This window comes from Chanodichthys erythropterus, chromosome 8 (assembly GCF_024489055.1).
Source record: "Chanodichthys erythropterus isolate Z2021 chromosome 8, ASM2448905v1, whole genome shotgun sequence".
In the NCBI taxonomy this organism is placed as follows: domain Eukaryota; kingdom Metazoa; phylum Chordata; class Actinopteri; order Cypriniformes; family Xenocyprididae; genus Chanodichthys; species Chanodichthys erythropterus.
This window is the reverse complement of record NC_090228.1, coordinates 43,780,580-43,852,668: the sequence shown is the minus strand read 5'-3', so window position 1 is coordinate 43,852,668 and position 72,089 is coordinate 43,780,580. Positions and strand designations below refer to the sequence as shown.

The following is a 72,089-nucleotide window of genomic DNA, read 5'->3' as shown; positions in this document are numbered from 1 at the left end:
GTGACAAATTGTATCAGCGTGTACATTGAGGTCAAAATGCGTACATGTTGGCAGGTCTGTATCTGATGTTGCATTTAAACCTACTTCTTTCTGTCTGTTTGAAGACTACATGGCCTTAAAACCTTAAAGCATCAAGATTTCTGGACAGGCTTTATGAAGCCAAAATTAAAATTAGTCTTATCTTTATTATTAGGTATTATTTGACATTTTCCATTTTAGTTTGCTGTTGAATGTCTTTACTAATGGCATCCCTAACATTCTCTAATCTGTGTGATTATAGAAGGCGACTGCAATCCATTGACACTGGAAATGGTGCTGGAGTTTGCTTCTGGAGCCTCATCTGTTCCTCCACTAGGATTCCCACATCAGCCAAAAAATTGAATTTCTTCATACACATTTGGTCAAGAAACCAGAATATTTCCAGAGGCCAACACATGCCTTATTGTTCTCAGACTTCCAATTCACAGTACTTACGAACATTTTAGAACCTACATGACCGAAGGTATTTTGCAGTCACCAACTTTCGGCACCATGTAATACCTAATGTACCGTGTTCATGTAAGGGTGATGAAATACTTCATGTTTCTTGTTAGTTTCAGTTTTGTAAGTTAATGAAATAATTCTCTTATTCACCCTTATGACATCTAAAACACAAGTTTTACTGTAACTTTGTTTACTGTTGTTGTAGTGTTTTACCTTTAATGTTTGATTTAAATTTAGTTATAGATGCACATTTTGCCTCATTTACTCAGTTTATCAACATCAGTTATAATGCCTCTAAACTGAAAGAACACACAGCAAGTAAAACAGTTATCCATCTAAATGTTTCACTGAATCAATGAAACAATAAAACCTGACTCAGTATTTGATTGCATTTGTCTGAAATCTTTGTTCACATTAGAGCAGCATTTCTCAAAGTGTGGGGCGCGCCCCACTGGTGGGGAGTAGAGAATAGAAATTTGGTCATTTTTGTGCCCATCTCTATTAACCTTTTGAGGGTACATCCCCACATATAGGATTTTTTTTATGTAGTATTAACAGAAAACTTCAATTACAGTTACTTTTTCCCCCTCTTCCCCATAACACTTTCCGCCAAAATAAACATACATAAATTACAACAGTAATAATAATAAAAAATAAATACATTTAATATATTTTAATATAATTCCTTTAACAAAGGAACAATATTACTGTAAGAAAAGATAATTATAAATAATAAATAAATAAAAGCACATAATAATACTCATGATGCAATGACAGCGGAACTACTTTGGACATTGGGATTTTTGGCATAAATGTGTGAATTACGTACAAATGATTGTCAGTAAAAACATGGCACAGAATAGTGACTAAAATATGTGCTGCGTCCCAATTCGCCTACTTATACTACGCCCTAAAAAGCTTTGGGACATACTATCACGTCATTCAATCCCGTCTTTGTCGTATCCTGTCACCGTAAACTGGCCTGTCAATCATCTTACATCCTCCACATTTCATTTAGTTAATTTCCTACCGTATCAAAGTGAAATGCAGCACGTTGATCTGCAGTCGCGGGTCTTTCATGTGGAGTACTCCTTCAATGCATATCAATTCATAATGATGCATTTAAAAGTTAATGGCCAACCTTTATAAACGTCCACATTGGTATTTGCAGATGAAAAATAACACATATAACATTAAATAAAAATATTTTCTATAAAACCTCTCAGCGTCGATCGCACATATCCGCCATGTTTTGTAGGGGTTTTTTTTAACACTTTTTACTCGTGTTCTGAACTGAATCCGTGGGCAATACGGATGACGTGTTTTTGTAGGCTAAAACGAGAAGGGTCTGGCTGCAGACCATAAGCGAGTGGAGCTCCACTCAAGAGCGGAAATACGTCACCTCCACTAGTGGAGCGGCCGAGCGGATATACGTCACCTAATCTACACGCATAATAAGGAAGTAGTTGAAATAATCGTATCGAAGCGGTATATTAAGCTTTTAAGGTTTATGACACGAAGGTGTTGAATACTTTTTTCCCCCTAGCAATTTAAACTGGACTTTAAAACATAGCAGTAGGTTTAAAAACCCTTTTTAAAAGCCGCTGCTATTTTTTAAAAACATTTTTATTATTATTAAACAACATACAGGGGATACATGAAATAGATTTGAAACAAAATACAAAAAAGGATGTATAAACAAGCAAGAAAAAAATTAACAAATGTCTAAGACCAATAATAATAATAATAATTATATATATATATATATATATATATATATATATATATATATATATATATATATATATAGTCCATCTCCTTTGACCCTGTTTCCCACAAAAACAGAACATTAATTATTTCAAAAATAAAGTTTTCTGTAGGCAGAGAAAATTTATTGATACCAGACCATACACTAATAGTAGAAAGATATTTATTTTTTTCCATTTAAAAAAAAGCTTTTGGGTGACAACTAAACTTAAGGATTCTTCTCATCCAAAAATTGTTACATTTAACGTTACAGAGCTCCAGACCTCCAATTGACAATTTGGGTACTTCACATTTTGCTACTCTGTAACTACAATATGCCCTAACTAGATATAAGTTTGGGTGAGAGAGATTTAATAACCTAATGATAAATTTTAGATGAGGTATCCAGTTTAAACATTGTTGTAAATTCAGAATAGGAATAGAAGTTACCATCCCTTTTTAACAAATCTAAAATAAAAGTTACACCTTTGTCAAACCATTCTTTTAAAATTTTTTAAAAAAATTCCCACGCAGCACATTCTGATTATTCCATATGATACTTCTATGGGGGGAAAGTTGTGGCAGAAGGCAAGCTTACAGGCTTCCAAGGCTTGCTTATGAAAATTGGCAAGCTTGATTGGGAGTTTGCTGCCTCTGCTATTTGTTCATGTTTGTTTTTTGAGCAACAGTTCAACTACCAATGTAAAAGTCCATACATTTTAGAAAGTACACATTATGTTTGTGATATTTAACAGTGAACATTAAATAAAACATTAAATTACTTTATATTACAATTTTAAATTATGAATAATTTGAGTATTAATTAGAATTTTGTAAAATCACATAAATTAACCACAGTAAAATAAGAATAATTTCCACAATTTAACAGTTTTAATTGTTTAATTGATACTGCAATCCAGCAATGACACACCACAGTTTCAATAATGCACATACACATGCTACAACGTGGGGAAACAGGACAGAACTAGATGAGAAGGCTCCCCCTCACAGCCAGTATCCACCGTAGAATCACTTCAGCTTCGCCCATGAAAACGGCTGCACCCAATTCATTCAAATGAGCGTGGAGCGACGGGAAGAGAGTAAGAGAAAGAAAGAGACAGAGAGAGAATGCTAAATTTGAACTATGCCTGCAAAATATCCTTTGAAGCCCTTGATATCTTTGCTGGGAGTGTAGGTACCTTCAAAATGTAAAACATAAAAAACAGATTGCTTATGAAACAGCTACTTATTTATACATGCTTTTTTCACTACTTTTCAACAAAATATTACCAAAGTGCTACGTCTCCTTTTCCTGGGGACACGTAAGACAGGCGGCAGACTACCATCCCCCATCTCCCTGCCTTCTGGTGTAAAATTGGCAAATCTTCGACCATGTCTGTAATTGACATTGACCAAATATATTCATCATGCTTTCCCACTTTGTTAGTAGTATCTATTAATGTGCTACTTTTTATTTCACAAAACCATACCCCTCAATCCCAAGGTTCTCCAGCAAAACCTTGCACCACCACCTCCTCAGATATGGCATGTCAGACTGAAGATAAGAACAGTTGTAATGTAACTCACCACAATTAACAAACATTTTCATGTCAACACTAAGACTGCACTTACAGTGGTGAAATCAAACGCTGCCTCCATAGTTATGTACCAGGCATACTGTAAAGGCAGAAAGGCTATTATGTTGCCATGTCTTTGTATGAGTATTAATTCACCAAGACAAATAAAAATGAGGTGCTCAGTAACACTGTGTTAAAGGGTTAGTTCACCCAAAAATGAAACTTCTGTCATTTATTACTCACCCTCATGTCTCCCAAACCCGAAAGACCTTCGTTAATCTTCAGAACACAAATTAAGATATTTTTGATGAAATCTGAGGGTATCTGATCCACACATAGGCAGCAACGTCATTGCACCTTTTGAGGTCCATAAAAGGTAGGAAAGACATTGATTAAATAGTCAACGTGACAACATTGGTTCAACATAAAAGGGATAGTTCACCTAAAAATGAAAATTCTGTCATCATTTACTCTCCCTCAAGTTGTTCCAAACTTGTATAAATGTCTTTGTTCTGCTGTACACAAAGAAAGATATTTGGAAGAATATTTGTAACCAAGCAGATCTAGCCCACCATTGACTAACATAGTATTTTAGGCTAGATCTGCTTGGTTACAAATATTCTTCCAAATATCTTTCTTTGTGTACAGCAGAGACAAAGACATTTATACTAGGGATGGGCGATATATTGCATGCGATTGTCACGTGCATTGTCAGTTTCCCTGATTACCGCTAAATCGCCATCAGGTACTTTCAAAGAGAGCGGGGATTTAATAGACAGAGCCATAGTTCACTGACAAGCTACGCAATACCGCGTTCATTATCGAAGGCGATTCATCTGCAATATGAACGTGATATTGCGTGGCTTGTCAGTGAACTACGGCTCTGTCTATTAAATCCCGCTCTCTCTGAAAGCAGCTGATGGCGATTTAGCGGTAATCAGGGAACCGGCTTTACTGACGAAATGTGCGTGACAATCGCATGCGATATATAAGTTTGGAACAACTTGAGGAGAGTAAATGATGACAGAATTTTCATTTTTAGGTGAACTATTCCTTTTATGTTATGAAGTGACAAGACTATTTTATTGATGTCTTTACTACCTTTCTGGACCTCATAAGGGGTAATGGCATTGCTGCCTATGTGTGGATCATATACCCTCAGATTTTATCAAAACTATAATAAAGGGTTAGTTCACACAAAAATGAAAATTCTGTCATTTATTACTCACCCTCATGCCTTTCCACACCCATCTCCGTTCATCTTCGGAACACAAATTAAGACATTTTTGATGAAATCCAATGTCATTGCTGGCTGTGCAGGCCTCACAGAGCCATTTCCTCTCTCAAGATCCATCAATGTACTAAAAACATATTTAAATCAGTTCATGTGAGTACAGCGGTTCAATATTATTATAAAGCGACGAGAATATTTTTTGGTGTGCCAAAAAAACAAAAAAACAACTTATATAGTGATGGTCGATTTCAAAACACTGCTTCAGGAAGCTTCGGAGCGTTATGAATCAGCGTGTCGAATCAGCAGTTCGGATAAGCTGTTCAGAGCACCAAGGTCACGTGATTTCAGCAGTTTGACACGTGATCCGAATCATGAGCAGTGTTTTGAAATCAGCCATCACTTTTTTTTTTCCTATTATCCTATATCCTAGTTGCTTTATAATATTAATATTGAGCCACTGTACTCACATGAACTGATTTAGATGTGTTTTTAGTACATTAATGGATCTTGAGAGAGGAAATGTCATTGCTCCCTATGGAGGCCTCACGCAGCCATTGGATTTCAACTAAAATATCTTAATTTGTGTTCTGAAGATGAACAAAGGTCTTACGGGTGTGGAATGGCATGAGGGTGAGTAATAAATGACAAATTTCATTTTTGGGTGAACTAACCCTTTAATTTGTTTTCTGAAGGTGAACAAAGGTCTTACGGATGTGGAACAACATGCGAGAGAGTGATAACGGACAGAAATTTCATTTTTGGTCGAACTAACCCTTTAGTGGGCGTAATGGACATGGTGAGGACACAATGGATGTTGTGTGGACATCAATAAACATCCTGAAAATGAGCTTGGCAACTCACTTGCACATTACAACAGCGTCAGTCTGCCATTGTAGCGATGATGTGGTAAAATTACCTGAGAAAAACTCACAGCGACGCCATCTTTGTCCTCCTTTATTAATTCAAGTGGAGGTGACGTATTTCCTGTTCGAGAGTGGAGCTCCACTCGCTTATGGTCTGCAGCCAGATCGGGTGTGTCTCGTACGTTCTGAAAAGTGAAGCCACTGGCTCTTTGATCGCCCCCTGGAGGCTGGATGCAGTACAGGTCATAAACCCCGCCCTCTCAATGCAGTCGAATGAGACTTCAGTGAAAACTTAAAAATAAATTCTGCTTCAAATAAAACTTTATGAAAAATGGTTTTGGTCATTTAAGGTAGTTGTTATCACACTGATATATATTCAATTGTTCGTTTTTGTGATGATTTAGATTTTAGCTAGCAATTTGATGCTATAAAAACGGGGCGTGTCGTCATGATTCGAACTTGATTGACAGCTCAGCTTGTCTGAGGACTGTCGGAGCTTCGAGGGGAGATTGAAGATGTATTAACTAACTGTTAATTTTCGATTTCTTTGTTATTTAACACCAACAAAATGAGTTGTTCAGCAGTAAACTGTACTAACCGACCTACAGGATCTGACGGATCACTGAACCTTTTTCTGTAACATTAAATATGGGTGTTATAAGCTAATTAATAAATGTTATTAGTTAAGATAACACACCTAATGTTAACAATGTCGGGAAAAAGCAGGTGATCGTTATCTGGCAGTTACTTATTATTTTTATGGGTATAAAATAATAATTAGCAGGACAAAACTAATGATAGCTTACTCTAATTACAGCAATCGATCTCCTGTAACATTAGTTGAACTTGATTTAAAATGGCAGGACCGTTTCTGACGATTTAGAGTTGTTTCTAGTGGCATATTATATTGATTTTATCTACTGAATTTGCTGTTTTAAAAGTATTATTGCTCTAGAAATAGAATAGCCTATTATTTTATAGGTAGAATTTTAAATTGTATATAATTTTTATAGTCTATTTAAAATACATGAATGATGACGCAGTCGTCTGGGCGGAAGTTTGATATCGCGACTCCGCCTCCGGTTCCACTGACGGTTCCTTTCTGCGCATGCCCAGGCTCCAAACTTACGTATTGCGTAACATGTCAGCGCCAGTGCCCAAGGAAGCTCGACCGGAAGTTGAAGTCGGCCGGGTGCCGCCATCTTGTAGCAGAACTTCACTTGCGTTAACATCCCCATTGACTCCCATTCATTTTGGCGTCACTTTGACAGTGAATAACTTTACATCTGAGGCGTTTAAAGACTCCATTTGTCCATTATTTATTTCCAAAGATACACGACAATGTATAAAGGGCTCCATTACCTACTATGTTACATTATGGCCCCGTAGAAACAGTTTTTGTAAAAATAAGCTAACGATTGCGTCATAACCACTCGACTCTCTGTCGCACAGTAGAGAAATTACCGTACAGACAGGAGGAGAAGCTCGCAGGCAATCGGGGAGATTATCTTAATATGAGCGTACTGGTGTTACATTTTAAAATACTATACAAACTAATTAATCAGAATACTTACTCCTGCTCACTCACGCCAAAGAACTCCCCGCTCAAGCTCGCCGTCTCTGCAAAATTAACGATGGCAGTTCTCACGCACAGCTACTAGAAGATTTACATCTGTCAGACAGGTTGCGGACGTCATCAAGCTTAGTGTGAGTCTGCGCGTCAGAAAGGGAAGTGCTAAAAATCGCTAAAAATGGGCTTCACTTGACTCAATTGAGTTCCAATGGGGTCGCTGTGTCCATTTCTTTTACTGTCTATGGTCAGCGCCCATTCGGTCGGCCATTTTGGCTTCAGTTCATTACAATGGAAGGAAGCGACGTCGCGTCGTCCATCTTTTTTTACAGTCTATGAGCCAGATCCTATTGGCTAAAACGGAAGTTAGCGGCGCATGGGTTCCCTCGATCGAAATCCTATTCATTTTCCCCATAGACTTTTGGAAAATTGCAGAAAATAAACTTTGTGTTTAACAAATTTATGACACTTACACGTTTTGTCTATCATGATAATCTTTACAAGTTAAAACAACATTTATACATTTTGAAGCCTAAATAAAGTTGTCAGATATAAAAAGCTGACAGCAGGCTAAACGGACTACAGCACACCATGAGTCGCGGATCAACGTCGTCACCACCAAGCTTCCTCAATCTGCAAGCATGTTTTTAAATAACGTTGTTTTCTAAATAAACTTTATGATATGCGCTGTGTATGAATACTTATCCACTTTTTCATGAGAAATGCTGTCCAAATGTCCTGTTTGTCATGATGACGTCTAAAGTCCCTTTTAGCACTTTGTTAGCAACCGAAGTTTTGAAGACACAGTAAAGGTTTAAAAAATCACAAGCGGGTAAAAACTGGTGTGTTTTATGTCATAGATCAAAACGTAGAAAATATTTAGAGGCTTTGTTAACCACAGACCTTATTTCAGGCGATTTAGCAAAAACCCATTCAAAAAACCCATAGACTTTAGGGCGATGGAACCGCAAGTCCTAAAATGCTAACTCGCTTCCGGGTTTTGCCTACAAAACCACTTCCACACTTCGAAAATCTACCGGAATAGACCATCCGGGGACTTTTGGCATACTCTTTTCAACATAGGCTACTATGCTTTGGGACACACTTATTTTAATCTCACATACTATTTAGGATGGATAGTATGGACATTGGGGTGCAGGGATGATGTTCATTCTGATCTTATTCATCGCATCTCACAGTGCAGCGTAGTGATAAACTTAGTTCCATTGAGTTTGGGAAGGTCTGTACACTGTAATCATAAGAATATCTCTTCTCCTGTCTCTGAATATGTCTGTAATTTAAAATCATCCTGAGGACTCTCATTTTAAGAGGAGTTTAGTTAGCTATGTGATAACTGTGCATTGAAAATATATATAACCAGAAACAAACCGTAACATTTCAAACCGGATGTTCGTCACGGGGCCTCAAGACTATTGCGGCCTCGTATTGAACAGTCTTTTCATACAATGTCATAATATAATTGCCCTTTTTTATGTTCTCTATTTGAAAGTTTTTAATGCTTTTATTTGAAGTAATATTTTTAAAATGTGATGTTAATAAAATACATTTTAGCCTAGTTTATTACCATTTTATTGGGGCGATTGGGGATAGGTGGGGCTCAGAACCCTTCCCTACCTCTAAAGTGGGGAATGGCAGAAAAAAAAGTTTGAGAAACACTGCATTAGAGCATACACTACTAATCCTGCTGAAAACACTTTTTCAGGGCATGAACAGTGTGGTATTTACCTTAAGGTATTTAATAGAATTTGGAGGGGGAATATTCCTTAAGCATCCAGAATACATGAACATTCTTCTGAAGCAATGTAGAAGGTGATATTTAAACTACAAACAAATGCATGTATGGTTGCCTGCCAGCTTATATTCTACAAAAAGTTCAAAATATGACATTTATGAGGAGTATGGGCTTATTAGTCTAAGGCAAGAAAAATCACTATCAAAATTATGTGTCTCAGCCATCTTGTAATGCATTTGCAATTTCTCTGCAGCATGTCTGATACTTATCAGTAGCATCTGAGATGGTCTCAATTGCCTGTATAATGCTTTGCTGCTGCTGATGGCTCAGATTGATTCTGGGTTGCTCCACAACTACAGCTGGAAAATGATCTTCGTCATCATCAGTTACAGGGAAGTTGTCTATGCCGTGTTGTGCCAAAAGCTGTTCTAGAGTTTGTGTGCTGTACGGATTTTCACCAAAAACATTGCTGATGGCTCTGCAGTTTGTCTCCATATTGGCAAGCATTCCTGCAGTCCAGATTTGAACAGGTGTTTTATTGTTCTCCGTTCTTATTTTGTGGTTATTCCATCCATTCCTAAACAGATCCAGTCTCTTTTGTATCTCTGGCAGGAAGACAATTTGCAGGGACATCTTGTGGACATCATCATCTGGATCAAGGACCTCAGAATCCTCTAGAGTGTAGAATAAGTTATAGAAGTACTGGAGCACATGCAGGAAAACATCTCTCCAAAGATGCTCTATGTGCTGATTGTGAACAGATTCTCCCGTTATGTGACTCCTCCGTTCCACCCCTTGAACAAGATTCATGAAGAGGGAAATTTGTGAATTTTCTCCCCCATGGTCAGATCGCACTAGATGAAGGAAGGCCATAAAGACATGTTGCCTTCACAAACTGGGTCAGCACAGTGGAGGCACGGTAGGTAGGTTATAAGGCGAGATTTCCCATCAATGGCTCCATGTACAACAAAACCCCACCTTGTACAAAATAAAGCATACAAACAACACAAGGTTAATTAATAAAAAAAGTGCATCCATAATATCTTAAATAGCATTAGTAGCTAGTTGAAACCTTTAAAGGATTAGTTCACTTTTAAATAAACTTTTCCTGATAATTTACTCACCCCCATGTCATCCAAGATGTTCATGTCTTTCATCAGTCGAAAGGAAATTAAGGTTTTTGAGGAAATCATTCCAGGATTTTTCTCCTTATAGTGGACTTCAATGGACTCCAAACGGTTGAAGGTCAAAAGGTCCAGTTTCAGTGCAGCTTCAAAGGGCTTTAAACGATACCAGACGAGGAATAAGGGTCTTATCTAGAGAAACCATCGGCCATTTTTGGAAAAAATTTAAATGTATATGCTTTGTAAACAAATGATCACCTTTGTAAGGGCTTCAGAAAATAAATGCATTTCCGTATTCTTCAAAAGCTTGTGCTGTATGTCTTACGCCTTCAACCATTGACCTTCAACTATTTGGAGGCCATTGAAGTCCACTATAAGGAGAAAAATCCTGGAATGTTTTCATGTAAAACCTTCATTTCTTTTCGACTGAAGAAAGAAAGACATGAACATCTTGGATAACATGGGGGTGAGTAAATTATCAAGAAAAGTTGGACTTAAATTATACTTTAATAATCCTTAATAATCATTTAATAATATCAGCTAAAAGACTCCATGTATGTGTACAGGTTTAGTTGAGAATTTCATTTCCTTGAGAAAAATTAACATGTAGCTACTGTACCTGATATTTACCCAACTGAATCAATATTGAATTAGGATCGGAATCAAATCGCAAGCTTATGAATTGAAATCATGACATGTGTCAAGCAGTAAAAAATAAATAAAATAAAAAAAGTAGCCTACCCATAATGTAAACCTTGTAACATGTTGTAACTAAACTTAATGAAATTCTGTTTAGTTACCAAATGTTTTGGCAATCACAACAATACACTTATTGTGATTCCAGATTTAACCGCCCTCCCCCAATTCCCCTATTATTGCAGTACAGATGTTGTCTGATTTACAACATGACAATTTGTAGCTGCCACGCTGGACTAGCCTACTTCTTCTGAGGCAGTGGCAGAAACATTGCAGGCTGGTATGAGTGGCTTTATACTGTGTTGTCATCTCTGCCGGTTTCAAAGCACTTTTCTGCTCAACCTGAACTTAGCAACAACACAACCTTGTTTTTGCAGGAAGCTGACAGAGAGACTGACTAAGGACTCGTGCTGTGACTGCTGTCGTGGGCTGTGATAATGCTGAAAGAGAGATTGTCGTCAATTTAATCAGAAGTTTAGTTAGATTTGTATATTATTATTTGTATATCATTTGTAGACATAATAAAAAGCACAAGCCTCGGTAAGCTGACCCTTTCTCTTCCTTCTTCACTCTGAACTTCATCACATTCACATTTTATGTAGCATGAAATAATCTAAACCACGCAAAATCTAATTAGAGAGGTCAGACTGAAACTGATTTCCAGAAATGCAATTTGATTAGCCACATATATCAAACCACATATTAGCATAGCTCTAACGTGGTTTTTTAAAAAAAAGAAATTTCATAGCATTTTTTTGCGGTTCACACTTGCTAAACATTGAAGGATTCAAATTAGATATGCAGAAAAATTGGGCTTGGACTGACAGTCTGAATAAGGCTTATTTGAGGTTTAATGGCAGAAGTATTTCCTGATGCAACCCCAGCACTAGTGCCCTGTTTACACCTGGTGTTAAGATGTGTTTTGGTTGATTGGATCACAAGTATTAGATATGTGAGACATATACCCATTTACACCTGGTGTTTTGTCTGTCTCTTTTGTCCACTTCTGACCATTTTCTGTCCTGATTTCTTCGAGGGAAGGGTCTAAGGGCAGGTAAATGTATGTTTTTTTCAGATCTTTCAATATTTTCAATATTTCAATTTACATATGAATGATGGCATAAGGAGACAATGGAAAAACATACAGAGAGCATCAGCTTTCGTTTCTGCTCTGACATCCGCAAGATCACACCGAACGCTGTGAGTGTGTGTTAGAAATCAGGTGTGGTGAGAGAACATTGTGCTTTTTTCCTCTTCAAACCAAACTTGGGTCTTCAGCTGACAAAGTTTAAATCTCTTTTGGCTAGCATTAGCGCACATATTCCCATAATGTTTATGCATTAGGTCAGTAGGAGGAGAGTAGGCGCTTTTTTGTGGCTGTTCGAACACATTTGATCACATGAGAGTTTACTATGGAAGCAATTCAGCCGAATACATTTTTCACTAGCTCTGTAAGTGGTCGAAAGTGGACAAGCTCAAAACTTTTTAGACCCCATTTACACCTTTATTATCATCCACCTGTGACAAAATTGACAAAAACACATTGTAATACCTGCCGCAAACTCTCACTATTATGGGCAGTTTCGTATGTCCAGTACCCCTAACCTGTGTGTCTTTGTGTAGTGTGTGTGTGTGTGTGCGTGTGGGGGTGCTTGTTTTTGTGACACATCAGGACACAAATGTGTATAATGACATGGGTATGACATAGGTATTACAAGGAGTGGAATGTCCCCACAATTCAGGGTGTAGGGTTTGGTGAATAACATATTACCTTATCAACCTCATATTTCCATCTATGTGCCATAAACTGTTTGGATGAGGAACACGGTAGACTCTTCGCGCAATAGAACTACTCCACCTGCGTGCAGTCGCAGTTGGATCGATTTGGGTGAGGGCTTCTCGGACCCTGCACCGCTGGACAAACAGCCCTTCTCCACGTAGCAGTCCCCTCATGATCTAAGAATAATAAAAACACATTACATTTTTTTGACACTATGGATGCAGAATAATGATTTAAATTTCCCTTGCCGAACACACCTCACTTCCTGTGTTGGGATAGAGACTGTGAAGTCTTCTGACATGCTGAATGAGCTCTTCCTCAGTCACTTGTGTTTGCAGTTTTCGTATAGGAATTCCAAGCATTTTAGTTTTCCTATAAAGAAATGAAGATGAGCAGCCCAGAATCTTGGCCATCTGCTTAATGGTGTGTCCCTGTTTCATTAGAAACTCAATTTGCTGCTTTGAAACATTAATGGAAGGTCTTCCACGTACTCCTAAGACAAAAGGAAAACAACAATAAAACAACAATTAACAGACACTGCTACGGTCGCATGGGCATTCATAACAGTGTGTGTCCAATATCAAATGTACAAATCACAATTTAAATTGTTAAATATAATTAAATATAAAATATCTGTATTTCTTTATTAATTTTAGGGCTTGTTTTGAAATCAGGTTCAGTAATTATGTTTTAAATATGTAGGGCGGCACAATTCAGGGGATTTTCAAAGAATATTTTCATTGGAACTAATGATACATTAACTGGAAATAATGGAAATAAACTGGAAATTTGCAAAATTGCAGATTTGCCTATAGGCAACGTCAATGAAACGGGAAAAAAAATCTGGCAGCATAATCTTGTTTAAAACAACCATTTTTTTTTTACAAATTAAGCTGAATTTCTACCCTGCGCATTCGTCAGTCACATGAACACAGCACACCACTAAAAAACTGAAAACCATATTAACACAATAGAAATCACGTGACCTTGGCCAATTTGAATAAAAGGTCACTTTTAAAAACAGTGTTTCGAACACTAGTTAGTAATAGATCTAACATAGAATGCGCTGCGAAAACAACTCAGCGAACACAAAACGTTTGACAACATATTGTTTACTTGGAATAGACAATAAAATATCCCATAATGTGTAAACGCATATAAACACAATGGAGTAGATACGGAGCCCCAGACATGACAGAAAAACAAATGGTAGGCTAAATCGTGCGCACGATTTAATTTTTTCTTATATGTCATGTGCAGGGCTCCGTACAGAAAGGCATACTACAAATAATGATACTTAAGAGTGACATTCTTAATGGCATCCAAGAGGCCATTCAGGGGTATTTTTGGATTGTCTGAACCAGAGACATATGCACGTGTTCAAGAAAGGAGTCGGCGTCGTAGCGACCAGAATATGGTTTAAATCATGCAAATGTTCTCAATTAACACATCTCATATTTTAATAACTTAGAGAAAACAACACTTTTACTCACCTAAATATACACTTTCGGCAGAGTAGGCCCGGTCTTGCTCTACATTTTGCACCAGCAAAATCCTTTTAAGGTCGATGAGCGATTCTTTAAGTTCATCCGCGGTCTCTGTTCTTAACAGACTGGCAATTCTTGATACATTTCTGAGACATGCCTCAATGGAACGAAGATGTCGTTGACCACAAACGCCATAGTGGTACGTCCTCTCAATGGCATGGCAATGCCTTTCAATTTGCCTCAATACCTCCGCCATTGACTGTTTGCACTTCTGAGCACGTAAAAACATCACGCTCTTATTTGAATATTAACAAGCAGTCGTCATTACTATGCACATATCCAAAAAGGAAGTCATTACTATGCACATATCCTAAAATGAATTCATGATATCTGCAATAAGAATTTTTACTAGTGAAAATAAAATTTTAACATGTAAGAATTAAGTTACAGATAACAAGAAGTATGTTTTTTACTAGTTGTGATTTCATTTTTGATATCATAAATGTATTTCTGCGAGTGATGACGTCATTGTTGATATCAAGAAGCCTAATTCCTGATATCAACAATCAGCATTTCCACTAGTGAAAATTGCATTTCTGATATCAAGAACTGAATTGTTGATATCAACAATTCATGTTTTTAAATGTTAAAAGGGCGACAAAACCATTACAGATATCAAGAATTGAGTTCTTACTAGTTGAAATTCCAATTTCACATATCAGAAATAAATTCTTACTAGTAAAAATGCTAATTTTTGATATCATTAATTACTTTGTTACTAGTGCAAAATCTATTCTTGATATCAACAATTGAATTGCTACTAGTAACAATGTTCATTTTTGATATCAATAATTTGATTGTCACTAGTGACAATGTTAGTTTCTGATATCATGAATGTGATTGTTACTAGTAAGAAAGCCATTTTACATATCTGAAATTATGTTGATATCAGAAATACATTTTCAGATATCAAAAATGAACATTTTTACTAGTAGCAATTCAATTGTTGATATCAAGAACTGACATTTCAACTAGTGACAATTGAGTTCTTGATATCAACAATTTGCATTTTACTAGTAGCAATGTAATTATTGATATCAAAAATTACTATTTTTACTAGTAAGAACTGCATTTCTGATATGAGAAATTGGAATTTCAACTAGTAAGAACTCAATTTTTGATATCAACAATTGAATTTGAATGGCAGCCTATGGTGACATTTCACTAGTGAAAATACAATTACAGATATCAAGAATTCTAGTTTTTACTAGTGGAAATTCAAAAGTTGATATCAAGAATGAACATTGTTACTAGTGGAAATGTAATTCCTGATATCAACAACTGAATTGATGATATCAAGAATTAAATTGTTGATATCAAGAAGTAACATTGTTACTAGTGGAAATGTAATTCCTGATATCAAGAACTGAATTGTTGATATCAAGAATTCATATCCTGAGATGTGAATAAAAGTCAAAACGGCTTGCCATAAGAGGCCAGTTTAATAACATGTATTCATCCCCCAGATCTTGAATGATTCAAAGATTATGGGGCTGAATCAACATGCCAAAGGTTGAAGAGACACTTACAAGCTATCTCTCGTCTGAATCGGCATTGTCCCTTAAATCCTCGACGTTACCCACCAAGCCGCTCAGAACAACATCAGCGCTAGTGGGTAAAGCGTATTCGGTGGCATGTCTTCATACCATGTCAATTCTACAAACATACCAGGCTGACCTGCTAGGGGAAATTGATGAGAGTGGGGAAGCTAGCTTTGACTTTATACAAGAGCAGATTTGTCTCTCCAGGCCACCACGGCTAACAATCGGCCACGGAGAGGCATCTCTGGTTAAACTTATCTGATATTAAAGACAAGGATAAAAGCTTCCTTCTGGATGCCCCAGTTTCTCCTCAGGGCCTCTTCGGCGACTCTGTCACTTCAGTCGTTGAGAGGTTCCAGGAGTCTAAAAAGGTTGAGAGGTTCCAGGAGTCTAAAAAACAAGGGGCATTCCCCATCACTTTAATCCCCCTGAGACTGCTGGGCGGGAGCAGTTTCAGCCATCTACGAGCTCCTCACATCAAGCGCAACAGAAACAAAGTGTCGCTACCCATGCTCCACCACAGAGAGCCTGGGGTCATGGTCAACCAGTGCAACCGAAGTCTTCAAGGGATAAAACAGGTCTGAGGACTGTTATTATCGCCAAGAAGGCTTTGAAGAGGTCTTGACGCAAGAAGCGTCAGACTTTTGAAGGCAGCACCCTTCGAAGAGAAGTGTATATCCCATTATATGGTGTCCACTCCTCTTCGGTGCCCTTCAGGGGACCGTTCTGCGAACCCCACCACCTTGTGTGCTTCGGGGCACAGCGGTCTCCAGCAATCCTCCAAGGAGAGTTGAAAAACATCCAATTCGGGTGTTCCCTGCTGGTTCACTGCCTAGGGCGCCAAATTGGGTGTTCAAATTACACCAGAGGCCAGTTTTGAGAGACTGGTTCCCTTAGTAGATTTTCTGGCAGAATGGAAACTTCGTCTGAATAAATCTCAATGGGTACTGCAAATAATAGAAAAGGGTTACAGAATTTATTTTTGGTCTTGAGGCCTGGAACTTGTCTTTCGTTTTGGAAGGACTGACTCTGGCTCCCTTTGAGCCCCTTGAAGAGGTTTCAGAGTATGACCTTCAACCGTTTGTGCTCCATTGAAGTCCACTATATGGAGAAAAATCCTGGTATGTTTTCATCAAAAACCTTAATTTCTTTTTGACCAAAGAAAGAAAGATATGGATGACATGGGGACATTTTGGATGACATGGGGGTGAGTACATTTTCAGGAAATTTTAATTAGAAAGTGAACTAATCCTTTAATGAGCCGCAGCTGATTGAGAATGAACTGACACATTCATTTTCTTACTTTTTTTAAAGTCTGTGATTATAGCACCACTTAGTGGTAAAGGCAGCAAATAGCTAATGTTGTCACCGTGGGAAAGGCAGCAGTAAAAGTATTATTCTTCATTAAAAATAAATTTCCTTTTTTTTTTCTTTTAGAAAACTAAATACTATGAAAATATTTTCAGTTATGACTTTTTTCACTTTATTTTTTTTCGCCTTGTAAATATTTTGTGCACAATTTTGTGAATGCTGGATCACAAAAGACAATAAACACCATTGACTGTTATTACCATCACACCTCGTCACACTGCTTTACAGACACGCCTGTTTTGCACACGTCACTCAAACACAGAACCAGGAGACAGGGATCACATGAGCTCAGAGAAACTGAAACTGAAGTGTAGTTGAGCTGTTGTGTGTTTGTTTCTCTGTATTCATGCAGTAAAATGGCAGAAGCCAGAATATCTCAGGATGAGTTCATGTGTTCAGTGTGTCTGGATCTCCTGAAGGATCCAGTGACCATCCACTGTGGACACAGTTACTGTAAGATCTGTATTACAGGCTGCTGGGATCAGGAGGATCAGATGAGAGTCTACAGCTGTCCTCAGTGCAGACAGACCTTCAGTCCAAGACCTGCTTTAGGTAAAAACACCATTCTGGCTGAAATGATGGAGAAACTGAAGAAGACTAAACTTCCTGCTGACTGTTACGCTGGAGCTGGAGATGTGCAGTGTGACGTCTGTACTGGAAGAAAACACAAAGCCGTCAAGTCCTGTCTGGTGTGTCTGAACTCTTACTGTCAGAATCACCTTGAACAACATGAGAGTTGGTTTAAAGGAAAGAGACACAATCTGACTGAAGCCACTGGACGACTGCAGGAGATGATCTGCCCGAAACACGACAAGATCCTTGAGGTTTTCTGCCGCACTGATCAGAAGTGTATATGTGTGCTGTGTATGGATGAACATAAAAACCACGAAACTGTATCAGCAGCAGCACAGAGGACAGAGAAACAGGTATGAACTTCATTATGCTCATTTACAGGCTCATGATTTTGTTTATGAGGTCTACTAGAATACATTTAGATCATTTAATGTCTGTTTTCACCCTCTGTCTGAACACTGTTTGTGTTTCAATTTATTTAAAACCCGCCTTCAGAAAATCGCAGTCCGCTCTGATTGGTCAGTCAGTCCCAGTATGTTGTGATTGGAGGGATGCTGGAAGAATTGTCAGTAGGACAGTGCAATGACTGCTGTTTATATACTCTCGTAATGATGATTGACAGGACTGAATGATTAGACTCCTTCCAAACCTATGTTTGAAACTTAATTTATAACATCTGACCTGCTTTGAACTGCACCGTTCAGAAAGCAGTCGTTATAAAAGTGGGCGTTATCTAAGTCTGCATCCAAAAATCGCATACTTCCCTACTATATAGTAAGAGAAAAAACAGTATGTGATGAAAAAATAAGTCAAACTTCACAATATTCACAAAAAAAGTATCTGGATGACCTACTTCCAGTGAGATTCTGAAGTTGATTCATACAATGGACACTTTTTGTGAATGATATGAAGCGACGCAACTGATTCTGGTAGGTCACATGATAATGACAACATATCAAATGTAATACATCTGGTTTACATTCATACTACACACACTCATACTATATAGAACAGCACTCCCGGAGGGAATTCAATCCGGACCCGCCTCCATTTCGTATTTCAACAGCAGTAACTGTGTGTAACGGATTAAAAATCTGGATTTCTTACTTTGAAAAACGCATGTCAAAATCATTTGTTTAGTGTTTTATTTCTTTTTGGAGATGGTCCGAAATTAAAGCGAAGGCAAGATATTTAAAGTTTTCCTCCGTGATTCGGTTGCCATGACATCCAGTGAGCATATACTCTTTTGATGTAATTGGATATGAGTCGCGTGACGCAGCGAGCGTTTGAATGGGTGTGGAGCAGTGGTTCTCAGCCTGCGGCCCGTCACAAATGTAAATGCTGCCCGCGATATGCCGACCACAATAATAATAATAAACAAAAATAGCATACAATTTATTTTTGTTTTAAAATTTAAATTAAAGTGAATTAAATAAATATAAATGAGCTATAATGCTTTGTTTGTCATATCAAATAATTTTGGTGAGCATTTATTATTTTCAGACATCAGGCAACGTAGGCTAATGACTCAATCATTCAGTTAACGAAACAAACACAAGTGCGCGCTTTGGAAGAATTCAAACAGTAGTTAGGCTAATTTTGTAAATTTAATCCTCAAAATGGTCAAATTTGTTATTAAAGGAGAAAAGCTAAATGTGGAAGATAAAATGACACGACACAAGAAGAGTCGCAGCATCAGCAGCAAAGGTAAGAAGAATGGAAGAATCAGTTTGCTGTTAGGCCTAATGAGCGAGATGGGCAGCCTTCCTGTTTGCTCTGTAGTAAAGTACTTGACAAGCAAAACCTACAATTTCAGAAGACTGAACTGTGAATTCGATGTGTTTGTTTGATGTATTTTAAATCAGTAAAATAACCACATCAGCGCACCCGCGGCTGGATGAGCCCAACTCTGCGCGCGCTCGCGGATTCGATGCTGCGCGAGGGATTGCGACGTGACAGAATGCTTGATATCGTCAGAGATTGTAATTAGCCTACAGTGCGCTCAGTGTTGTTTGTAAAAAGAGCTGAGTAACATTTGCTTATTAAGGCGTTTATGTGATTGTTTGGTGACTATTGCGATGCTGTTGAAAAGAGTCATAAAGTCATACAGAATTAAATAGCAACTTAAAGTGATTGTATATACAGTTTGTGTGTTCATTGAGCATTACTGATTATTATTGTAAAGCTAATGTCAGTAAGTTAGTTTTTATTTGTTATTTATTGTGTGCAACATCTTAGTATAATAATAGTATTATCTGCTAATACCATAACATTAAATCTGATTGGTTTGCATTGGTGACGTCATATGCAAATTATATGCGGACCGTGATACCTGCACTTGGACCATTGTGCGGACCACTGGGAAAAAAGTTTGAGAACCACTGATATAGAACATACTTTTTTAGTTTGTTTGTGAAGTAATTACTTATTTAAAATATCACTCAAGAGAGTGTTTTCGGGTGCAGCTTAAAAATTCTGAAGTGATAAGAAATATCAAATAAGGTGGCATGTTAAGTCATGTGACATGCATGAGCCTGTGAGGTTTGATGTTATTGACGTTTCTCCATATTTGATTTGGGCTCTAGAAACAGAGACATTATTCAGAATATCTTCTTTTGTGTTTTACAAGAGAAAATCATACAAATTTGTAAAGACATGAGGATGAGTAAACAATGAAAGAATTTACATTTCTGGCTGAACTATCCGTATAAAACTAGATATTGATGAAATAATGCTATAATATTAATATAATAATAATGTAATATAATAAAAACCTATAACCTTATCATGTAAGATCTTTAACCCTCAATCTCAGCACTTCACTGATACTGGATTCATATCTGTTGACCTGATGATTTATGTGATGTTTCTCCTGTCATTGGTTTGTCCTTTAGCACCAGCTGAAGGAGACGCAGAGGTTGTTCCAGCAGAGGATCCAGCAGAGAGAGAAAGATCTTCAGCAGCTGAGAGAGGCTGTGGAGTCTCATAAGGTGAGTCTGGAGAAGAAGAGAAGTTTGAGAAGTCTCAGTCAGGACTCACTGAAGCCACTGTGTGATTGTGATGTGTGTCCTAACAGCGTTCTGCACAGACAGCAGTGGAGGACAGTGAGAGGATCTTCACTGAGCTCATCCGCTCCATTAAGAGAAGCCGCTCTGAGGCCACACAGCGGATCAGAGATCAGGAAAAGACTGCAGTGAGTCGAGCTGAAGGACGACTGGAGCAACTGGAGCAGGAGATCAATGATCTGAGGAGGAGAGACGCTGAGCTGGAGCAGCTTTCACACACACAGGATCACATCCATTTCCTGCAGGTAACAGAGATCTAGAAGAACAGGATCATAGTGGACTTGAGCAAGAGACTCACAGAGAAACATTTCATGAGAGCAGAATGAGCCGTTGACTGAAGTGTTGATCTGTGTGTTCGGTTATTATATAATCATCAGTCAGACTCTCATCTGATCTTCTTCTTTTGAAAGAGACGCACTTACAAATGCAGTTCAGTTTCCAGACAGCAACACCTCAAAATTTAACCAATATTTAAACTTTTTTTTTTAATATAACAATGTGAAATCCATGAACTTGATGGTACCAGTTTCATTACTAAAGATCAACAAGAGCTGTTTGACAGTAAAAAATTTGACAGTAGTGCAGGTTATTGGCTGAAGTGTGGAGGTGATGAGCTTTGATTTCTGTTTTCTGTAGAGTTTCCAGTCTCTCTCAGCTCCTCCTGAATCTACAGACGTAAATGACGATCCCTTCAGTTCTCTCTCCTCTTTTGATGTTGTGAGAGAATCTGTCCGTCAGCTGAGAGACAAACTGGAGGATTTCTGCAAAGAGGAGCTGAAGAATATCTCTGACAGAGGTAAAGTCCTGGAGCAGTTGTTCAAAAAGTTTAATCTGGATCAGAATGATATGAATAAGGAAAGTCCATGTTTTCCTATCCAGGATCAGGTAAAACATTTGTGCCAGTTTGGATTGGATCACCCTGATCCAGATGCACTTTTTCAGATTACCAAATCTGGCTTACTAGTGCTCTGCAGAGCCCCTGAAAGGGAAATGGCAATGGGAAAAATATGAGATGGGGGAAAAAATATTTCAGTGCTTTTGCATTTTCAAGTTTTGCATAGTGTTCACTTGAGAAACTTTACGTTTGCAAAGAACTTTTGAATGGTTCATTTCTTATGATTGTGCCAATGTAGTTTGCAAACAGTGATAAACTCTTTAAACTAAATATAATATTTTAGTTTGATATTTACAGCTGTTTTGGAATTATTTTATGGCATCAAAATCCCTTTTCTACTTTACTGTAGCCTTCTGAAAGACTTAATATGTAGCCTAATAATGTCTTCTTCTAATTTATTACTTTAACAATTAAACTAGTCAAGAGCAAAAAAAAAAAAAAAAAATTATTTTTGAGATTTGATCCAATCAGGTTACTTTTGAACAACTGTAACCTGGAGATTGATCTGCTCTCAGAAGATCATATTAGAAATGTCTTAGGAACGGATACAGGGATAATTTTCTCTTGTCATGATAATCACACTCTTCATGTCTGTTGATTTCCACAGTCACTTTCACCAACATTGTTCACTGGACCAGGAACGACTTCCTACAATGTAAGTCACTAAGAAAACAAGCAGAGAAACTCACTGAGTGTGTTCATGTTCTTCATGTAGAAGGAGAAAGAAAACATGACAGTGTTATAGTTGATCATGTAAATGATGATTTTCACAGAATATCTGGTAAACTGTACTGAGACACTGATGATATATGGAACATGAAGAGTTCAGAAACATTAAAAGATCAGATTCATTATTCCTGATCCTGATGTTTTATCTCCATCAGATTCCCATCAGCTCAATCTGGATCTGAACACAGTGAATAAATTCCTCTGTCTGTCTGAGAGGAACAGAGTGATTACTTACATTAACACAGAGCAGCCGTATCCTGATCATCCAGACAGATTTGATGTGTGTCAGGTGTTGTGTAGAGAGAGTGTGTGTGGACGCTGTTTTGCATGTATCAATGATTTGCATGTATCATTCAATAAAAATTCAATAAAAAGGTTTTTGTTGTAAAATTAATAAATGTCAATTTATTAATAAATGTGAAATATATAAACCCAAATCATCTGATCATAGAAAGTATGAGCAAAATTATTTCTAATCGAATCCAGTTTACTTTAAATAAACCTCCTTCTGAACAGACTGAATTTACAGACCTGTGTCCAGATGTTCAAAAAGTTTAATCTGGATCCAAATGATCAAGATTTGGAAATCCCATGTTTTGTTATCCAGCATCAGGTAATCCATCTTACATTTGTGCTGATTTTTCACAAAATGAAGAGTTCAGATGCAAAACCCTCTAAATCCATCAGACTTCTTTTCTTTAAAATGAGCATTTTTTACCAGGCTTTTACGATCAAGTTCAGGAGTTTCATTTCTCTATCTGACTCTAAAAAAATCTCCTCAGCGCTCCGCTATATTGAAACCGCTCGGAATCATATGATTCGATTCGCGCCTTCTGATTGGTTCTCGGAATATAGCGGCTTTTGCTGCCAAAGGGAAGTGGCGTCTAGAGGCTTTTGCCAACAAACCGATATTTCTGAATGGACTGACGCTGTGATTTAGAGGATTTGAAGCACGTGATTTGTTGAACGTGTACTACGTGCCGTAAGCATTCGTTCAATGTCATTATCTTATTTTTGACAGAGATGGCGTTTAGCGGCTTTTGCATCTGAACTCTTCAAATATGCTTGGATCACTGTGATCCAGACATTTATTCAGGGCCCAGTTGTTCAAAAGTAATCTGATCGGATTTTGATTGGATAAATTCTTGAAAAAGGGGTTGTTAAAAAAAAATTAAATAAAAAAAAATCTGAAATCGGATTAGATCATGAAATCCAATCTTGGTTTTGATCTGGATCAAATCTTCAGTTTGTGTTGTTCAAAACTTCTTTGTAAAATTGGAATCCCTAAATAATCAGGATTATCCTGATCCCAGCAGAAGAGAAGGGTGGATTTTATGAACAAGGTAATAAAACTTTAAAATTGATCAAAACATTTGGTAACACTTTATTTTAGTGGCATTGTTACGTTATATGCGTTACGGGTGGCTGGTAGAGAGATGAGGCAGATACGGATTTCCACAATAGACACTTTACTTCAAACAACGGCAAGGAACAACAGACAGACACCTTAACAAAACAGAGAACGGACAAGGAGTGAAGGGAGTGAGTGCCATATAAAGGGAGTGATGATAATAGAGTCCAGGTGCAGGTGATGAGTGATGATGAGGAGCTGACGAGGGAAGTGAGTGCAGGTGACGAAACAGGAGGATCATGGGAATTAGAGTCCAGGGGAACAAGGAATCTGTGACATTACCCCCCTGGGCGCCCTGGAGACCTCATGCCAGTGCAGGGGGAGGAGCAGACTGGAGTGGAGGTCTCCAGGGCGGGTCCAAGAACCATGGCGGGTCAGGGGCCGAAGGCAGCCATGGCGGGTCCGGAGTCTAATGCAACCATGGCGGGTCAGGAGCCAAAGGCAGCCATGGCAGGTCAGGAGCCGAAGCCTTCATGCCGTTGAGCCCAGGCGGCGCTGAAGGACCGGCGGGAGATGGCGGAACCCACGGCTCTGCCGACCGAAGCGCAGCCGGGGCTCCAGAAGGCCGCAGTAGAAGACAGACGACATACAACAAAGTGAACATCGGGGGGAGTGAGGAGGCCAACTGGAACTGAGGGACGGAGGGATGGAGCAGAGACGGAGAAGTGCAGTCCAGAAGTGAGGGCAGGCTGACGAGGGACCAAGGTGTGAACGGGGGCAGGATGGAGACTAGTGAGACTGGTGGACTGATGGACCATGGTGGAGACGAGGGAGGTTGGAGCCAGGGGGTAGGTAATCGACCAGAGGTCCGAGGTGGAGATCTGGGCGAGGGGGGCTTGAGGTGGAGGTGCGGTGCAGACACAAATAGGAGGAGGCGGGAGAGGGAGGCAGGGAGGGAAAACAGTCTTTGGGCTGGAGAATTCAATGGCAAAGTTCCTAATAGGAGCTGGCTCGTGATAGGCTGGAACGGCTGGCTCGGCGGCGGCGGGCTCGGAGAGGACTGGAGCTACTGGCTCGAAGAGGGCTGGCTCAGTCAAAAAGTCTATTAACCACCCAGCATTCTCTGGCGACCCATGAACGGCTGGAGCGGATTCTGGGAAGGTAGGTGCTGGCTTGAAGAAGGCTGGAGCGGGCTCAGTGAAGGTTGGGACTGCTGGGTCAGCCCTAAAATCAATTAACCATTCCCCCTCTTGGAAGGCTGGAGGGTGCTCGGCGATAGCTGGAGCAGGCTCATAGGAGATTAGAGCAGGCTCGGCCGAGACTGGAGAGGGCTCAGAGGAGACTTGAGCAGGTTCGGTGCAGGCAGGAGCAAAGGCAGGCTTCTTTTGCCATCTAGACTTCCTCTTGGGTGGCTTGGGTTGAGGGTTAGGCTGAATCCCTGGTGCACACCCACTGGAGCGATAGGTGGAGGAAGTTGGTGGCTGGTGAACTAGCCCGGCCACCATTGTTTCTGAGGGAGATGGACGAGGGGAATACGATTGCCTGTAAACCTCTTCAATTTCAAATTTGGAACCATTAAGGAATAGAACCAGATTAATAATTTCGACAAGGGATTCAGGTTCACAGAAGCGAATCGTATTCTCGTCCAAACCCCTCAGAAAACAGGAATTTAAAACAGCATCGGGCCAACTCACCTGAGAAGACAGCTCAGCAAATTCCTCGACGTATTTCTCCGGTGGGCGGCCATCCTGCCTGGCCATCCAGAGACGATCTTCTATGGTCACTCTTGGCTGGCGTTCAGGATCCTTTGAAGGAATGGGAACAAGGAATAAACCCATCCTCTAAGTGGATTTCCGGTGGTTTTGGTCCGTTCTTCTGTTACGGGTGGCTGGTAGAGAGATGAGGCAGATACGGATTTCCACAATAATAGACACTTTACTTCAAACAACGGCAAGGAACAACGGACAGACACCTTAAAAAACAGAGAACGGACAAGGAGTGAAGGGAGTGAGTGCCATATAAAGGAAGTGATGATAATAGAGTCCAGGTGATGAGTGATGATGAGGAGCTGACGAGGGAAGTGAGTGCAGGTGACGAAACAGGAGGATCATGGGAATTAGAGTCCAGGGGAACAAGGGATCTGTGACAATATGTAGTAACTGTAGTAATAACTATAAATTATACATAATAACCCTGAATCACATGTAGTCAATTCAACCCATTCTCATCAATCTGCATATAAAAAACACAACTTTACACTTTCCAATGGCATGTAATGCATACACCAAAGTCCAACTTTGTGTGCATGTGATACGCCAATTGACATTAGCCTAAGCTAACTTCTACTGTATATCGACCTGTTGCTGTTTGAAATATATAAATAAAACAGATTTTAATCATGTTGTGACATGTGTCTTCAGCTTCTAGACATGGCTGATGACAGCACTACAGATCAACAGACCGAATTAGTGTTAGCTAACGTTTTTAGCTAAAATGGTAACATTAGCCTACGGGACCCCCAGGGGTCAATAATGTGTACTAATCAGTGCACATGGACCCCTAAACTGGATTTATCCCCAAATTGTGGGCAACAGAACAACCTGTTTACTGGGTATAAATTAGGGTGACCATATTTTGATTACCAAAAACCAGGACACTCAGCCCGGCATTGAGATACTCAAATGATACTGTAAGTTCACTCAAAAATGCCTTATGATTTAAATACATTTGAAGTAGGCCTCCTCTGTATGGATATAAAATTGTTATATTACAAAATACTATCTATAACCAAAGACACAAATTCAGATAGGCTTCTCAGAGGTTACTCAACATGTTTTATTATGACAAGTTTCAAAAATAACGAATGAAACAATGATAGAAATGTCTCTTCTGTAATAGAAAAATTAATAAATAATAATAATAAAAAAATCTCTGCTATATTAGCAATCCAAATTTAACAAAAACAGCTCTCACAAACTTACAAAAACTAACAAAAAATATCTATATCTTTAGTTTTCCTCTTCATCCTGTTTTCTTCCTCATCCTCCTTGTTTGCCTATCTATATTTTGCTGTAGAGCTGATCTTTCCCAGCAGTTTTTTCTTGCTTAACAAATAAGCATGAAAGTCTTTGCAAGAAGTGTGTTTGAAGTTGTATTGCACAAATAGAATCCCTTTCAGTGACTCAACAGAGAGCTGGCTCCTCTCCTTTTTTCCACTGGCTCTGCATCAGTGAGAAAACCCTCTCAACATTTGCATTGTGAGAGCCCATACGGAAATGTAATATATGTACATCTATGACATTTACATATATTAAATATATCCACATATATGGTGAAAACATATATGAAACCTATTCGAAAATGGAACAATTTCATATATTGACATATAAAACTAGCCCATATAAATATATATGTAAATGTATGTATTAAACAGTCTTATATACATATATGTCACATATATAAATATCAATGTGCATGACATATTTCTTTGTATAAATGTTCAATATACAAATTACACATATATGTTTAGAATAATGCTTACAATGCACATGGCCTTAAATGTTAAACGGTGCAGTTAGGAAAAATAGATTACAATAAAAGAGTTAAAACATTAAATCTTTATTAAAAAATTAAATTATATATAAAAAAAAAAAAAAGTGCAAAATTTGAAAACTAATGAACACTCAACAAAACAAGCCCAGAACAGGAAAATCCACCAATTCATTAAACAAGTGATTTTAGTTAAAATTTTAGTTTAACAGTTATTATTAAGCATTTTGTTCCAATGAATATTAATATATACAGATCATATGTAATATAAATAAGCTGTAAATAAACTTTAAATATGATATAACCTTACATGTTTGAGTCTCTATCACTATTATCAACTATACAAACTAACTTCACAAGTTACTAATCCTATAACACTGAGTTTGTTCAATTACCTTCATGGTACAGGTCCAAGGTATATGATGCATGTTGTTCATTTTTTAAGTCTTAGAGTCTTTTTGGATGTCCGCAGCTCAGTGACCTTTTGATTAATAGCGACCCTTAGTTGGCCCCTGGTGGTTCCAGGAGATCTCTGGATCACTGCATCTGTAAAAAAGACAAAGAAATGTCTTTTAGTTTTACAACATTTATCTAAGGACATCCAAATTATAATTCCCTAAAACACATTAAATGAACACGGCATACTTCGTTAGGTAGATAAATTTAGGCATTTTTCAGAACCAGGTGTAATCCCAATTCTATTTTATACCCCTTCGCCTTCCCCTTGAAACAGAGTGGCAATGTGTAGGGGTGAAAATATTCCCCTAAGAAATGGGAAACCACTACTACACGTCATAATAGATTCTTTTATTAGTGTCCTGTAACATTTAACCAGTATGAACAGCAATGAAGTGCGCATATCAACAGAAATCAGGCGAGAGCACATTTAACAGATTACTCACTCACAACATTGTTTTGCGTTGTATGACCCTTCGAGTTTCCCAAGACTGATAAAGCAGCTTTTCCATCGGGCCAAGCTGTTTGTTTAACCATTGCATTTCGTGCTGGGTCAGCCGGTACGGATATGATGTGTTCATATCATTCAAATAGCACGTTTAGCAAGCTACGGAGAAACTTCCAGCCAGGTAACACACAAGTAATCGATACTGTGTGGAAATATCAATAGCATGAAACGGTAGTTTGTGTATGCAGGGAAATTTATCATACCCCTTTGTTCAAAGTGTGATCCTGAAAGATCTTTGTTTCAGGGTTTATGCAGGTTTCAGTAAGTCAAATTTAAGACCTTTTTAAGACATTTTAAGACCATAAAGATTGAAATTTAAGACCTACACGACGCATTACCAAAAAATATTCAAATCAAAGAAATTCTGAAAAAAAAATCACTTTATTTCAATGAATTCAGTCATTGAAAAAGCATTAATTTAATTTACAGATAAAGCAATCACATTAGTAACCTTCCACACACATCAATGTGCCAAATGCCCAAAACCTTAGGCCCAAAATGAAAATAGGCTAAAACAAACTTGCCCTCAAATAGAATAGATTTCATCTCATATTTATTTACATTACAAAACAGCATATTAATAGCCTAATAAAGATTGAACAGGCTACTCCAACCCATGTAACAACCAATGTAGCACACACACACACACACACACACACACACACACACACACACACACACACACACACACACCAGATAATCCATTTTAGATAGATAGATACTTACCTCGGGATAATTAGAGTATCTATCTAACATGGATTATCTGATATATGTATGTGTGTATGTGTATGTGTATGTGTGTGTGTGTGTCCCGCACTGTCCCATAAACTGTGAGCCCAGGTACCTCGACTTAACAATTCCATTGTTCCAGAACAATGGTCCTGGTGGTCTGATTTTAGCTTTCATTGAACTTTACGACATACGGCCCGGTAAGAGTACGAATCAATTCCCTCTTTATAAACTCCCCCAATCCAAATCTCGCCATAAGCGATCTTGTTGGGCCCGCAAGAGAACGGCTTCACGATTACTGACTCAGGGAACATCCCTTGAAAGAGATCGCTAATCTCACTGTTGCTATTAAATGAGTGGTGTTTGTTTAGTCACCGTGTGTACGTTAGTATACAAATCACCTCGGCTTTCGATGTGTCAGTCGCTCCAAAAGTACCCCGAAGGTTGTTCGACGGAGCTGTGATGATATTGCGCTGGAGACCGGAGAGACCAGGCATTGAGGAGGACGACGGCAGTGGTGAGGCTAATTGGCCGAGTCCGCTGAAGGGATTTTGCGGCTAGTTTGTGTTTCTCCGCTCTGTCGTGTGACTCCAGCTCCTTTACACCGCTTCACACCCAGACTCTCTAACTGATTTTTTTTTTTCTTCAAAGTTTGCAGTGAGCCTCGTACCTGGAGCTGGGTACCGCTTGTAACCAACAGCAGAAATCGCTCCCAGATAGCACACGTACGTCTGCAAGACGTCTGTTAAAGATCACTTCATCTGGAAAGCATCTGCTGTTTACAAACATCTAATAGACGTCTTTAAGATGTCAGTTTTACATACATTCTAAATCATAAACATCTTAAAGACATCTTCTAAACGTCTATTTGACATCTGACAGGATACGTCCTATAGACATATTCCAGATGAGCAAACACTCTAAATAATACGTCTTCCAGACGTAATCACACACATCAAATAGACGTCTCCGAGATGTACGTGTGCTATCAGGGGCTGTGATCTAGCCATGTCTCGTTGAATGTACACTCCCATTTTCCACACGTAGCCGAACTTTAACAAACTCTGAGGAGACGCAGACGTATTTCGCGGGCAGGTATTGCATTTATCACGGGATTTGTAGTTTTATCACCGCGTATACCAACACCAATATACCCCAGAAAGAACTACGACTCGCTACTTTTATGCTACTTTGTAATAACTTTCAGCAGGTAGCGTTTCTGGAAATGGGTAAAAAAATTTAAGACCTGACTAAATGAAATTTAAGACCTTGGATGAAAATCTGGCCGTTTTTAAGACTTTTTAAGGCCTTAAATTTAAAGTTCAGAATTTTAGACTTTTTAAGACTTTTTAAGACCCCGCGGAAACCCTGTTGTTTGAAGGGCTATCTGGCCCTTTCCCTTACCTCTACCACTCCAGCCAAAAGAGAATCGAGACACGTGCAAAATGAAGGGGTAGGGGTAGAAATGGGATTGGGGCTAAGTGTCATCAGTTTTAAAAAATGAGCCCAATTAAAAAAATAATATACATACTCATTATTGCATCAATTTTTGTTCTGTCCAAGGCCTCCTTTGTTTCCCCAGGGCTTGCTTTTTTTAGACTTGCCACCTAAGAAAGCAACATAAGTTAACAGTTTAGAACAAAATCAAAACTCACTCCACTCTTATCTAACTACTCAACCATAAATTACATTTTTCAACTTAATTCTTGGACAGCCTGCTTCATTCAGATAATGTAAATAGTACAACTCAAATTATTTATAAATCATCATATTTTAATGTAAATGTGTGTACATATATCTGTAAATATGCCAGAATAACTATAATAGGACAGTTTCAAGTTCAATCTACATAATTACCAAAAAATAATAATAATTGTACAGACACATGCACACACTATGACCAATTACATACCTCTGAGATTGCGCTTTAGCAAAAGTGTCAAAATACTCCAAGAAGAAGCATCCATGCCATAGCAGTGAGGCTGTTTGCATGACCACAACACAAATTCCTGAGCCGGGTGAATTTCAAGCTGTGAGGAAAGGCAAACATGAATCAATATTAAAGTTATGTGAATAAATAGAAGATTGCTTTAACAAAAAGTGTTTAGGGGGCCTGATACTATTTAGCTTTGCATCACATATTTTCTATACTATTACTACTATTATTAATAAATAATAATAATTAAACTTAACAAGATATGAAGTTAAATATCCGTTTCCGCAAGAACAACTTCCTTATTCTTAAAAAGCTTGGCCTGCATTTTCTTTTGCTCGGAAGTTTTGGACTGGACTGATGTTGAGTCCTCGTTGGTTTTTCTAGGGTGGACTGTCTCTGTGGGAAAAAGGGGAAAACAAAATGTAGAATCTAAAGTTACAACTAGGGCTATGATATCTTTAAACGCCCCTGGTTTCACAGACAAGGCTTAAGCTAGCCCTAGACTAAAATGCATGTTTGAGCTGTTTTAACTGAAAGAAACTTACTAATATATCTTAAATCATGTCTAAGCCATTGTTCTGTCTCAAGATGCACACAAGTAACGTTAATGTTTTTTTTTTCTAGTATACGTTTATAAAAGCTACTTAAATATTCATATTGAACTAAGGCCTAATCCTGGCTTAGGCCTGTCTGTGAAACAGTGTAGTTAACAGTCATCCACTTTTATTTCTCCACTACATGTGTCTGACAGCTAAAATATTACTTTTTAAACATATTATTCTCACATAAACATTTAAAGATCATAGAATAATGCACTTCATTGTAATAATCTACTCGTACTTAATGTTAGCTGTTAAATATGAACATACAACGCACACAATTATGCAGTAATAGAGCAATTTAAAAACCTAATAGTTAACGTTACACATTTCTGCTCATTTAACCGATCTGTAGCCTACTAGCTGCGCTAACGTTACCAGTAGCTTGGTAAATCAATGGCTCATGCAGTTTAACGATCATTTAAAATGTATTCTCCGTGCAATATCAATGTGTGAATTATAATAAAAAAATCAGAAATTACCTGCAACTTTATGCGCCATTGTCTCGTACAAATGCCATCTGCCTTGAGGTTTTTTCTTCAGTCCACCTCTCCACTCGGTTAAATATACAGATCTGTCATCTTGTCTGTCCAAGAAATCATCATTATTTTATCTAAGTTTTTCATTCCATTTCTTGTTTCCGCTCGACAAGCGCAAACATTTTCATCCGTTGGTCTCGATCCTGAATGTGCGTAATTTGGCGGTATTTTGATTACGTTTGAATTTGGGCGCGCGCAATGACGTAACTGCGCAGCATTCTAAATGCAAAGCCTGAAATGCACGGAACCGTTTCAAGATGGCGGTGTGAGCACACTTGCGTTTCGGAGCTGTTCACCTTCAGACTGCTTATTAGTGATTCATAGTTACGTAAAGTATATTAATGCAGAGTTAAGTGCACCGTATCATATTAAGCTTGTATTGTATAGAATTTTCACCTCTTAACGACACACGTGGGGAAAACCTAGGCTAACAGCATCGCTAGCTAGCTTCCCACAACTACGACAGTATGCAGGTATCGACAGACAATCTGCTCGTGAACAACCTACACGACTACTGCGCGGCAGGTGGTCCTGTGATTTCCCTCGGGGACCCAGATTTCCCCTCTCTCCCCATAACTCCTTCCACAACTCCGTCCAAACCTCCTGCACCAAAAAAAAATGAAAGCCGCAGCGCTCCGTGGATCTAGACAGTGAAGGCATTGTGCAGAGAATCTCAGTCATTTTCAACACGAGAATCGACTCTCTGGAAAAGAGTGTGGAGAAAATGATTTCCAACAATACATTGAAGATTGAGGGGCTAAAGAAGACTGTTGATTTTGCCTGCGCTGAGATCAGTGAAGTGAAAGGTAAAGTGACGCACATTGATAACCGAGTCAGCATGGCGGAGAAAAAGACGAGCTTACTGGAACAACGAATTAATGAGCTGGAAAACTATTCGAGACGGTGGAACCTGCGACTTTTCGGTGTGGCTGAAAACAAAGACCAGAACGTCCGTCAAGAGGTTATACACATCTGTGAGTCCATCCTGCCGGAACACAAGGCCAAACTCCCTGATGTTATTGATTCAGTGCATCGTCTTGGTCAACTAAAGAAAGGTGCCACTAAGCCTCGAGGGATAATTATACAGTTTAGTGCTCGTATTTACCGCGATGCTGTCTGGAAGGCTGCAAAGAAGTCCACTTTCCTGCAGAACAACAAGCTACGTTTTGCCGAAGACCTGTCCTCAGCAGTCAGAGAGCGTAGGATGCAGCTGTGGCCGCTGGTGGCTAAAGCACGAGAACAAGGGAAAGCCGCCTACTTCGTTGGTGTTCGAGCTTTTGCCAACGGAACTGAACTTTTTCCAGATACCTGATTATGGTAAACGTCGCAACTGTCAATATGTGCCTTAAGTCGAGTTAAGCTATAATATTCAAAATACTAATTTTTCATTGTGTATATTTTTCTATCTGGTCTAAGAAACACTATATTTTTCAACTTTTTATAAAGGTTGTTGATTTTTTTTTTTAATGACACTCAATTGAATGTGTTCACAAGACAACGTCTTTTACATCCTGTTCATTTATTTGCAATGCTCTAAATAGCGTTTTATGTCTATTTAGTTGCTAATTTCTGTTATGTATTAAGTTGTCGACTGTGAACCTAGGTATCTCCTTAGTTTTCAGTGTTTCACTAAGTTTAGCTATGCTCCTTTAAGTTAATTGGTGCAGCTCCTTACTGTAAGGTTAAAGTCTAATTTCTTCTAAACTTCACCCTTTTATATTGTTCTATCAGTTGTTGTTAATACGTCTTTATCTATCATTACTCTCAATGCCAGGGGGATAAGGAATATTGTTAAGCGCAAGGCGTTATTTTTGTTTCTCAAGCAGCATAAATCTGATTTCTGTTTCATTCAAGAATCACACTCAGTTCCGGACGATGGTAGATTTTGGAGATCCCAATGGGGGAATGATCTGTGGCAGGCTCATGGGTCTGAACACTCTGCTGGTGTTGCGACTCTAAAATATAATTTTCCAGGGACTATTCTTTTATCTGTCAGTGATTCATCAGGTCATTTTATTTTTCAAGTATTAACCATTGAAAACTTTACTTTGATAGTTATTAATATATATGGCTATAATTGTAACCATGAGAATGACATATTGCTTGAAACCTTAGAGGAGCATATACAAAATACCCTTAATAACTTTCCAAATTCAGGTATAGTAATAGGGGGGGATTTTAACATGATTTTGGATCACAATATTGACTGTTGGCCTCCACGTGTTTCCGCTGCAGTAAATAATAACTTAATATTATTTATGAAAAAATTTAACTTGATTGATGTATGGAGATTTAACAACTCTAACATAAGTGCTTTTACTTGGAGTAATAGAAGTACCACCAGACGTTCACGTTTGGACTATTGGTTAGTTTCTGATCATTTGAATATTGAGAAAATATCGGTTAATATCATCACAACCCCATTAACGGATCATAATGCAGTCTCCATCTTTATCCCTTTGCACTCTGCCCCCTCTACAAGATGTAGGAATGCTTACTGGAAACTAAACAGTTCGCTTCTAAAACACACTGTAGTAAAATCACATATAAAGAATTTAATAATGAAATTCTGGAATAAAGCAAAGTCCGAGGGTGCTTTTGGTAGCAATTGGGAACTTCTAAAGTTTAAAACTGGCCAATATTTGAGAAATTATGGTAGTATTTTATCCAAAAATCATAAATTGGAGGAAGAGAGAGTGGTTTCTAAAATAATTTCCTTATACCAGATGGACCCTGCAGATATATCAGAGGAGGATCGACTAACTTTAATTTCAGAACAACTTAAATTAAATGAGATCTACTCCAACAAAGCAAAAGGTGCCTTTATAAGGTCAAGAAAAAGGTGGATTGAAGAAGGGGAGCAGAACTCTGCCTATTTTTTTGGATTAGAAAGATATCATGGGAAACTTAATTTGATCCAGCAACTTAATATTAATGATACTGTAACGGATAATCCGAAGAGTATAGCTGTTTTTTGTGCAGACTTTTACAGTAATTTATACAAATCTAAATATTGCCATCAATCATCCACCACATTCTTGAACTCTCTTGTCGTCACTCCAATCTCTCAAGAAGATAGGAAACTCTGCGATGACCCTATAACTCTGCAGGATATTACATTTGCAATTGAACATTGTAAAACAAACAAATCTCCTGGTGTTGATGGCCTCTCTGCAGAGTTTTATCAGGCGTTTACACAAGAGTTAGCTCCCTTTTTACTTGAAGTAATTTTAGAAAGTGTTGGAAAAGGTTCTTTACCTCCTTCGCTGACCCAGGGCTTAATTACCTTAATCCCCAAACCCATTAAGGATCCACTGTTTATAGATAATTGGCGACCTATTTCATTACTAAACACTGACTACAAAATTTTTGCCTCAATTATTGCAAAACGATTAAAGAATGTTTTAGACCCTATTATTGATGAAGTCCAATCAGGATTCATGAGAAAAAGACACATTTCAAACAATATTCGGCTTGTCTTAGATATAATTGATTATTCATTTTTATGTCCTGATGATAGTTATATCTTTTTTTTGGACTTTTATAAAGCCTTTGACACAGTAGAACATAACTTTATATTTCAAACTATTGAGAAATTTGGTTTTGGTGATTTTTTTTTTTGTAAAGCTGTTAGAACAATGTATTGCAAAGGCAATAGCTACTAAAAAATGGGACTTCACCTAGATTTGAGCTGCAAAGAGGCATCCGACAAGGCTGCCCTGCCTCCCCCTACCTATTCATTTTATGTTCTCAACTTCTTTCCACCCATATTAAAAATAGTACCCTAAAAGGAATTTCAATTGCTGAAAGAGAAGTTATCCTCACCCAACTTGCAGATGATACTACGTTATTTTTAAAAGATGCCAACCAAGTGCCAATTGCTATCAAAACAATAGAATTATTTTCAGCAGCTTCTGGACTCTGCTTAAATCTGAAGAAGTGTGAACTTTTTTCCCTTAAAGAAAGTGACACTTCCCAGATCTGTGGCATACCAATCAAAGATAAGATCACTTATCTAGGGATTACTATAATGAAAAATGAGGAGGAGAGATGCTCTGTAAACTTCAATTTGATTAGTGATAAGACAAAGAAAAAACTTAATCATTGGCTGCAGAGGGATTTATCCTTGAAAGGACGAGTATTGTTGACAAAGGCAGAAGGTTTATCCCGTCTTACATATGCAGCGATCCCCTTGTTTGTCAACAAAAAGCTCTGTAATTCCATTGACAATTTACTTTTCAATTTTATTTGGAAAAACAAAACACATTATGTGAAAAAAATCTGTTATCATGAACACCTTTGAACGTGGTGGTTTAAACTTTATTGATTTTACAACCCTTAATAATACTTTTAAAATTAATTGGATAAAGCAATTTCTAAATAATCCCACATCTACATGGAATTTTATACCTAACTATATCTTCTCTAAGGTTGGTGGTCTAGAATTTTTACTTTTATGTGATTATAAAATAGAAAAAAATTCCTTTAATTTTATCTAAATTCCATAAACAAATGCTCTTAGCATGGTCATTAATTTACAAACATAATTTCTCCCCACATAGGTGCTTCATCTGGAATAATCGGCTTATTAAATTCAAGAATAAATCCTTATTTTATAAGACTTGGTTCAATAATAACATTATTTTAGTGTCCCAACTAATAAATGATAGTGGATCATTGCTGAATTATTCTGAATTCCTTAACACTTTTGGCATTCCAATCATCCCAAGAGAGTTTGCAATTGTTTTGGATGCCATCCCATCTGGTATTTTAACTCTCTTAAAAGGGGCTGGAAAACCAGCTTGCCTACCAGATCTGGACCCTAAGTTGACCTCAGTTGGTAAAATGTTTTGCAACAACAATGAGGAATAATAATCGTAATATTCGCTTTTTATTCCAGAGAGATGTCACAAGCATACCTAATGTTGTTTCCTATTGGTCTAACTTTGTTGACAACCTGAATTGGGAGAACATTTGGAACCTTCCTTACAAATACCTCCTTACGAATAAAGTAAGAGAAGTCTCTTTCAAAGTCATACATAGGTATTATCCTGCTAAGCATTATCTCCTTAGGTTTAAATCTGACATATGTGTTAACTGTTCCTTTTGTGGATTATGTCCAGAAACAATGGTACATCTGTTCTGGCAATGCCCCTATGCCATCACTTTCTGGAAATATCTATCCCGATACATTACTGTTAAACTTGTTGCTGATTTTTCTTTGTTTTGGAAAAATGTACTGTTTGGTTTCCATGATAATAAGAATAAAAAACACCAAGAAATATACCTAATTAATTTATTGATAATTTTAGGGAAATATCACATTCACAAAGCCAAATTTAGCAATTCTAAACCTTCTTTTATAGCTTTTGGTAAGGAGACGGAACAGTACATAAATTCCATTTATGATTCAAAAAATAAGAAGGCTGCTAAAACCATTCAGTTATGCTCTATCTTTAATGTATTTATTTGAAATTCCTCCTGGCTCTGCTCTTATCTGATATTTCTGTATTAATGACTCTATTTGTTGTGTTCTTATTCTTTGTATCGTACAGATTTAATAAAAAAAAAAAAAAAAAAAAAAGCCTGAAATGCAGACTGGAAGTGTTTCTAACATTTTTGTTTGTTTCTTTGTTTGTTTTTGGGTCAAATCTAAACGCTTTATTCAATAGTAAGCATTAAGCATACTTCCATTATGTAACTCTTGGTTAAGTCACAGTAATGTCAAATAACAACAATAAAAAGTAATTTAAACCATACAAAATCAGTAATTTAAAATTATTTGAAGATGGGTTAGATTATTTTCATTGCATTTGTTTTTTTACAACAGTTTTTATGAGCTACTTAAGATAAGGCAAAATAAATAATGTAAAATATATCAAGTTTTTAAAATATTGTGCTAATTCTAAATGGGAGAGAAATTTAAATGAAATGTGGATTGTGTATAGACTTGTTAAAAGTTCAGTCTGTTCAAATAATGAAAACATAAGGAATTAGTAAGGAAAACAAGCATGTAAAATGTTTTTATGTATGTTGTGTAAATAAATTGGCATATATAAATTAAACATATATCTGTGACAGGTCATAACATATAATATTATATAAACTAAACAAAAATCATATAGATAGTATAAATATATGTCAATATATTTATTTAATATGGACATTTTATATATGTTATAAACATATATTGGCATAGATAAATTAAACATATATCTGTGACATATATGGTCATAACATATAATATTATATAAACAAAAATCCTATAGATAGTATAAATATATGTCAATATATTTATTTAATATGGACATTTTATATATGTTATAAACATATATATTGGCATATATAAATTAAACATATATATGTGACATATATGGCCATAACATATAATATTATATAAACAAAAATAATATACATGGTATTAATATATGTCAATATATTTATTTAATATGAATTTTTTTATATATGTTATAAACATATATCAACATATATCTAGAGATATGTATATATGTGATAGCAATATATTGTCATATATTTTGCATATATGACAATGTCACTTGCGATATAGGGACATATATGTCAAATATTACATTTCCGTATGGGAGGGAAGTGCAAAGAAAAAATCTTCAGTAGTTCTGAGTAGCATGCAATGTTAATGCAAAAAAAAAGCAACTTTTTTGAACTACTCTCTCCTCGCACCGCTTTTTTATGTTTTTCGGTGTCCATGTAAGCTTTGAGATCGCTGACACCCCCATTGGACACTAAAACATATGTGCCAGCACATGGTGCACGCAGCCTCCCACTTGTCCCAACTGGGAGAGTAAGTGGGGAATTTCTTCTGTAACTTATCGGTAAAAATGCATGTGCTTCGGCATGTTGCAAGCAGAAGTGCTCGGATGGCTGTCTGCTCGCTCGTTGTGAGTGTAAAGAGAGCCGCCCACACGGCAGCCTCTCAGGGATTAAGTCACATGCAGCACCGCAGGAGTGCCCTAGTGCAGGTCAATTTAATGGCCCAATGAAAAGCAATAAAAACCAGGACATTTTCATCACTTTACAAAAAACAACCAGGACAGGACGTGAAATCAGGACATGTCCTGGGAAAACAGGATGTTTGGTCTCCCTACTATAAATCGTGCCTGGAGAAAAGGCATGTTAACCCAGATATAGTACACATGCATCTGTTAAAGATCACTTCACCTGGAAAGCATGCTGTTTACAAATATCTTAAAGACATCTTCTAAATATCTATTTGGCATCTGACAGGAAATTATAGACGTATTGCAGATGAGCAAACACTCTCAAAAATACATCTTCCAGATAAAAAACACACTATCAAATAGACATGTCCAAGATGTACGTGTGCTATAATTCATGCTGCATCTATAAATGTTATGCAACTTGTGGGTGTGGACCCCAAGAGGTAACCTTAGCTAACGCCTGATCAGTATTTTGGATCATACAGTAAGGGTTGCCAGGTTTTCACAACAAAACCCGCCCAATTACATTTCATGGTAGGTACCCCTGTAAAAATTACGTTCGTGGTGGTAAAATCCACATTTTTGACACATTTCGCATTTCTGGGGCTAATATCCTACATGAAAATCAACCCGCAGCAACAGTTTAAAAGTAGCCCAATTCCACAGGAAAACCGCAGACTTGGCAACACTGCATACGGCCTACATTTACTATACAATGATCTGAGATCTGCTAGAATAACAGGCACGTTGGTATACTACTAAGATTTAGGCTACATCCACATGAAGCCAGAGTTTTCCCTATCCAATCTTTTTTTTTCTCGTCTCAAGAAATATCTGCGTACGAAACCACTGAAACCGACTCAAAACAATGCCAGTATACATGCCAGACCAGTATGTGGCGCTGTAATTCTGCCACAGAGATACACTAAAAATGGAGAATAAGACTTGGAGCATGTGCATAAACCTTTATTTTAGTAAAGCTTATAGGTTAAGTAGCTTCTGCAGCACGAACACAAGCATGTAGTCCACTATTGTTGTTGTTGTTGTTGATGTTTTATGCTGTTAGCGGCGTCTGACTAGGGTCGACACATGAAAATGGAAAGGGCGTAGTTAACAGATTTATCCACTCTGGGACCTGGTTTTAAAAAATAGTGGTTTCACCTTCTGAAAAAGCCGGATCCGTCTGGACGAAACTTAATTAATTAACTCCAATTAGTTAATGCCTATTTTCACCCATCTACGTTTCATTTCATGCTATGAATAAAGAAACAAGTCACAAACTCAGAAGCCTGAAGTCACAGGACAATCTAAAGTGGCCTGGTGGAAGAGGAAAGGGTAGTTAATCAGAGGAAAAAAGGTTAATCTGCTGGTTAGTGTCCATCTTATAAAATGAATGTCAAATACTTTTAGTGGAGAGTGATGATGTGTGATCTGGAGGAGGTGTTGGTTTGATAGTGCTGTTTGTACTCGATATTCTGTATACTTGCACATTCATAATTTAAATTAGCCTACATTGTAATGTCAAATACATTTAGGTTTGATAGTTAGGTTGTTGCAAGTTTGCCAAAGGTTTCAGTGTTTATTTTTGTAAATCAGGCAAAAATTTTGAAAGAATTGTTCTAATGTGGTTCATGTTATTTTAACTTCCAAACCATGTGCTAGTTCCTCCATCACAACCTCACCATGTACTAGCCACCAATATCCTGCTAAGTAGAAAAACTACTTTAAAAAACTTCTCATAATAAGGTGTGCTTCATATGAAAACAAGGAGTTAAGTAAAAAGGAAACATCAATTTACCTGCACTTTTGCTATCTTTAGTATCCAGCTAACAATGTTCCTTCCGAAATGCTTTTTCCACAGTCCCGTAACATGCCTCAAATATTAAAGTTACCACAAGCTCTGTCCACATGACAGAAGCAGGAAAACTTTAGACAACAGCATCAGTGTTTCTCAGCAAAATCACCCGGTGGTTGTTCAGTTTCACAGTGAAGTGAGCAACACTACTGACAGCCAGTACCTACACAGAATCTCAGGAGTCATGGGTTTGATTGACCATTTCCAACTATCCTTTCACCCTCTGCCTTCTCTGCTATTAAAAGTGATGGAAATGCCACAAAAGAAGTCAGTGGTAGTGGAATTGCAATGTTGGATTTCTGGTATGTTTGTATTTGTCTCTTTCTCTCTTTGAAGATTGTAATATGCAGAGGCTTGAGGACCTTCTACAGGATTCAGAGGGAATTAATGGTCAAGATTTTGTTCAGCAGCCACCATTGTCCAAAAACAGCACATTTAAACCCGTTTTTACCTTTAGTTCACAGATCAAGAAAACCAAACATGGACTTTGTTGAGGTTAGACTAATCAACTGATCATCATTACAGCATCAGTTAGATCTTGACCAGTTACAATAGAAACACTCACTGAACCTAAACTGTCTGACTTTTAGACATTTTGAATGATGAATAGCAAATAGTCTCAAAGGGTCTCAAAAACTATGCCTGAAAGAGTGTGAATGAATGAGGTGATGTAATCATCTGTAACACTTCCCAGTGTGCAGTGAAGAATTCACAAAGGGGGGTTGCACATTTAAAGTGTGTTTATTCTGCAAAACAGGAATTAATAGTTTTAGTTGCAGCCCTTGTGGTTATCAAACACCATTATACATCACATCTTTATCACAGCCTCAACTTTGCAGCCACCTGCTGGTGAACTATGAGACTAACATTTCAACACTATATTTAACTACAAATAACATGCTCTTTTGGCTTATATTTTTGGAGAGCAGTACTCAATCATTGAGCTACACATCCTCCAGCTTTATCACAGCACATCACATAAACATTATCCAAAAAAATAATATTTCCTGTTTCTTTTTCATGACTAAATTTAAATATAATATAATGAAACCAAGATTTATAAAAATGTACTTTCCATTTACAACATATCATTTAATACAATAGAACTTTATTGTTGTCCACATGGCTCAACGGTTTTTGTTTCTTTGCACCGTCAGTGTAACAACAGTATTTATTAGCAGACCTTCCTTTATGACACAGTCATTCCTGTTTTCCTGTGGTTCTCAAGATGGGGCTGAAAGCAGTGACATCATGTTGACTCCTACATGTCAAATACCAGTCATTAGAGTATTAATTAACAATTTGTAGACTGTAGGGTAGGGTTAGTAGATAAGTTGACATTTACAAACAGAGGGCATCAAAATAAAGTGTTTTGAAGCAGACCATCTAAAAAGTTTATATAAATTATAATAATTATAATAAAATAATAAATTAATGAATCACTTTATTAAATAATCAACATTAAAATAAAAGTTAAAATTAAAGAAGTTATACAGACATTTAAATTGCACATAAGGTAGTTTATATATCAACATTTTAATAACAAAATCAGAGAAAAAAAATCAGAGATGGCAAATAAGAAACACCATGTCAGGTGTCAATTTAAATCAATCTCAGAAGTGTTTTTTTTTTAAATTAAGAATTAAACAATAAAAATGTAAAAAGTATAAAATAATCAATATTAGTAGCATATTATAAAATAAGTAATTATATGTAAGTATAATAAAAATATAGCCTTATTATTTTTTAAAAATTAGTTGAAATAATGCAAATTGATGACTTTAACAAACACATAGACTATCGATTACCAGCCTCAGATAGTTACAGTACATACAGTATGTCTTTAACAGTTTATAAGTTTTCATTAAAATAATTTTTAAGAAAACTAAATACTATGAAAATAGTTTCAGTTATGATGTTTTTCTACTTCATTTTTTTTGTTGTTGTTTTTTTTTTTGCCTCGTAAATATTTTGTGCACAATTTTGTGCATGCTGGATCACAAAAGACAAAACACGCCTGTTTTGCACACGTCACTCAAACACAGAACCAGGAAACAGGGAGCTCAGAGAAACTGAAACTGAAGTGTAGTTGAGCTGTTACGTGTTTGTGTCTCTGTATTCATGCTGTAAAATGGCAGAAGCCAGATTTTCTCAGGATGAGTTCAAGTGTTCAGTGTGTCTGGATCTCCTGAAGGAACCAGTGGCCATTCCCTGTGGACACAGTTACTGTAAGATCTGTATTACAGGCTGCTGGGATCAGGAGGATCAGAAGAGAGTCTACAGCTGTCCTCAGTGCAGACAGACCTTCAGTCCAAGACCTGCTTTAGCTAAAAACACCATTCTGGCTGAAATGGTGGAGAAACTGAAGAAGACTACACTTCCTGCTGACTGTTACGCTGGAGCTGGAGATGTGCAGTGTGACGTCTGTACTGGAAGAAAATACAAAGCCGTCAAGTCCTGTCTGGTGTGTCTGAACTCTTACTGTCAGAATCACCTTAAACAACATGAGAGTTGGTTTAAAGGAAAGAGACACAATCTGACTGAAGCCACTGGACGACTGCAGGAGATGATCTGCCCGAAACACGACAAGATCCTTGAGGTTTTCTGCCGCACTGATCAGGAGTGTATATGTGTGATGTGTATGGATGAACATAAAAACCACGACACTGTATCAGCTGTAGCACAGAGGACAGAGAAACAGGTATGAACTTCAAGAGGTCCCATTATGTTCATTTACAGGCTTATAATTTTGTTTATGGGGTCTAATAGAATACATTTAAATCATTTAATGTCTGTTTTCACCTTCTATCTGAACACGGTTTGTGTTTCAATTTCTTTAAAACCCGCCTTCAGAAAATTGCAGCCCGCTCTGATTGGTCAGTCAGTCTCAGTATGTTGTGATTGGAGGGATGCTGGAAGAATTGTCACTGGGACAGTGCAATGACTGCTTTTTATACAGGTGCTGGTCATTAATTAGATAATTAGAATGTCATCAAAAAGTTTATTTATTTCACTAATTCCATTAGTGAAATAGAAACAGAGCTCTAGAAACAGAGACATTCTTCAGAATATTTTTTGTTTTGTTTTGTAAAAACATGCATTGATGAAATAATGCTGTAATATAATAAAAACCTACAATCTTATCTCAGATCTTTAACCCCTCAATCTCAGCACTTAACTGATACTGGATTCATAACTGATTTATGTGATATTTTTCCTGTTATTGGTTTGTCCTTTAGCACCAGCTGAAGGAGACGCAGAGGTTGTTCCAGCAGAGGATCCAGCAGAGAGAGAAAGATCTTCAGCAGCTGAGAGAGGCTGTGGAGTCTCATAAGGTGAGTCTGGAGAAGAAGAGAAGTTTGAGAAGTCTCAGTCAGGACTCACTGAAGCCACTGTGTGATTGTGATGTGTGTCCTAACAGCGCTCTGCACAGACAGCAGTGGAGGACAGTGAGAGGATCTTCACTGAGCTCATCCGCTCCATTGAGAGAAGCCGCTCTGAGGCCACACAGCGGATCAGAGATCAGGAAAAGACTGCAGTGAGTCGAGCTGAAGGACGACTGGAGCGACTGGAGCAGGAGATCAATGATCTGAGGAGGAGAGACGCTGAGCTGGAGCAGCTTTCACACACACAGGATCACATCCATTTCCTGCAGGTAACAGAGATCTAGAAGAACAGGATCATAGTGGACTTGAGCAAGAGACTCACAGAGAAACATTTCATGAGAGCAGAATGAGCCGTTGACTGAAGTGTTGATCTGTGTGTTTGGTTATTATATAATCATCAGTCAGATCATCTGATCTTCTTCTTTTGAAAGAGACACACTTACAAATGCAGTTCAGCTCTGGAAATCTCTTAGGAAACATTTTTCTGAAAGATATGTTGAGCTTCCAGAGCTTGTTGAGCTTTGATTTCTGTTTTCTGTAGAGTTTCCAGTCTCTCTCAGCTCCTCCTGAATCTACAGACGTAAATGACGATCCCTTCAGTTCTCTGTCTTCTTTTGATGTTGTGAGAGAATCTGTCCGTCAGCTGAGAGACAAACTGGAGGATTTCTGCAAAGAGGAGCTGAAGAAGTTCTCTGACAGAGGTAAAGTCCTGGAGCCAGTTGTTCAAAAAGCTTCTGGATCAGAATGATATGAATTATGAAATCCCATGTTCCCTTTCGAAAGGGAACTTCTACTGTGCGATTGCAAATGCTATGGGGGAACGTCACATGACTCGGTGTCTGAAAGACAACTATCCAATAACTCCACTGCCTATTGGCTGGCGACAGCCTATGACATCATACGGCGCGACCCGGAAGTATAAAAGGTGCGCCTGGGGAAGCAGTCATTATCTCATCCTCTGTCGGGACTGTCTGTGTCTTGCCACTGTCGTGAATAACTTCCAGTATATTATGAGTACATATTGTAATATGTCTGAGGAGAAACACTTTAGGAAGTGTTTTTTGACTCTGGAAGATCCGCACACCCTATGCGTGCACTGTCTGGGGGAAGAACACGCACGGACAGTGCTTGAGGGCGCTGTCTGTGAAAGTTGTGAGTGTTTTCTCATCAAAATGCTCCGTTCCTGCCTGGCCATCTTCTTGAGGGAAGAAGCGTCAACATCTGCGCCTAGTGGGTCCGGCCCCGCTCGTGCCGAGGCAGAGCAGTGGCTGCACTCATGGGGCTCACAGATGGAGCTCGCCATGGAGTTTGAGAGGGGTGTTACGGTCTCTTGGCCTCCGGTGGCGGGTGGCGGCTGGCGGGGATGAGCTCCTGGATGACGATGATGTCTTATCACTGACATTATCGGATCTGGGAGCGAGTGTTCTTCTGGCTGCTAGCCCCCGTGGGCAGGAGATGGCAGTGGAGGAAGAAGGAGATGCGACTGCTTCTTTCTCCAAACCTCCCTGCCCAGCATATGCCGAGTTACTGGAGGTTGTGGAACGCGCCGCCGGCAGGCTGCAGCTGCTGTGGGAGTGCGTGAAGAAAGAGCAGGTTAAACAAACGGTTTCTTTCTGACCACAACCCTGTAACTCCAGTGAGCCTTCCATTCCTTCCAGATCTCCACGTAGAGATCAAGAAGGCATGGAAGAACCCATTCTCAGCCAGAATTCATCCACATCAGTGGGTAATTTCACTGATGTGGAGGGATTGGGCCAGCATGGGTATCGTTGCCACCTATTGATGAGACGTTTGCTAACTATGACGAGTCACAGGCAGTGCACCGACACTGAGAGCTCCGGTTCTGCCGTCCAGACCCCTTAAAGTTACATCTCGTCTGAACGGCAGAGCATATGCTGCTGCAGGTCAGGCTGGCGTGCCTTTGCACACTATGGCAGTGTTGCAAGCCTACCAGATCTGCTGAAGGACCTTGTGCTCCTAGAAACGGCCATGAGACTTACGCCGTGTGTCTTAGAGGTTGCTAGGCCCTATGGGCCGCCTTTTTGAACACACTGGTGTATGTTTGTGTGTATTTCTCTTTGAGAATTATCTGTATACACTTTCATTGACCAGAGGCCCAAGTGATAAATCCAACCTCCTTTTGTCTGGTTGTTTATCGTCCTTGGTGCCTAAACACTGCCATGAGCTGATGCCACGTGTCTGTTGAGGTTATAGGCCCCTCCAGGCCTTCCTTAATACGTGTTGGCATACGCTGTACTCCTCTTGGTTTAAAGAGTAAAAGGTGCTTTTACTGAGTACACTGCTCGTTGGTGTAACGATCACCGTCTGTTCCTGTCACTCCCTGGACTACACTTCCCACAATTCTCCCTGTCAGTCACATGTTCACTTCACACCAATCACCTGTTGCCACATCCACCCTAGCACACCACACTGATTACCACACCCAGCTGCAGCTCATTAACAGGACTATAAAGGACTTCCAAACACACCACCTCACCGCGAAGTATTGTTAACTGTTGTTGCAATTTCCGAGCGTTTATTCCCTGTTTGCCTGTCTGTTCTCGACCTTGTCTGTTCCTGTTTTTGATCCGTTGCTACCTGTCCTGATCCTTGCCTTGTATACTGTTCTGTGAGTGATATCTGCCTGCCTTTTGACCTACCGCCTGTACCCTGACTACGACCCTGCCTGTCCTTTGCTGCTCCTGTTTGTCCTGTAACAGAATACTTCGCCACACAAAGATCCAGCAGCTTCTCAGAGCATTACCAGCTTCAACATGGACCCAGCATGGTGCCTCATCAACCTGCAGCAAGGTAGCAGTACCCTCGAGGCACATATTCAAATGTTTCTGGAGTTTGCTCATTTATCTGATCTGCCAGACTATGCCCTCATAGACTTCTTTATTTATGGATTAAATGAACCATTAAAGGACTATTTACTTGCCAATGGTCCCCGAGGATCGTTTATGGAATTCCTGGACTTTGCCCTGCTCACAGTTGGTTCAACTTTTACTGTGGGGGTCGCGGAGGAACGCGACGCCACGCTGAACCACATAATGGCAGCCGCTACAGACTGCGCACCCAAAATGGCGGATGCTACAACGCCTCATCACATCTTCGCTGATCGCCCAGAGCAACGTCACGCCTTCGCTGATCGCCCAGAGCAACGTCACGCCTTCGCTGATCGCCCAGAGCAAAGTCACGTCGCCGCTGATTGCCCAGAGTCACGTCACGTCTCTAGATCAGTCCGGGAGCGGAGAGGGTTGCGTTCCAGTGTGACCGATCCACCGTTGATTTCAGTCCGAGCAGCTGGCATCCCCAAGTCTCCGTCGGCCACTTCGCTCTCAAACCCGGTGGCCGCTTCGCACTCAAGCCCGCCGGCCGCTTCGCACTCAAGTTCGTCGGACGCTTTGCACGCAAGCTCGCCGGTTTCAGCGCTCTCAAGCTCGCCGGTTTCAACGCTCTCCAGCTCGCCGGTTTCAACGCTCTCAAGCTCGCCAGTTTCAACGCTCTCAAGCTCGCTGGTTTCAACGCTCTCAAGCTCACCGGTTTCAACGCTCTCAAGCTCGCCGGTTTCTATGGACTCTTGTTCGCCGATTGCAGTGGACTTAAGCACCCTGGACACGATGGACGAAATGGCTGCTTTGCCAGTGCCCACGGGCAAGTTGGCCGCCCCTGCGGTGCTCAAGGATGCAGGGGTTGTTCCAGCCATTGAGTCCGCTCCAGCCAGTGAGTCCGCTCCACTTTTACTGTTCTGTGAGTGATATCTGCCTGCCTTTTGACCTACCGCCTGTACCCTGACTACGACCCTGCCTGTCCTTTGCTGCTCCTGTTTGTTCCTGATTGACCCTCCCTGTACGACCATTCTCATTCTTAATAAAACGCTGCACTTGGATCTCCTGCCTGAGCCTCCCATTCGTAACAGTTGGATTGTGTTAGGGTGGATTGTCATGCGGGCACTTTGCAGCCTCTTATGCTGCCGTTGAAGTCGTCTGTCTACCCCAGCAAGACAGGTGTTCAGGGTGGCCCTTCCAGGACACTATCTGAATATACTTCTGTTTTCACATATAGCTACTATCATGCTGTAGGCCCCTCCTCAGCCTCCATGAGTATGTGCCCATTGCATGGTCTACCTGTTAGGTGAGCTTTGTACTTCCCTTTTAGGGTTATGTTTGTAATAGTGCTTAGCTCTCTAAGCTGATCATGGTTGTAGGCCTTAATCAGGCCTCCTCCAAAGATTCAGCCTCAGGCTGGTTTGTGCTCCCCTGTATTAGGGTTCTCTAGTGCACAGCCTCCTCAGTGTGTTAATTAAGTGCTGAGTAGATCCTAGGATGAGTGGATTGTACTCCCCTCAATACAAAGGTCCATAGCACTTAGCAGAGTTCTGCTCTCCGAGATGCCCGTCTCTACGCGTGGGTTTGAGTTTGTTTCTGCCTCTTTGCAATCACTCTTACCTACTATCTTCTAGGAAGAATGCGTTTTAGAGGCTCTGTGTTCAGACAGGATTGGCCAAGACTAAGTTTGTCTCGTGACAGACTAGGTCGGCCTCCCTGGTGGGATTGGGGGTGACATCGCTCCCCTCTAGTGACTGGCTGAGGTTCCCTTTGATTTTGGGCCACATTCCCTTAAAGGGACCACTTTCTCTTCGGAAAAGGTTCCAGATGTCTTAGCAGCTTCATAATGGCCTCTGAGGAAGGCCTTCTTGAAGTTCAGCTTGGGCTGTTGGCCAAAGGGAATGCTGTCACTGACAGCCTGGAGTGACCCGAGGGGGAGTTGCCAAGCAGTTCTCTAACTGCTCTGGAGCCTTTGTCTCAGCCATATTTCTTGGCAGGCACTCTCCTCAAGCATGGCGGCATTGGTATATCATTCCCCATAGTGTTTGCAAACGCAGAGTAGAAGTTCCCTTTCAAAAGGGAACGTCTCAGGTTACGTATGTAACCATGGTTCCCTGAGAACAGGGAACGAGACTGTGCGTTTCCTTGCCATGCATCAGGCTGCCTGCTGAACAGTCCCTCAAGACGATGGATAATGACTGCTTCCCCAGGCGCACCTTTTATATTTCCGGGTCGCGCCGTATGATGTCATAGGCTGTCGCCGGCCAATAGGCATTGGAGTTATTGGATAGTTGGCTTTCAGACACCGAGTCACGTGACTTTCCCCCATAGCGTTCCCTGTTCTCAGGGAACCATAGTTACATACATAACCTGAGATGTTTTGCTATCCAGGATCAGGTAAAACTTTTGTGCCAATTTGGATTGGATCATCCTGATCCAGATACACACTTTCAAATGACCAAATCTGGATTACTAGTGTTCTATGGAGCCCCTGAAGGGACATGAATATGAGATGGGGGGAAAAAATATTTCAGTGAATTTGCGTTTTCTCAGACAAGTTTTGCATAGTGTTCACCCCGAGAAACTTTGCATTTGCAAAGAACTTTTGAATGGTTCATTTCTTATGATTGTGCCAATGTAGTTTACAAACAGTGATAAACTCTTTAAACTAAATATAATATTTTAGTTTGATATTTACAGCTGTTTTTGGATTATTTTATGGCATCTAAATCCCTTTTCTACTTTACTGTAGCCTTCTGAAAGGCTAAATATGTAGCCTAATAATGTCTACTTCTGATTTATTACTTTAACTGTTAAACCAATCAAGATCAAAATAAATAATGTGCGTATGTATATAAATAAATGTTGTATTTTTGATCAGTTTTATAAAATTTTTGTTCCTGAAATCCACCCTTTTGATGGGATCAGTATAATCCATATCTTACTAAAAACGTTTGAACACAAACTAATGATTTGATCCAGCTCAAAACCAAGATTTGATTTTGTGATCTAATCTGATTTCAGAATCCTTTTTTTTCCCCTTTTGAACAGTTTATTTTTGAGATTTGATCCAATCTGAAATCCAATCAGGTTACTTTTGAACAACTGGACGCTGGAGATTGATCTGCTCTCAGAAGATCCATTAGAAATGTCCTAGTAATGGATGCAGGGATCATTTTCTCTTGACATGATAATCACACTCTTCATGTCTGTTGATTTCCACAGTCACTTTTACCAACATTGTTCCCAGAACCAGGAACGACTTCCTACAATGTAAGTCACTGAGAAAACAAGCAGAGAAACTCTTGAGTGTGTTCATGTTCGTCCTGTGAAAGAAAACATGATTTACGAGTTTAATAATTGATCATTTAAATGATGATTTGCACAGGATAACTATACTGAGATGCTGATGATATATTGATCATGAGGAGTTCTGAAATATTAAAAGATCAGACAGATTGATAATTTCTGATTCTGATGTGTTTTATCTCCATCAGATTCCCATCAGCTCAATCTGGATCTGAACACAGTGAATAAATACCTCCGTCTGTCTGAGAGGAACAAAGTGATTACTTACACTGAGAGAGATCAGTCGTATCCTGATCATCTAGACAGATTTGATGGATATCTTCAGGTGTTGTGTAGAGAGAGAGTGTGTGGACGCTGTTACTGGGAGATTGAGAGGAGTAGATGTGTGTATATATCAGTGTCATATAAGAGCATCAGCAGGAAGGGATCGGGTAATGAGTGTGTGTTTGGATCTAATGATCAGTCCTGGAGTTTTATCTGCTCTTCCTCCAGTTACTTATTCAAACACAATAACATAGAGACTAAACTCCCAGTAAAGTCCATCATCAGTAGAATAGGAGTGTATGTGGATCACAGGGCAGGAACTCTGTCCTTCTACAGCGTCTCTGGAGACACAATGAGCCTCATCCACAAAGCCCAGATCACATTCACTCAACCGCTCTATCCTGGGTTTACTGTTTGTTGCAATTCCTCAGTGAAACTGTGTTGATGAATCAGACTACACTTTAGTGTTAGATCAAAATCTCAATAATAGGTAGAATATTTGTAGTCTCAGTCATAAGTTTAGAAACAGGCGCCTCAACCCCTGTGATGTGTGGCAGCAGCAGCGCGAGATCTCGGGAGAATGACCAAGCAGACACAGATCAAGTGTGGTACAAAGCATTGTCAGATTTATTCAGGAAGAAGGGTCACATTTATAGACATAGTTCAAACAACAATCTCCAGGATGGCTTGAGCATCCAATCATACGACTTAAGAATCAAACCTTACTATGTAAGACATTTCAAGAAATATAATAACAAATAAGAAATGCATGTGCGCAAATGTGTGTGTGTCTTCAACTTTGGTTATGTGTGAGAGTGTCAGTGTGTCCAAGGACTACTACTTCTTGTTTTGTCTTGGTAGGTACATGATGTGCACAATGGAAAAATCCCAAGACACATAGAAAGTCAAAAAGTAAAGCCCAATAAATAAGAAATTATTTAACAATGGCCACTTTAAATCATTTATGATTTAGTGCTTCACTTTAAAGGAAATTGATAAATCTGTTTTTTCAAATAATAGCAAAATCTAAACACATAATCATTATAAACATCATAATCACATATTCCAAGACTTGTCTTAATCATTCCATCTAAGGATTGTAATATGCATGGAGTCAAACATAAAAGCAGTACGTCGCCCAGTTAGAGATCCATTGCATGGTCTTACATTGTTCTTACATTGTTTTTACATTGTTCATGTTGATTGTCTTGGCAGCATTGTAAGTTAGAGGGACAATGGACTAGACGCTGTGTATGGCATAACAAATCAAACAGTCCTTGGTGTCCATGTTCTGTGCCATGGTAGTAGGCAGAGCAATTAACATGGTCAAAGTTATTGTTACAAGTCTCATTCTGCAGTCAAAGTTTTATCCAACACTGCCTGTCACTGAACTGCTCTCTCCTTCCATGGTCCTTGACGTTGTTATGTTGGTCCAGATTAACTAATCAGATCGCATATGGATGTAACGCTGCGTTCATCTCCTTTCCGCCCATATGTTTACTCTCCTAGTTAATCTGAACGTCCCCCTTGGCACAGGGCAGCCTTCAATCTACTCATGTGTATCCACTGCGGGTCATTCAGTACTCCGGTCCTCATCACTTCACTCACCGTGGCCCCAGATATTTTGGCTCTCTGATCTTGACAGGCCTTAGACTCCTTATCAGCACCTGCTGGTTAGGCACAAACTGGTGTGTTGGTTTCTCTGAGGGGAGAGGAAGAGTTAGTGAGACATCACCATTAATAGAATTAAATTTTTCGACCAGCTCCGTGACATAGTCGTCCAGGATCCTCCATTTCACCTAAAGAAAAAACGCCAGCGCGGCCTTTGACCCATGGTGTCGGGAAAGGCCTACCCATCAAAATTTCAAAAGGAGACATTTTAGTAGTGGAGGATGGTGTCATTCGTATTTCAGCTAAAACAGCTGGCAATACAGTCATCCAATTTTTTCCCGTCTCTAAACACGCTTTAGTTAATCGATCTTTGATTGCTCTGTTAAATCTTTCAACAACTGTGGATGATCTTGGATTGTACGGTATGTTAAAATGCCAATCATTAGCTAAAGTTTTAGCCAATAATTGTGTTACCTTTGATTCAAAAGGTGTTCCATAATCATTTTAAATTACACTTGGTATCCCCAATCTGGGTATAATTTCTTTGCACAAAATTTTAACCACCATTTTTGCATTCTCCCTCGCACATGGGAAAGCTTCTGGCCACTTTGTGAATCTGTCTGAATTATTTACAGGTCGATGGATGTTAATTTTTGCACAGATAAAGCATGAATCTAACACCAATTTGGTTGTCTTATGTACATTTGCAATGCAATACAAAGCATTAATTGCCTGAGCTGTCTTTGCAGCACTGTCTTTGAGGCCCAGTATTGTAAGTCAGCCAGTTGATTACTTACTTCCTCTGAATCTCCTGCTGCATGTCCCCTCACCTTGACTATGGCCACTTTGCTCGTCAGCTGCACTGCAATAAAAATCAGAATACATACTTAGAATCAGTATAAATTGTGCCAATTTTATCTTTTGAAAGTTCACAAACTCTCATTAGTGCCACTAGTTCCGCTGCCTGTGCTGATGTGTATGGTAATAGTAGTCTAACAACTGCATAGCCATATAAACATCTGAACATCTGATGGTTTAGAACATGAACCATCAACATATAGACTATCCCCCTCTTGCACTTTTCAGACGGTCCCTTCAGGCGTGTATCTCCGCCGCCTGCTCGTAGAGACCAATTTATTATAAAACACATTTGAGGAAAATTGGGTTGTTGTAGCTTGTTGTCTAGGTTACTATGATTGGAAGTAGCTGCATTTGTGTTTTAACAACGTTTATCTCACAAGTTATTAATCCGGGAAGCTCGAATCAGCACTGACTGCATTTCTTTATATTTGAGTCCAGTAAGTTCAAACTCTAAGAGATGCGCATTATTTGTGTGCATTATTAACATATGTTACTAACTGAAACACTACTGCCAGCCAGCGGGACATTAAAGAGGAAGTGTTTGTCCGAGCTCACAGCAAAAGATTTAAAAAAAAATAAAATCCTCCCATCCCAAATTTTTTTTCCACTACCATGTAAAATTTCCTTCCTTCCCATTTTTTTTCCACCACCATGTCCCTTTAGGGGCTCCGTACATATGCAAATATTTGGGGGCGTACATATTAATGATCCCGACTGTTGCGCCACAGTCGGTGTTATGTTGAGATTCGCCTGTTCTTCTGAAGTCTTTTAAACAAATGAGATTTATATAAGGAGGAGAAAACAATGGAGTTTGAGACTCACTGTATGTCATTTCCATGTACTGAACTCTTGTTATTCAACTATGCCAAGGTAAATTCAATTTCTGATTCGATGGCACCTTTAAGATTATGTAAAAATGCATTTACCTGGTGTGAGGTGTGTAACGTCAGTGGATGTGAGAGCCAGTGTTTTCAGCACCTCATACCATCAGGGCAGCAGCAGCCACTGCTCGAAGGCAGACCTTGTGTAATGTTGTCTAAAGTTTTGGAAAGATACGCCACAGGGCTATAACTTGTACAGTGTTCCTGGGCCAGTATCCCCGCTGCAATGCCCCCGCTTTCATGCTTGTAAAGGTGGAAGTCTTTTTTGTAGTCAGGACGGCCCAACGCATCCATTTCAACAGTCCACTTGATTGCTTGTTGTGGTGAGGCTTTGGTGTCGGTAGCCTTCTGAGATAATGTGTCCCAGATACACTTTCTTTCTTGAAGCTTTAAACCCCCGGCTCTGTCAGCACATTGCAGACAATGATGGAGGCCTGTTCACAGTCCTTTGCTGTCATGGCTGAGATGAGCAGGTCATCTGCATACTGTAGTAAATATGTAATCGGTGGGAGCTTGATGTTGCTGAGAGTTTTGTGCACGATTGCAGAGAACACAGCAGGCGAGTCAAAGTAGCCCTGAGGAAGACGTGTCCATGTAAATTGTTGTTGTTTGTACGTAAACTATATAGCTGCACCTCTTCAGATATTGGTATGCTGAAAAAATCAGAACATATATCAAGGACAGTATAGAATTTATGTGTAGGAGGTATTGAATTTATTATAATTACCAAAGCGGTATGATCAGATCATTGATCTTCCTCAAATCTTGTGAAAGTCGCCAACTTTGTCCATCTGCTTGAGAATAGGATTAACAGGTGTGTTATATGGCGAATATGTGTTAATAATAATGTCCTGTTTTAACAAATTTTCAATCACAGGTTCAATGCCCTTCTCTTTCTCTGGAGAGAGAGGGTATTGTTTTACATAGACCAGTGTTTTTGTTTTCAGTAACACAGTGTACCATTTATCATTGATGAAACCTGCTTGTGCTTAGCCCACAGTTTTGGATTTACTCGTTTCAGTGACTGTATCTCTTCTCCCTCACTCTCAGCTTCACTCAGCATGTAATTGGCAGGATGAGGGTGTGGCTCACCATCAGCACAGAAGGGAAGAGAAACATCATCATCAAAATTATTTTCATAAAATGTTGACCATCACTTGTGACCACAGGCAATATTTTTTTACCATCTACATTCAATTCCAAATTTGGCAAATCAATTTTGTTATTATTATGAGCATAGAAGTACTTGGGGTTCCTTCACTCCTTAGGCATCCCTATTGGGAAGTCCATTCTGTTTGGTATTTGTTACTCTTGGTTGGAGTTGAAATTCTTCTATTTTTCTGTCTCTCCTGATTTGCATCTTTGCTCATCATTTTTTCGTTTCCTCTTGCACTTTTGTAACCCAGTGACCAGGTTTGCCACAATAATGACAATTCCCTTGCCTTTGTGTCCCTTTTCCAGTCATTTTATCATTTTCTGTTTTCAGAAAAGGACACACATCAATTATCTCTGTCTCTGTTAAGGCGAGGGATGGAGGATCGGATCGGATCCAATTGTATTTTTCCTTGAGTCCACCCCTCTAAATTTTATAAAAAGAATTCAGTCCAATATCCACAATTATTTCTAAACATCCAATTTCGGGGTGTGTCATTTTGTATTGGTCTTGATATCTTTTGACCCATCCTTCACCTAATTTGATTTTTTAATTTGCCACACCACACCAAAGGGGTCTCTTTATAATTCTTTAATTATAATTTTTTTTATAAAGATTCTACCCATAATGTTTTGAGCTCATGATAAATCAGTAACAGTGAGATGTTATAGAGTCTATTATTTTCTCTTCATTACATTAAAGGGTTAGTTCACCCAAAAATGAAAATTCTGTCATTTATTACTCACCCTCATGCTGCTCCACACCCGCAAGACCTTCGTTAATCTTCAGAACACAAATTAAGATATTTTAGTTGAAATCCGATGGCTCAGTGAGGCCGCCATAGCCAGCAATGACATTTCCTCTCTCAAGATCCATTAATGTACTAAAAACATATTTAAATCGGTTCATGTGAGTACAGTGGTTCAATATTAATATTATAAAGCGACGAGAATATTTTTGGTGCACCAAAAAAAACAAAATAACGACTTCAAAACACTGCTTCATGAAGCATCGGAGCACAGATGAATCAGTGCGTTGAATCTGCTGTTCGGAGCGCCAAAGTCACGTGATTTCAGCCGTTGGCAGTTTGACACGCGATCTGAATCATGATTCGATACACTGATTCATTTGTGCTCCGATGCTTCCTTTTTAGTACTTTCATAGATCTTGAGAGAGGAAAGTCATTGCTTATCATTGTCAGATTAACAACGTCTAACGGGTGTGGAACAGCATGAGGGTAAGTAATAAATGACAGAATTTTCATTTTTGGGTGAACTAACCCTTTAATACTACAGCTGAACTTCTGTCAGTGAAATAACATGTCAGAATAAATGTGTGTAAAGAATCCTCATATACACAATGAGATCAGTGTGCGAGTCATGATGAATGATTGATTGTGTGTATCTGTGCTTTACTCAAGCTCTATTTGTGTTGATGGAAATCACAGTCATTCAGTTGTTATTGTAGTGTCACATAAATCATTTAAATATAACTCTTAAAATTAACTTTAAACTGAAATGATAAATGATTTGCGTGTTTCATTCAATAAAAAATCAATAAAAAGGTTCTTGTTGTAAAATTAATAAATGTCAATTTTTTAATAAATGTGAAATATATAAACCCAAATCATCTGATTATACTGTTTATTGAAAGCATGAGCAAAATTATTCTAATCTAATCCAGTTTACTTTAAATAAACCTCCTCCTGAACAGACTGAATTTACAGACCTGTGTCCAGTTGTTCAAAATGTTTAATCTGCATCAAATGATCAAGATTTGGAAATCTCATGTTTTGCTATCCAGGATCAGGTAATCCATCTTACATTTGTGCTGATTTTTCGCAAACTATGATTAGATCACTGTGATCCAGATAGACATTTATTCAGGGCCCAGTTGTATAAAAGTAATCTGTTCGGATTTTGATTGGATCAGATCTTGAAGGAGTTGTTCAAAAGAAAATCAAATTTAAAAAAATCTGAAATCGGATTAGATCATGAAATCCAGATTGGTTTTGATCTGGATCAAATCTTCAGTTTGCGTTGTTCAAAACTTCTTAGTAAAACTGGGATCCCTAAACAATCGGGATTATCCTGATCCCAGCAGAAGAGAAGGTGGATTTTAAGAACAATGTAATAAAACTTAAAATTGATCAAAACATTTGGTAACACTTTATTTTAGTGGCATTGTTACGTTATATTTAGTTACTGTAGTAATAACTATAAATTATACATAATAACCCTGAATCAGTCGATTCAACCTGTTCTCATCAATCTGCGTATAAAAAACACAACTTTACACTTTCCAATTGCATGTAATGCATACACCAAAGTCCAACTTTGTGTGCATGTGATACGCCAATCCTTCTCATTAACTTCAGTGTAGAGCAGATGTGTCCAAATACCACGCATCATCTCCAGCAGCAATGACGTCACCACCGAGGCTCAGTTCGCCTGGGGTCATGTGTCAAAATGGCATCATATGCGTTCAAACAGTTGTTAGTGGAACAGTGGGTTGCTCAGTTAGAACAGCTGTTGTCCTACCACTGACATTAACCTAAGCTAAATTAGGGTGACACTACGTGTGACATTACGTGTGACATGAACAAGACTTTATTAACTAGACTAAACACTTAACTACTCTAACATTCACACACATACATGCATACAGTTTGCCGAGAGAGAGAGAGAGAGAGAGAGAGCTAAAGCAGAGTACAGTAAATCAGGAAGTTACAGCATTGTTGGACATTCAGCAGATCAACAGCCTTGAGCAAACCATCAGTTTAGTTTTAACAGGTCCTTCTTTAAAAGGGGTAAGGATACTCAATGTATCCGATAATGAGACTAAGTTTGATACTTGCATGTCTCTCCAAGTTGAATTAAAACTGTCCTGATGCAATTTGTGGAGGCTTCCATTGAATCTTTGTTGATATTGTCTTGACGAAAGAGAACCGGCTGGATTCAGAGGATCTTTGGTGAATGGAAGGTCTAGGCCGAGGCCTGGCACAAGCTTGGGGTTCCTTAGAAGCTTCTAGCTTCTTAAAGTGTCATCTTGACGTTAGCATTTGTCAGTGAAAGAGAAGAAGAGGAAGAAAAGAGATTTGATCTTGTGATCAGTGAATATAAGGGGTGAAGATGTCACACCCTCTTAAGGTGTCTGAGCCAATAAGGAGTTGCCCCCTCAGAGTGAAGTTTTACGAGTCTTTGTTCTGTAGCAAGATATTAGCATAAGACACTGGATTGGATGAATGAGAAAAGAACTCTCTAGATTCTTATAATACTAATGTGTCCCAGAGTTAGTAACATGTCACATTAATTGCCAAATAGGAAACGAAAGTTGGAGTCCGTAGATACCAAACATGCTGCCAATGTGATCTCAGTTAACTATACATTTGCAACTATGGAACATTAATGCCAAAATAGTTCAAAAGAGAGAATTAATACATAGAATAAAGCCTATAAAAGGAAAGTCATGAGATGGGAAAATTGGATACATGTTTATACATTTCTCAAGTGGTTATATAGAGAATACATAGGATTAAGAGAGTTTATTTGTCCTTCTCAGGAAGAATGAGTCACTAGTCTCTACAGCATTCTTCCGGATCATAAAAGTACCATATATCTGTAACAGGACACCTAGCTGTGCCTGTGTGCTAGCTACATTTGGGATGCTGGTTGCAGTTTTAGGGGGATGGTTTCACAGAACTTTGATAAAGTGAGTTCATAGGTAATTCATTAAATATATTGAATAATTTTGTGTGCCTGATTGGTCCAGACGCTACAGTGTGGACCCCAAGAGGTAACCTTTGTTAACGTCGGATTAGTATTTTGGACCATGTTGTAAGGGTTGCCAGTTTTCTTACAACAAAACCCGCCCAATTGATTTATCCAATTGATTTATCCAATCTGGGACCCGGTTTCAAAAAATAGTGGTTTCACCTTCTGAAAACACCAGATCCATCTGGACGAAACTTAATTTATTAACTCCAGTTAGTTAATGCCTATTATTCACCCATCTACGTTTTATTTCATGCTATGTCCATAAAGAAGCAAGTCACAAACTCAGAAGCCTGAAGTCGCAAGACGATCTAGTGACCTGGTAGAAGAGGGACCGTGATGGGCAGCATGTGTCCACCAGCAAACGGAGGAAACATGGACTTTTTGAAGTTAGACTAATCGACTGATCAGCATCACAGCATCAATTAGATATTGACCAGTTACAATGAAAACACAAACAGAACCTAAAGTGTCTGACTTTTGGTTGAAATTAAAGATATTCATACACCCTCAAGTACTCCTGTAAGTTGATGCCTTCACAAGCACCTGTAAAAGCTGTGAAGGACATATGCTGTATTTTTGTAATTCCTATAGGTATCACTAATGTTGCAGAATCTACAACCAAAATCAACTAGTTTCTAGTTGATTTTAGTGCTGTATAGTTGCTTTACTGCTTGTTTACTGAGGTCACGTGGCAAATCGCGTTTGGTTTCGTTTGCTCTGAGTCAGTAAGGCGTGGTCAAAGCCAGCTTAGTATATAAACAGTTGTTATTTAGCATTCATTAGAGAGAATCATTGAAGCTACAAGAGGATCTGCATACTGTAAGTGTTTTGCTGTCGTTTCTAGTTGATTTTAGTGCTGTATAGTTGCTTTACTGCTTGTTTACTGAGGTCACGTGGCAAATCGCATTTGGTTTCGTTTGCTCTGAGTCAATAAGGCGTGGTCTGCTGAACTAACGTTGTAATAAGCTGGTATAAGTGCACAGTGTACCGCGGCAGCGGACGCGGCAGCCCTCATGTGAAGCCCTCCTCGTGTGAAGACCGAAGAGTGTAAAGACCAGCAACTCTACCTGTGCGACTCCACCGAGCAACGACACCGACAAGGCACTTGAGTATTGCTCTTTTCTTTCTTTCCTCTTTATACCGTGTGTTCTTGTCTGTCTTTTGACTTGTTTTAGATGTGTGCTTCCAAATTCCCACTATTACTAACCCTCGTAAATCGCATGCTACACGCTGTAAGCAGCGCAACCATAACAACCTGCGTTCTTTACCCATGTCACCTAGTACATTGTTTTCTATTTCGATTGGGCTCTGGAATTGTCAGTCTGCTGTCAACAAAGCAGAGTTCATCACAGCTATTGCTACTTATTCAGATCTCCATCTCATGGCTCTGACTGAGACATGGATCAAACCAGAGGACACTGCCACACCAGCAGCCCTCTCCTCTAATTTCACTTTCTCTCACACCTCACGCCAGATTGGGAGGGGTGGTGGTACTGGTTTGCTTATGTCCAATGAATGGAAGTTCAATCCTTTACCATCTCTCTCTGAAAATGGCTCATTTGAATCACATGCAATTACCATCACCTACCCTACCAAAATTCATGTTGTAGTTGTTTATCGTCCCCCAGGTCAGCTAGGTAACTTCTTGGAGGAGTTGGATGTGTTACTCTCATCCTTCCCTGAGGATGGCACTCCTCTGCTAGTACTTGGTGACTTCAACATCCATCTAGACAAACCTCAGGCTGCTGACTTCCACACGCTGCTTGCCTCATTTGATCTCAAGCGAGTGGCTACCTCAGCTACCCACAAATCAGGTAACCAATTGGACCTCATCTACACACGCTGTGGCTCCACCGACAATACACTGGTTACTCCACTACACACCTCAGACCACTTTCTCATTACTTTCACACTCAACCTGACCCCCAACTCATCACACACCCCACCACACGTCACTTTTCGGCGAAACCTACGCTCCCTCTCACCATCTCATCTATCCTCTTCGGTCTCATCCACACTTCCTCCCGCTAACCAATTCTCATCAATGGACACTAACACTGCTACTGACACTCTCTGCACCACTCTATCATCCTGCTTAGATGATTTCTGCCCCCTCTTAACCAGACCAGCCCGCGCCACCCCCTCTGCCCCCTGGCTCTCTGATGTTCTCCGTGAGCATCGGTCTAGACTCAGGGCTGCAGAGAGGAAGTGGCGCAAATCTAAAAATCCTACTGACCTTAGCTTATATCAGTCACTCCTTTCTTCTTTCTCTACTAATGTCACCAATGCTAAAACCTCCTACTATAACACTAAAATTAACAACTCAACTGACTCCCGAACACTTTTCAAAACCTTTTCTTCTCTTCTTTGCCCTCCTCCCCTCCCTCCCACATCAGTTCTTACAGCTGATGACTTTGCCCCTTTCTTCACACATAAAATAACAACCATCAGCGGCCAATTCTCCACACCACGCACTGACAAGAACATCTTAATTGAAAACACACAAATTCTCCCCTCCTTCTCCATGCTTTCTGAGGCAGATGTTTCCAAACTCATTCTTTCCAATCACCCTACTACCTGTCCGCTAGACCCTATCCCCACTCCTCTTCTTCAGGCCATCTCCTCCTCAATTCTACCTGCACTCACTCACATTATCAATTCCTCCCTTCACACTGGAACATTTCCCACAGCTTTTAAGCAGGCTAGGATTACCCCACTGCTTAAGAAACCCACTCTGAATCCAGCTCTTTTAGAAAACTACAGACCAGTATCCCTTCTTCCTTTCATTGCTAAGACACTTGAGAGAGTTGTATTCAACCAACTGTCTACTTATCTCTCACAGAACAACCTCCTTGACAACCACCAGTCTGGTTTCAAGAGTGGCCACTCTACTGAGACTGCCCTGCTCTCAGTCACTGAAGCCCTGAGACTGGCACGAGCATCTTCAAAATCATCAGTACTCATCTTGCTGGACCTGTCTGCTGCCTTTGACACAGTGAACCACCAGATCCTCCTGTCTACACTCATGTCGAAGGGCATCACGGGAACCGCGCTCCAGTGGTTCGAGTCTTACCTCTCAGGTAGGTCCTTCAGGGTATCTTGGAGAGGTGAGGTGTCCAAGTCACATCATCTTGCTACTGGGGTACCTCAGGGCTCTGTGCTTGGTCCACTTCTCTTCTCCATCTACACGTCATCACTAGGATCGGTCATTCAGGATCATGGTTTCTCCCATCACTGTTATGCTGATGACACACAACTCTACCTCTCATTCCAACCAGATGATCCGACGGTTGCTGGTCGCATCACAGCCTGCCTGACAGCCATTTCTGCCTGGATGAAGGACCACCACCTCCAACTCAACCTTGCAAAAACGGAACTGCTTGTGATCGGTGCAAACCCAACACTTCATCACAACCTTTCAGTTCAACTTGGGTCTTCAACCATCACTCCTTCCAGGACAGCCAGAAACCTTGGAGTGGTGATGGATGATGGTCTAACCTTCACAGATCATGTCGCAGCAACGACCCGGTCCTGCAGATTTGCCTTGTACAACATCAGGAAGATCAGACCCTTCCTATCTGAACATTCCACACAAATTCTTGTCCAAGCTCTTGTTCTATCCAGACTGGACTACTGTAATGCTCTCTTGGCTGGCCTTCCAGCATGCACTATCAAGCCTCTACAACTGATCCAAAATGCTGCAGCAAGACTGGTCTTCAACAAACCGAAGAGAGCGCACGTCACTCCTCTCTTCATCAGTCTGCACTGGCTGCCAGTAGCTGCTCGCATCCAATTCAAGGCTCTGATGTTTGCTTACAGAACGACAGCTGGCTCGGCACCGCTATACCTTAACTCACTACTTCAGACTTACGCGCCCTCCAGAAACCTGCGTTCTGCAAGTGAACGGCGCCTTGTGGTGCCATCACATAGGGGCACAAAATCACTCTCACGGACCTTCTCCGGGACTGTTCCTGGCTGGTGGAATGACCTACCACGCTCTATCCGAGCAGCCGAGTCTCTAGCCATTTTCAAAAAAATGCTAAAGACGTATCTTTTTCGTCAGCACTTGACCCAGTAGTAGTAGCACTTACCTTGACTAATATTCTTCTCCTATCTGTGTATTTATTTATTTAAAAAAAAAAAAATTTCGCTATGAGCACTTTACTGACATAACTGTGACTTCACTCAGCACTTACATACTGTTGTTCTCATGTTGATTTAATTGATTCTACTACTCTCATTTGTAAGTCGCTTTGGATAAAAGCGTCTGCTAAATGACTAAATGTACAAATGTACACAAATGTACAACCTTAAACTTTAAATGGTATGGCGCATTGGCTGAAGATGTGCATCTAAATCAAAGACGACAAATAAGAAACACCATGGCAGGCGTTGATAGAAATGTATGCCAGAAGTATTTTTTTTTAATTAATTAAAAAATAAAAATAATCAATATTAGTTGCCTGTTATAAATAAAACAATAATTACATGCAAGTATAATAAAAATATAGCCTAAGTATTCTTTAAAAATAAGTTGAAATAATGCAAAATGATGACTTTAACAAATGCATAGATTATCGAATACCAACCTCGGAAAGTTACAGTAGGTCTATACAGTATGTCTTTAACAGTTTATAAGTTTTCATTAAAAATACATTTCCTTTTTTTTTTTTTAGAAAACTAAACTGAAAATAGCTTGTTTTGACTTTTTTCACTTGATTTATTCTATTTAGTTTTGTATTAAATACAAAGTGATTATTGTTGATTGAGTGGCAGCGGCAACACATTTTTCCTTTTGGGCAAGCGATTCACGGACAGCATAATAAATAAATGACAGTTACATACGCATTGCCAACATTTTTTATCATGTAAACTTTATGGTATACCTCAAACAAAGGAATTTATAGTAAACTATACTGTTAATATTAATTAGCGAGTCCACAAATTGCTTTGGTATGCAGAACATTTGCAGCTTATATAGACCACATGCCCCTGAGATATATAATTTTCTGGCGTCAGCATCTGCGAACTCAGACGTGTAAGTACCGATCTTTTATACTTAAAGTGTTAGATAATGATTGGTTAGATCTAATCTAATAAGTGACGTAACATTAGAGTCTTCCCGGCAGAACTTACACTAGAGCTTTCATTTCTACCAGAAAGACTCGGGAGGCAAGATAACGTAACAATGGCAAAATTTATTAACAGTCAGTAAGCTAAATAAGAGATAAAGTTCTTTGGTATAAGCCCCGTCCGTAGCACACATCTTGAGTGTTGTAGGCTCTGCATTTCCTGCCTGGAGATCAAGGGCGTAGATTTGGTTTCAACTCTGGGGGGGTTGAGCGTTGGTATGCTGCCTGTTGTTATTTTTTTTTTTTTATTGGATAATTTATTTCTTCTTTATCTATCTATCTATCTATCTATCTATCTATCTATCTATCTATCTATCTATCTATCTATCTATCTATCTATCTATCTATCATAACTTTATGGAATTTATCTATAACCATTCATCAAATTCTAACATAACGGAGTGATTCTAAAAAGAAAGAAATTGTTAGATATTGAAACCGCCAGTAGGTGGCAGCGATTTGACGTTTTAATGAGTGAGCTACTTAAATCGTTCATTCAGCCAATTCGTTCAAAAGTCAGATTAATTAAGGAAGAAAACAAACACCAATGTGAATACTTTTGTCATTGATAAGACACTATTGAAAAATGAAGTAACAAAATAGATGACTGTTTTAGTAATTGGTTACAGTTACACTGATAGTTATGGCTAAATTGCAATGGATTGTACCTAGCTATTACAATGTTTTCATACCTCCTTCTCAGTACATGTTTTATTCTTTTTAACATCCCTCTTTGAACAGAAGTTTAATATAGTCGGCTGGGCAACGGTTCTCTTCATTTGCGTGTCTCTCTTTAAAAGCCAATAAAAATTGAATCCATATAGGTAGCACAAAAATTCTTTTTGCATACAAAACCAGAGACTTTAAACTTTCATATCAAGCCTCCAACATGCTTCTGTTGCGTTGTTTTCATCCTCTAATGAGTCTGAGTAATATGCGTTTACAACAAAAATAACACAGCCGCTAACTGAATACAAGTATGTATATTTCACATGCTCATAACTTCATGAAAAATGCACAGATCATAAAAAATTGCACATCAATATTTAAAGCAGATTCTCAAGATTAAAATGAATCCGAAATTTGAACACAAGATATTACTCACGGAATGATTTAACATACTTGGCTAAAAACATGTCTCTCATCTCTCCGGGATGCAGTGTGTATCCAATGTTCCCGGACCCATCCATGTTCGTTTTCCAACGTGGAATAACACATAATAGATATCATTTTAAAGCTTAGAATCTCATCTTTTTAATGCATCTAAACATTTCGAAAAACTCCTAACAAGGGCTGAGAAGCACCACTAAACTGGAGTTTACCGCCCGTTGGCTGGCTGCGGATAAAATGAACAATTTTTCAAACTATTCTTTATGCTATAACTACGAAATTTTAACCAGATGCAGCTCATATAGGAGAGCATCACCAAAACAGATTTTTTTAGCGATCTTATTGTGTTCCTGAGTTATTCCATGTCAAATAAAAAAAAGAAAAATTATTTTTAAAAAATATTATATATATATTTTGTCTTTTATCAGCTGTTTCTCAGCAAGAAAATGTCCAAATGTCATGTAATTTATATTTTCTTAAAATGTAAAATGTTTTCTATCAAATGATACCTACCTTTTGACTCTCCTTGCTAGAGTTTTGGGGTTATGAGTCTTTACTTTTGTGTGTCGCTCAGAAAAAAAACTCTAAAAAAGCCTTCATGTCTTAAAGGGTTAAAGCTATAGAAGCAAACAAAACAGAAATAATTAAGAATATTTAATGAATGAGATAAAACATAACGCCACCGCCACCACCACCACCACCAGTACTTGCATGAAAATTACCTTTGTCCTGACTTGAGAGAGTTTGCTTAGCTTCAAGGATGGTTTTGGAATCTAATCTTATGTGGAATTCAAATGCAGAGGAAGACCATCTGCTCAAGAGCTTGATAGCTGATGGTAAAATTCCACATTCAGCTGCAGTGGTGGCTGCCCCAATTCTGAATGAATAGCAGGGGAGATAGATCACAGCTTTCTAAAACAGTGGCTAAGTGAGTCTTGAACCAAGCCTTGGTAATAGGTACTCCATTAGATAAGAAAAAAGGGGAAAGTAATCAGGAATTCTATGCCGAACTTTGAGAACTTTGAGATTAATCATAGAAGTGAAGGGACAGAAGCTATTATTAATTTTAGAAATTATTAAAGTGACACCAGATCCTTGAGAGTCATTCATTTAGAGTGCTTCAGGAAAAGAGTAAAGAAATTAGGAGAGAAACATAGATCAGAAAAGGAAAGGCCACGGGCAGAGTTGAAATGTTTAGATTCTGAAGCAAATTCCCCTGGACGCATAAAGCCATAAAAAGCTGATAAAAACACTGCTTCTACCGTAATGTTAATATAAGAGGAAAAGGGACTGTTGCGGATAGAATTTATTAATCTTTGCAAAATAGACAAAGTGATTGGAAGGCGTTTATCTTAAGTTTTACAGAAAGATTTGGCTATGCCTTTGAGTAGAAGGTACGGTGAAAAGACTTGGATAATTATGATTAAAATACCTTGCGTAAAACTGAATGCCTGCCAGCAACCCACGAATAGATTAAATTTTGAGGTTGTGATTTTCATAATTGTAAACCAAGAAGGAACAAACGGTCATAATTGAGATGGGAAATAACAGGATCTGAAAGGAAAAGCAAAACATTAACCAAGCTGAAGTATAAGCATTAATTGTTGAGGGTGCCATGCCTTTTGAGATATAATGTCTAGCCGAATTTAGCAATTCATCTAATTTAATATTATCTCTGCTAGAGGGGGGCAGGGTGTTGGATCCGGATTGGCTGAAGGGCAAAGCCATCTGAAAACGTTTTCAGCACCTCGGACAGCGGGCGGAACTTGGGTAGCGAATGCTGAATGTCCTTGAGAGCTACATATAGCACAAGCCAAGATCTTTTGATGCGCTGAAATGACAGACAAACAGTTCGGTTGTCGGTAACAGACCAGCTTTAATCTTGTGTTATAAAGAGAAGTGAAGGAGGCAGATTTTGTTAGTTCTGAGTTGAGGAGACATCGTAGCTGCAGCAGGAGAGACAAAACGCCTACCGAACACTTGAGCTGGTACTGGAGTAGAGAGACTGAAGTTTGGCGTTACAGGTGTAACATTAAAGTAACTTTAGCTAGAGCTTTCCATTCATTTTATACCGACCTACAGGCAGAAACTGAAAACAGCTAAACCCGAAAAAAGACTGTTAAAAGATGGATTAATGAAGCAGAGCGGGATTTACAAGCCTGCTTTGAATGCACTGATTTGACTGTTTTTGAAACTGCTGCTGGGTCGAGCACAGTCTCGAGGGTACCCCCCGGGGTGCAAGGGGCGATGAGGGTATGTGGCAAGCAGGACAAGGCAGAGGGCCGTGAGAATGGGGGAAGCTGGTGGAGCGTTTGTTAATGAGCTAAGACAGTAAAGGATGAGAGAGGACCAGGCCTGGATTTACATTATGTTTTGTTTATGTGTGTGCGGCAGTCGTCCTTGAAGGGCTGCCATTTATACTTTCGTTTTGTGTTTGTTTATTTTATAATTAAAGTTTGCTGAACATTCGCTGGTTCCTGCCTCCTTCTTCCCTTATCTACTAACCTCACTACATGATGAAATAATTTACATTTTTGGGTGAAATATACATACAAAACTAGGCATTGATGATATAATACTGTAATATAATAAAACCTATAACCTTACCATGCAAGATTTTTAACTCAGACTCACCACTTCATGGATACTGGATTCATACTTATTGACTTGATGATTTATGTGATGTTTCTCCTGTCATTGGTTTGTCCTTTAGCACCAGCTGAAGGAGACGCAGAGGTTGTTCCAGCAGAGGATCCAGCAGAGAGAGAAAGATCTTCAGCAGCTGAGAGAGGCTGTGGAGTCTCATAAGGTGAGTCTGGAGAAGAAGAGAAGTTTGAGAAGTCTCAGTCAGACTCACTGAAGCCACTGTGTGATTGTGATGTGTGTCCTAACAGCGCTCTGCACAGACAGCAGTGGAGGACAGTGAGAGGATCTTCACTGAGCTCATCCGCTCCATTGAGAGAAGCCGCTCTGAGGCCACACAGCGGATCAGAGATCAGGAAAAGACTGCAGTGAGTCGAGCTGAAGGACGACTGGAGCAACTGGAGCAGGAGATCAATGATCTGAGGAGGAGAGACGCTGAGCTGGAGCAGCTTTCACACACACAGGATCACATCCATTTCCTGCAGGTAACAGAGATCCAGAAGAACAGGATCATAGTGGACTTGAGCAAGAGACTCACAGAGAAACATTTCATGAGAGCAGAATGAGCCGTTGACTGAAGTGTTGATCTGTGTGTTCGGTTATTGTATAATCATCAGTCAGACTCTCATCTGATCTTCTTCTTTTGAAAGAGATGCACTTACAAATTCATTTCAGCTCTGGAAATCTCTTAGGAAACATTTTTCTGAAAGATATAGCAATGTGAAATCTATGAACTTGATGGAATCAGTTTCATTACTAAAGATCAACAAGAGCTGCTCAAATTTGACAGTAGTGCAGGTTATTGGCTGAAGTGTGGAGGTGATGAGCTTTGATTTCTGTTTTCTGTAGAGTTTCCAGTCTCTCTCAGCTCCTCGTGAATCTACAGACGTAAATGACGATCCCTTCAGTTCTCTCTCCTGTTTTGATGTCATGAGAGAATCTGTCCGTCAGCTGAGAGACAAACTGGAGGATTTCTGCAAAGAGGAGCTGAAGAAGATCTCTGACAGAGGTAAAGTCCTGGAGATTCATCTGCTCTCAGAAATTATCCTCCATCATCTCATATCGTGTAGAAGATCATATTAGAAATGTCTTAGGAACAGATGCAGGATCATTTTCTCTTGTCATGATAATCACACTCTTCATGTCTGTTGATTTCCACAGTCACTTTCACCAACATTGTTCCCAGAACCAGGAACGACTTCCTACAATGTAAGTCAGTAAGAAAACAAGCAGAAAAATCACTAAATGTGTTCATGTTCTTCATGTAGAAGGTGAAAGGAAACATGACAGCGTTACAGTTGATCATATAAATGATGATTTGCACAGGATATCTGGTAAACTGTACTGAGACACTGATGATATATTGAACATGAAGAGTTCAGCATCATTAAAAGATCAGACAGATTCATAATTCCTGATTCGGATGTGTTTTCTCTCCATCAGATTCCCATCCGATCTCTCTGGATCTGAACACAGTGTATAAATACCTCCGTCTGTCAGAGAGGAACAAAGTGATTCCTGGTACTTTCACAGTCTAGCCATAACCTGATCATCCAGACAGATTTGTTTATCAGGTGTTGTGTAGAGAGAGTGTGTGTGGACGCTGTTACTGGGAGATTGAGTGGAGTAGATGTGTGTATATATCAGTGTCATATAAGAGCATCAGCAGGAAGGGATCGGGTAATGAGTGTTGGTATGGATGTAATGATCAGTCCTGGAGTTTGATCTGCTCTTCCTCCAGTTACTCATTCATGCACAATGGCATAGTGACTAAACTCCCAGTAAAGTCCATCAGCAGGAGAATAGGAGTGTATGTGGATCACAGTGCAGGAACTCTGTCCTTCTACAGCGTCTCTGGAGACACAATGATCCTCATCCACACAGTCCAGACCACATTCACATCCTTGGTTTAGTGTTTGTTATAAATCAGTTGAAGTCGGCATGAAATCAAAATGGTCAATTCTTATTTTTTTTAAGGAATATTGTAGTATTTATTATAAATAATTTATCCATGCACTTCATTAATTTTACCACTGCTGATGTCAGTCATTGGGGTGTACAATACCCTAAATCATTGAAAGGATATTACGAAAACACTACTCTTTGGACATGGCAAACAATTTTTTTTTCATGGATGACTTAACCTGATGAAGGACACGCACAGTCAGTCTCTCTCTCACTGTTTAGTGCCTTTGTTGTCGTCGTTGTCATTCTCGATAAATAAAGTTCGTACAGTAACGTGAGGGTGCTGGCAGTGAGTCCGGTGGAGAGAAATCCCCCACAACTGATTGCAAATGGACATTCAGATCTGCCTCCATTTTGTTAGCAACACCCAACTTCACTCGGATAGACGCCATAGTAGAGAAGAAAAGACAATTGCAACTTCTGTTACTTGCTGACTTTCAACTGTGTTGATAAATCAGAATAGACTTTAGAGTGATTCTACCCATAATGCTTTAACCTGCATGATAAATCATTAACAATGACTATGTTTACATTTGCACCAATAATTGCAGTAAGATGTTTACATGACACGAGCAGAAATCTTCACTCCAGTTTACATGCAATTTTCATTACTCTGATTATTTGCTAAGTATGTTTATACAACACTTAGATAGGTGTACAGTATGCATGTTACTGGCTATTGTTTTAATTTACTCACATCAAATTCAAAATACATTTTTATTGACGTACTATATATTATTTGGTGCTGTGATAAACATCGAAATGCTGGGTTTGCCTACACTGCCATTGCGTTTGAGACGGTGTGTATCTGTGCTTTTCTCAAGCTCTATTTATGCTGATGGAAATCAGTCATTCAGTTGTTATTGTTCTGTCACATAAATCATTTTAATATTACTGTTAAATTACCTTTAAAGAGAAGTGAATTCTGAAATGATCACACACAGGATTCATTTGCATGTATCATTCAATAAAAATTCAATAAAAAATGTTTGTTTGTTTTTTGTTGTAAAACTGATAAATTTTCAAATCATTTTATTAATAAATGTGAAATATATAAACCCAAATCATCTGATCATACTGTAAACCCTTCATCACTTAAAGGATGAGCAAAATTATTCTAATCTAATCCAGTTTACTTTAAATAAACCTCCTCCTGAACAGACTGAATTTGCAGACCTGTGTCCAGTTGTTCAAAAAGTTTAATCTGGATCCAAATGATCAAGATTTGGAAATCCCATGTTTTGCTATCCAGTATCAGGTAATCCATCTTATATTTTTGCTGATTTTTCACAAAATATGATTGGATCATTGTGATCCAGATAGACATTTATTCAGGGCCCAGTTGTATAAAAGTAATCTGATTGGATTTTGATTGGATCAAATCTTGAAAAATGGGTTGTTCAAAAAAAAAAAATAATAATAATAATAATAATAATAATAATAATCTGAAATCGCATTAGATCATGAATCTGGATCAAACATTCATTTTGTGTTGTTCAAAACTTCTTAGTAAAACTGGGATCCCTAAATAATCAGGATTATCCTGATCCCAGTAGAAGGGCGGATTTTAAAAACAATGTAAAAAAAACTTTAAAATTGGTCAAAACATTTGGTAACACTTTATTTTAGTGCCATTGTTATGTTACATGTAGTTAATGTAGTAATAACTACAAATTATATATAATAACCCTAAACCAAACCCTCATCCATGTGTCCACCAGCAAACGGAGGAAAAAAAGGTTAATATGCTGGTTAATGTCCATCTTATAAAATGAATGTCAAATACTTTTAATGGAGAGTGATGATGTGTGATCTGGAGGAGGTGCTATTTTGATAGTGCTGTTTGTACTCAATAATTATTACTGTATAATTCAATATTGCATAATGTAAACTACATTGTAATGCCAAATACACTTTGGGGGTTGATAGTTAGGTTGTTGCAAGTCTCCCAAAGGTTTCAGTGTTTATTTTTGTAAATCAGGCAAAGAGTTTGAAAGAACTGTTCTAATGTGGTTGTTATTTTTTCCTTCCAAACAGTTTGTGCTTCTCCATGTGCTAGTTCCTCCATCACAACTTCACCATGTACTAGCTACCAATATCCTGCCAAGCAGAAGAAAATAC

General features: G+C 38.9%; 2 protein-coding genes and 2 long non-coding RNA genes across 6 annotated transcripts; 3 read left to right on the top strand and 1 right to left on the bottom strand.

The window, feature by feature from the left end:
- Positions 1–3,556: 3,556 nt before the first annotated feature.
- Positions 3,557–4,127, bottom strand: LOC137025056 (uncharacterized). The gene is made up of 3 exons (XR_010895824.1): positions 3,862–4,127; positions 3,720–3,784; positions 3,557–3,625 (listed from the first exon to the last, which is right to left on the bottom strand). It is a non-coding gene; the product is annotated as an uncharacterized lncRNA (long non-coding RNA).
- A 13,514-nt stretch (positions 4,128–17,641) lies between these two features.
- Positions 17,642–23,482, top strand: LOC137025293 (tripartite motif-containing protein 16-like). Its single transcript, XM_067393301.1, has 7 exons — positions 17,642–18,211; positions 20,753–20,848; positions 20,935–21,168; positions 21,560–21,719; positions 22,426–22,473; positions 22,703–22,852; positions 23,403–23,482. The coding sequence occupies exons 1-7, from the start codon at positions 17,642–17,644 to the stop codon at positions 23,480–23,482; spliced, it is 1,338 nt and encodes a 445-aa protein (XP_067249402.1).
- A 19,625-nt stretch (positions 23,483–43,107) lies between these two features.
- LOC137025016 (E3 ubiquitin/ISG15 ligase TRIM25-like) lies at positions 43,108–68,359 on the top strand. Of its 3 annotated transcripts, XR_010895815.1 has the most exons (7): positions 43,108–43,747; positions 44,286–44,381; positions 44,468–44,701; positions 44,974–45,133; positions 50,489–50,536; positions 50,761–51,565; positions 55,240–56,076. XR_010895815.1 is itself a non-coding variant. In XM_067393026.1 (6 exons), the coding sequence occupies exons 1-5, from the start codon at positions 43,178–43,180 to the stop codon at positions 68,166–68,168; spliced, it is 1,155 nt and encodes a 384-aa protein (XP_067249127.1). In that variant the 5' UTR covers positions 43,108–43,177; the 3' UTR covers position 68,169; positions 68,255–68,359. The 3 variants fall into 3 exon arrangements, 2 of the variants coding, with proteins under 2 accessions (XP_067249127.1, XP_067249126.1); XM_067393026.1 differs by lacking the exons at positions 50,489–50,536; positions 50,761–51,565; positions 55,240–56,076 and adding exons at positions 68,074–68,169; positions 68,255–68,359; XM_067393025.1 differs by having other exon boundaries at positions 50,761–56,076.
- Positions 68,360–68,866: 507 nt separating this feature from the next.
- Positions 68,867–70,759, top strand: LOC137025054 (uncharacterized). Its single transcript, XR_010895822.1, has 3 exons — positions 68,867–69,012; positions 69,165–69,212; positions 69,447–70,759. It is a non-coding gene; the product is annotated as an uncharacterized lncRNA (long non-coding RNA).
- The last annotated feature ends 1,330 nt before the right edge of the window (positions 70,760–72,089 follow it).

Coding starts and splice junctions, on each gene's coding strand:
- LOC137025293 (XM_067393301.1), top strand. CDS start 17,642: ATGGCAGAAGCCAGAATATCTCAGGATGAGTTCATGTGTTCAGTGTGT. Junction 21,720..22,425: donor GAAGAATATCTCTGACAGAG/GTAAAGTCCTGG, acceptor TGATTTCCACAG/TCACTTTCACCAACATTGTT. Junction 22,853..23,402: donor TCAGGTGTTGTGTAGAGAGA/GTGTGTGTGGAC, acceptor CTCGGAATATAG/CGGCTTTTGCTGCCAAAGGG.
- LOC137025016 (XM_067393025.1), top strand. CDS start 43,178: ATGGCAGAAGCCAGATTTTCTCAGGATGAGTTCAAGTGTTCAGTGTGT. Junction 44,702..44,973: donor ATCACATCCATTTCCTGCAG/GTAACAGAGATC, acceptor TGTTTTCTGTAG/AGTTTCCAGTCTCTCTCAGC. Junction 50,537..50,760: donor CAGGAACGACTTCCTACAAT/GTAAGTCACTGA, acceptor TATCTCCATCAG/ATTCCCATCAGCTCAATCTG.